Source organism: Diachasma alloeum, unplaced genomic scaffold (genome assembly GCF_001412515.2).
Source record: "Diachasma alloeum isolate Michigan unplaced genomic scaffold, Dall2.0 Dall_scaffold_78908, whole genome shotgun sequence".
NCBI classification, from domain to species: Eukaryota; Metazoa; Arthropoda; class Insecta; order Hymenoptera; family Braconidae; genus Diachasma; species Diachasma alloeum.
Genome location: NW_021683643.1, coordinates 3,286,183 through 3,358,271, shown reverse-complemented (window position 1 = coordinate 3,358,271; position 72,089 = coordinate 3,286,183). Strand labels below are relative to the sequence as shown.

At 35.6% G+C, this 72,089-nt stretch overlaps 3 protein-coding genes across 4 annotated transcripts in view; 1 reads left to right on the top strand and 2 right to left on the bottom strand.

The window, feature by feature from the left end:
- LOC107047767 (villin-like protein quail) overlaps nucleotides 1–9,658 on the bottom strand; it is an 18,220-nt gene extending 8,562 nt beyond the window's left edge. The window contains exons 1-2 of the mRNA XM_015270599.1: nucleotides 9,641–9,658; nucleotides 1,274–1,366 (exon numbers count right to left, since the gene is read on the bottom strand). Coding sequence (XP_015126085.1) covers nucleotides 1,274–1,366; nucleotides 9,641–9,658 — 111 coding nt within the window. The remainder of the gene's footprint in view (nucleotides 1–1,273; nucleotides 1,367–9,640) is intronic.
- A 7,764-nt stretch (nucleotides 9,659–17,422) lies between these two features.
- LOC107047721 (elongation factor Ts, mitochondrial) lies at nucleotides 17,423–22,182 on the bottom strand. Of its 2 annotated transcripts, none has more exons than XM_015270529.1 (4): nucleotides 22,083–22,182; nucleotides 21,642–21,797; nucleotides 19,189–19,717; nucleotides 17,423–17,809 (listed from the first exon to the last, which is right to left on the bottom strand). In XM_015270529.1, the coding sequence occupies exons 2-4, from the start codon at nucleotides 21,795–21,797 to the stop codon at nucleotides 17,574–17,576; spliced, it is 921 nt and encodes a 306-aa protein (XP_015126015.1). In that variant the 5' UTR covers nucleotides 22,083–22,182; the 3' UTR covers nucleotides 17,423–17,573. The 2 variants fall into 2 exon arrangements, with proteins under 2 accessions (XP_015126015.1, XP_015126016.1); XM_015270530.1 differs by lacking the exon at nucleotides 22,083–22,182 and adding an exon at nucleotides 21,867–21,990.
- A 3,126-nt stretch (nucleotides 22,183–25,308) lies between these two features.
- Nucleotides 25,309–67,604, top strand: LOC107047700 (dynein heavy chain 7, axonemal). Its single transcript, XM_029126739.1, is given in 31 exon segments — nucleotides 25,309–25,612; nucleotides 27,606–27,859; nucleotides 27,933–28,265; nucleotides 29,776–29,879; nucleotides 29,964–30,233; nucleotides 30,577–30,972; nucleotides 31,955–32,230; nucleotides 34,672–35,108; nucleotides 36,833–36,948; nucleotides 38,736–39,827; nucleotides 40,199–40,684; nucleotides 40,769–40,900; nucleotides 41,242–41,817; nucleotides 43,210–43,689; nucleotides 44,921–45,094; nucleotides 45,237–45,475; nucleotides 46,847–47,557; nucleotides 49,392–49,686; nucleotides 50,758–51,511; nucleotides 52,749–53,457; nucleotides 54,221–54,447; nucleotides 54,629–54,999; nucleotides 56,538–56,718; nucleotides 56,895–57,193; nucleotides 57,289–57,453; nucleotides 58,341–58,581; nucleotides 60,049–60,346; nucleotides 63,887–64,197; nucleotides 64,268–64,419; nucleotides 64,506–64,787; nucleotides 67,398–67,604. Coding segments are annotated over 31 exon segments (10,872 nt in total).
- Nucleotides 67,605–72,089: the final 4,485 nt, after the last annotated feature.

Below are 72,089 nucleotides of genomic sequence, written 5' to 3'. Positions count from 1 at the left end.
CTCATTCGATTTCGTCTATCTAAAATCCGAGTCTGTAATATAGTAAGAGCTAGAATCCTATCAAATTTCGACTTTCTATCTCAATTTTGTCCAGCGTTATCGTCTTCACATGAATTTCATCCTAAAAATGAAAAATTTCAATTACTGACAGGGAATCCCATCAATATTAAATTCCTGTAAGATTAAAAGGATTTGACCCTTACATTATTGAAGGTTTAAAATGTGTTGATACAATTTTTCAAATAATATAATATTAATAATCTGATTTCTTACGAATAATGATATATTTAAAATTAGTTAATATGAAACTGTAAATTTACTACTAAGTGGATAATTCAAATTTCTTGAAAGGGGATTTTCGATTACACAAGTAATCGTCAATCTTCCTAACTCAAATTATTGATTGATAAAATAGTTGAAAATTTGAATATTTGAATTGATGGTACTTACGTACTCAAAAAATTTCAAGAGTGATGTTATCTAATTAAGGGCTCCAGGAGAAACCGTAATAAAACATTACAAATTTGGCTATCCCTGATTGCTGGGCGACTCGTAATAGTTAACTAGGCTATTATGGTCCGATTCAATAGATATTATCACAAGAAATATTTTGACGCCAAAAAAATTCTTTTGATGTAGTAGTTTTCGAGATATTGAGAAAAGGAATTTTTTTCGGAATCGTTGTCTCTCAAAAACTACTGGACCGATTGAGCTGAAATTTCGCCCAGATGTGCTCCCAAACAATACCAATTATGAGCCAAAAATTCCCAGAATTTTGCACGCCCACAGACGAACACACAGACATTCTCTAAAAACATATCTCGACCACAAAGCTTTCATTCGGAAACAAAAAATATATCGAAATTAACTGTAGGCCTTACACTGTAGGGAGTCGAATTTCAAAAAACTATCTCGTAATTGCTATTGTCCACTTGTTTTCAAAAAAATTGGAGACCCTGGACTATTTCTAACACTTCAAGCGTTAACAATAAACAATTTTTTTCCACTAATTATTCGTTTTTAGACATATATAATCGATCTTCAATGCATGATAAATCTCCCTCCGATAGCCCGCGAATTTTAAAACTCATAGTAGTCTCCCCGTAATGATCAGGTAAAACGAGACACGTTGGAGGTCATTTGAAATTTTTAGTAAGGACGAGAAAAAGGAGGCAACAAAATTATAATCAAAAGAAAGCCTATTGAAACGTCTCAGCATGATTCTTCTTGACGACTCATTGCCTAGATAATTCAACAAAATTGCCTTAATTACCTCAATTTTCCATATGAAAAATGCAGTTCTATTTTTCGGAACACTCCTGAAGACGTCACTCCCCGAGTCATCCGAGCAGCAGCTCCTGTCATCCTGTCGACAAAACCGTCCACCGTCAGAAAACATTCTGCACTTACAACTGCGATATCGCAGTAATCCACGACTGCGTGAACGGAATAATCCAACGTTAAACACTCTCCTTTGTTTTCAAAGCACTGAAGAAAAAACACTAGAAACGACGTTTACAATTGTTAAACAGCGATATCGATCAGCGTATTACTCCGGCAGTTTTTAAACGAAATACGAGACCCCGGGAAAGATTGGTATAGTATCGCGTGATAGAATTGGAAAATACGAAAACTTTAGTGTTGTGCTTATACGGCCGCAACACTTGTGTACTGGAGCAGGAATTATCTGCACCTTTGTGTTTCTCTCAGTAAATCATCGCCACGCTTTTACAAACGCGAGATTATGTAAAATAATTAATTACGAAGTAACGAACTCAGTGGAACAATTAGAAATTAGAACAAATGGAATCATTCTTTTTTTTCATCTTCACGGAAAGAAACATTTTTAAAAAACGATGTTGATGATTGAATATTTCGGTGATTAGAAAGAAAAAAATTGCTACTTTGTTAATTAATTATCGGGGAATTGAGTGCAATTGTATATCGTAATCAGAATGAAATGAAAACCAAATCAGAAATTGGAACAAATGAAACCATTGGTTTTTTTCATTTTCACGGAAAGAAACATTTTAAAAAAACGACGTTGATGATTGAATATTTCGGTGATTAGAAAGAAACAAATAGCTACTTTGTGAATTAATTATCTGGGAATCGAGTGAAATTGTATATCGTAATGAGAATGAAATGAAAACCAAATCAGAAATTGGAACAAATGAAACCATTCGTTTTTTTTCATCTTCACGGAAAGAAACATTTTTAAAAAACGACGTTGATGATTGAATATTTCGGTGATTAGAAAGAAACAAATAGCTACTTTGTGAATTAATTATCTGGGAATCGAGTGAAATTGTATATCGTAATGAGAATGAAATGAAAACCAAATCAGAAATTGGAACAAATGAAACCATTCGTTTTTTTTCATCTTCACGGAAAGAAACATTTTTAAAAAACGACGTTGATGATTGAATATTTCGGTGATTAGAAAGAAAAAAATTGCTACTTTGTTAATTAATTATCGGGGAATTGAGTGCAATTGTATATCGTAATCAGAATGAAATGAAAACCAAATCAGAAATTGGAACAAATGAAACCATTCGTTTTTTTCATTTTCACGGAAAGAAACATTTTTAAAAAACGACGTTGATGATTGAATATTTCGGTGATTAGAAAGAAAAAAATTGCTACTTTGTTAATTAATTATCGGGGAATTGAGTGCAATTGTATATCGTAATCAGAATGAAATGAAAACCAAATCAGAAATTGGAACAAATGAAACCATTCGTTTTTTTCATTTTCACGGAAAGAAACATTTTTAAAAAACGACGTTGATGATTGAATATTTCGGTGATTAGAAAGAAAAAAATTGCTACTTTGTTAATTAATTATCGGGGAATTGAGTGCAATTGTATATCGTAATCTGAATGAAATGAAAACCAAATCAGAAATTGGAACAAATGAAACCATTGGTTTTTTTCATTTTCACGGAAAGAAACAATTTAAAAAAACGACGTTGATGATTGAATATTTCGGTGATTAGAAAGAAAAAAATTGCTACTTTGTTAATTAATTATCGGGGAATTGAGTGCAATTGTATATCGTAATCTGAATGAAATGAAAACCAAATCAGAAATTGGAACAAATGAAACCATTGGTTTTTTTCATTTTCACGGAAAGAAACAATTTAAAAAAACGACGTTGATGATTGAATATTTCGGTGATTAGAAAGAAAAAAATTGCTACTTTGTTAATTAATTATCGGGGAATTGAGTGCAATTGTATATCGTAATCTGAATGAAATGAAAACCAAATCAGAAATTGGAACAAATGAAACCATTGGTTTTTTTCATTTTCACGGAAAGAAACAATTTAAAAAAACGACGTTGATGATTGAATATTTCGGTGATTAGAAAGAAAAAAATTGCTACTTTGTTAATTAATTATCGGGGAATTGAGTGCAATTGTATATCGTAATCTGAATGAAATGAAAACCAAATCAGAAATTGGAACAAATGAAACCATTGGTTTTTTTCATTTTCACGGAAAGAAACAATTTAAAAAAACGACGTTGATGATTGAATATTTCGGTGATTAGAAAGAAAAAAATTGCTACTTTGTTAATTAATTATCGGGGAATTGAGTGCAATTGTATATCGTAATCTGAATGAAATGAAAACCAAATCAGAAATTGGAACAAATGAAACCATTGGTTTTTTTCATTTTCACGGAAAGAAACAATTTAAAAAAACGACGTTGATGATTGAATATTTCGGTGATTAGAAAGAAAAAAATTGCTACTTTGTTAATTAATTATCGGGGAATTGAGTGCAATTGTATATCGTAATCTGAATGAAATGAAAACCAAATCAGAAATTGGAACAAATGAAACCATTGGTTTTTTTCATTTTCACGGAAAGAAACAATTTAAAAAAACGACGTTGATGATTGAATATTTCGGTGATTAGAAAGAAAAAAATTGCTACTTTGTTAATTAATTATCGGGGAATTGAGTGCAATTGTATATCGTAATCTGAATGAAATGAAAACCAAATCAGAAATTGGAACAAATGAAACCATTGGTTTTTTTCATTTTCACGGAAAGAAACAATTTAAAAAAACGACGTTGATGATTGAATATTTCGGTGATTAGAAAGAAAAAAATTGCTACTTTGTTAATTAATTATCGGGGAATTGAGTGCAATTGTATATCGTAATCTGAATGAAATGAAAACCAAATCAGAAATTGGAACAAATGAAACCATTGGTTTTTTTCATTTTCACGGAAAGAAACAATTTAAAAAAACGACGTTGATGATTGAATATTTCGGTGATTAGAAAGAAAAAAATTGCTACTTTGTTAATTAATTATCGGGGAATTGAGTGCAATTGTATATCGTAATCTGAATGAAATGAAAACCAAATCAGAAATTGGAACAAATGAAACCATTGGTTTTTTTCATTTTCACGGAAAGAAACAATTTAAAAAAACGACGTTGATGATTGAATATTTCGGTGATTAGAAAGAAAAAAATTGCTACTTTGTTAATTAATTATCGGGGAATTGAGTGCAATTGTATATCGTAATCTGAATGAAATGAAAACCAAATCAGAAATTGGAACAAATGAAACCATTGGTTTTTTTCATTTTCACGGAAAGAAACAATTTAAAAAAACGACGTTGATGATTGAATATTTCGGTGATTAGAAAGAAACAAATAGCTACGTTGTGAATTAATTATCTGGGAATCGAGTAAAATTGTATATCGTAATCGGAATGAAATGAAAACCAAATCAGAAATTAGAACAAATGGAATCATTCTTTTTTTTCATCTTCATGGAAAGAAACATTTAAAAAAAACGACGTTGATGATTGAATATTTCGGTGATTAGAAAGAAACAAATAGCTACGTTGTGAATTAATTATCTGGGAATCGAGTAAAATTGTATATCGTAATCGGAATGAAATGAAAACCAAATCAGAAATTGGAACAAATGAAACCATTCGTTTTTTTCATTTTCACGGAAAGAAACAATTTTAAAAAACGACGTTGATGATTGAATATTTTAGTGATTAGAAAGAAACAAATAGCTACTTTGTGAATTAATTATCTGGGAATCGAGTAAAATTGTATATCGTAATGAGAATAAAATGAAAACCAAATCAGAAATTGGAACAAATGAAACCATTCGTTTTTTTCATTTTCACGGAAAGAAACATTTTTAAAAAACGACGTTGATGATTGAATATTTCGGTGATTAGAAAGAAAAAAATTGCTACGTTGTTAATTAATTATCGAGGAATTGAGTGCAATTGTATATCGTAATCAGAATGAAATGAAACACAAATCAGAAATTGGAACAAATGAAACCATTCGTTTTTTTTTCATTTTCACGGAAAGAAACATTTTTAAAAAACGACGTTGATGATTGAATATTTCGGTGATTAGAAAGAAAAAAATTGCTACTTTGTTAATTAATTATCGGGGAATTGAGTGCAATTGTATATCGTAATCAGAATGAAATGAAAACCAAATAAGAAATTGGAACAAATGAAACCATTCGTTTTTTTTCATCTTCACGGAAAGAAACAATTTTAAAAAACGACGTTGATGATTGAATATTTCGGTGATTAGAAAGAAAAAAATTGCTACTTTGTTAATTAATTATCGGGGAATTGAGTGCAATTGTATATCGTAATCAGAATGAAATGAAAACCAAATCAGAAATTGGAACAAATGAAACCATTGGTTTTTTTCATTTTCACGGAAAGAAACATTTTTAAAAAACGACGTTGATGATTGAATATTTCGGTGATTAGAAAGAAACAAATAGCTACTTTGTGAATTAATTATCTGGGAATCGAGTGAAATTGTATATCGTAATGAGAATGAAATGAAAACCAAATCAGAAATTGGAACAAATGAAACCATTCGTTTTTTTTCATCTTCACGGAAAGAAACATTTTTAAAAAACGACGTTGATGATTGAATATTTCGGTGATTAGAAAGAAACAAATAGCTACTTTGTGAATTAATTATCTGGGAATCGAGTGCAATTGTATATCGTAATGAGAATGAAATGAAAACCAAATCAGAAATTGGAACAAATGAAACCATTCGTTTTTTTTCATCTTCACGGAAAGAAACATTTTTAAAAAACGACGTTGATGATTGAATATTTCGGTGATTAGAAAGAAACAAATAGCTACTTTGTGAATTAATTATCTGGGAATCGAGTGCAATTGTATATCGTAATGAGAATGAAATGAAAACCAAATCAGAAATTGGAACAAATGAAACCATTCGTTTTTTTTCATCTTCACGGAAAGAAACATTTTTAAAAAACGACGTTGATGATTGAATATTTCGGTGATTAGAAAGAAAAAAATTGCTACTTTGTTAATTAATTATCGGGGAATTGAGTGCAATTGTATATCGTAATCAGAATGAAATGAAAACCAAATCAGAAATTGGAACAAATGAAACCATTCGTTTTTTTTCATTTTCACGGAAAGAAACAATTTTAAAAAACGACGTTGATGATTGAATATTTCGGTGATTAGAAAGAAAAAAATTGCTACTTTGTTAATTAATTATCGGGGAATTGAGTGCAATTGTATATCGTAATCAGAATGAAATGAAAACCAAATAAGAAATTGGAACAAATGAAACCATTCGTTTTTTTTCATTTTCACGGAAAGAAACAATTTTAAAAAACGACGTTGATGATTGAATATTTCGGTGATTAGAAAGAAAAAAATTGCTACTTTGTTAATTAATTATCGGGGAATTGAGTGCAATTGTATATCGTAATCAGAATGAAATGAAAACCAAATAAGAAATTGGAACAAATGAAACCATTCGTTTTTTTTCATCTTCACGGAAAGAAACAATTTTAAAAAACGACGTTGATGATTGAATATTTCGGTGATTAGAAAGAAACAAAGAGCTACTTTATGAATTAATTATCTGGGAATCGAGTGCAATTGTATATCGTAATCAGAGTGAAATGAAAACCAAATCAGAAATTGGAACAAATGTGGAACCATTCGTTTTTTGTCACCTTCAGGGAAAGAAAATAGAAAAGATATCTGTTTTTATTTGCCGGGAAATCGAATCACAAATTTTATTCCAATTTCATGAGACACTTGTATTGATTAAATATTGAATGGTTTGTTAAGCAACATTTTTTTCTAAGATTCATGCCATTGAAAATTGATGATAAAATTATTCCCAGTAATTACAGGGAGGAATCATAAGATGGGATGCAAGATCCAGTACTAACTTTTACCGCTAAAAGTTGAGTACTTTATATCACTGAACACTATTCAACACAACAGAGTTTGAACGAGAGAAGGGGATTTTTCTCCAAAACTTTGATTGAAGACAGAACTTAATCAATGAGAACAACTAGAACGAATTTCGTCGACCGAAAACACAATAATTCATGCTGAAATTTAATCGGGAATCACTGAATCACAAAATGAAATGGATGACTCACCAGCTGATCTAATAATCCCGAAATTGCTCGTTTAGCGAACGAATGTAAAGAAGTAATAATCGAATTTAAAATGGAAAAATCATTGAGACAAACTTCGGAAATAATGGCTCATCAATTTTCAATTATATCAATGAAGGATATCGAAGTATATGTGACAGTTTGGTATAGATCACACTGTAGATTAAACCATTTTTAATCATTTAATTTGTCAATTAAACTGCGTGAGAAAAATTTGAAAAAGAATCCTGATGATTCAGCGTCTTTCCAATGATTTTGAACAGAATAATTATTTTTTCAAACATTCGTTGTTTGGAAAGAAATAATTAGAATTGTTTAAACTTCCGGAAACCTTATTTTTTCAGGCGTGAATCGATTTCTCGTAAAATTCTGGGTATCAATAAATTTGTTACGATTCCGCACAAATGATTTTTATGGTGGGAAATTGAATAATCAATTGTTGAAAACAATTGTTTATAAATTATTTATAGAAAATGCTCGTAATTTTCAAAGATTGCACTTTTTCAATTATTTCACTAATCTTTCTCCGATAGTAAACTTTCTATTTTTTTGCTTCCGAATGGAAACTTTATAATCGTCCAAATGTAAATTTTTGATTTTTTGTGTTATATCGACCCAGTATGATCTAAAAAGTCCGAAATAGTATATTTCATCATTAGATCGAACAATATTTTTTGTCATAACGGAATGACAAAAATGCAATGTTTAGGCCTCGTCCGTACGCGTGTGTGTGTGTATGTGTGTACGTATGTAACAAAGTTTCTTCAATTGTTCGCTAATGAATGGATGGAATTAAATCTTTTTTTTTCAAATATATTAATTAAAATTTAATTCATCCTTTAGTTTTTTAATTTTCGAATTTTTTCGAAAATCGGTTGTCCTGCGATAACATAAAAAAATGTTCTGAATTGATTGAACAATGCCTTAAAAAATTTGTTTGGATGACCTCTTGGCCGAATTCGAAGATGAAGGCGACAGCATTAATCGTTATTTTGATTCATTTGAAAATTTTGAAAAATTTTGTATTTTTTGAAAATGAGAACTTGGGGATATATTTGAATATCATGCTTCAAATGAATTCAATCATAGCTTGAAATGTTTGTTTTAATGTCATCAAGTCGAAATTAAAAGATGATCACGATAGCTACATTGATTCATTTCATTTTTATGATGATTGTTGACAATTTCCAATTTTTCATGAATTGCGTTGAAAGGGAGCTTTCTGACGGTTCCTTCAAATGTGATGTTTCAAATTGATTCAAGTACGTATAAATAAAACTTTTCTATTAACATTTTATCGAAGGACTGAGGGGAGAGACAGAACAGGAAAAAAGACATTCGGTTTTATGGAAGAAAGGGATAATAAGAATGATGATGATGGTAACACTCAACTAAATTGAAAATCTGACAAAATTAGTTGAAAAGAAATTTTATTCAATCCAATAAAATGAAATGAACAATGAATTCAGTAGCGAAGTGGTAAAACGGTACAAGTCAATTTTGACTATTGACCAGTTTTCAATGAATATCTCGGAATCTAAGGGAGATAGCAAAAGTTTTAATATAACTTTTTTTGTAGACCCGTTCGGGAGCTACAACAAATGTGATTACGAAAATTTCGCTATCTCTTTTAGATTCACAAATATTCCTTAAAAACTCAACTGGGAGATAAGTCGACTTAAAACGTTTTACCACTTCCCTACTGAATTATACATGATAGAAGGAAATGATGTGCAAAATAACCATTTGGAAGCATATTGATAATTTACTGGCAAAAATGACTATACTATATGCAATACAAGAGCAATTTCCCATTTGTTTCAGATTTTTGAAATGTTTTCTAACGGTTCAATATTCAGATCAAAATTCAGACCTGCAAAGTTTAAATCCTAAAATCATCGTAAAATATCCGGAAACTTAGGGTCAAATGGGGCTCAAAGTTGATGTCCGACTATAAAAGCAGAAAAGTATTTCACTGGAGAAAAAATAGCCGAAGTGCTTGGATATTCTTCAATAAAGGTTCGTTACAAAAAGCAATTTGAAAAAATTATTCCACCGAATGTTAATTTTGAAAGATTAGACAATTGAACCGACAATCAACCCGACTCTTTCATACAATCTCCGCACTAATCATCAGTAATAACAATCGAAACTAATAACTTACGCGTTTCGAAAATCCCATATTCTTGAAAAGGATAGGATCCCAAAACTTTGAATTTATCCGGTCACCCTCATGAGATGAAACTCCGCTAACTGTTCACGTACGACTGACACTTAAACCGTATTATCCAACGTACATTTTTTCAAAAAAAAAAAAAGAAACCATAGTACTCCGGAAGTGGGCCCCCGGAACTCCAGGCAGCCACCCGTGACCAACAGGCACCTCATGAATACATACAGTCGTCCATGCGGGACTCTTCCACCTCCTCACACACTCACCTTCACAATCGTTATCTAACGCACCTGTCGTACAATTTCTGACGTGAAATACTATCCTCCCCAGTCCTCAACTGAACAAAGAGAATGGGAAGAATCGAGGATTCTCTCTCGGAGATCTGAGAAACGGGCCACGGTAATGATTAAATTCTACGTTACGATTTACCGTTCTCTCGGAATCATTAAATTTATGAATGAAGAATGGATGTACAATACTTTCTCTGGCATTTCGCGAGATTTTCAGAAGAGGACTTATCCGAGAGTAATTGATTTTGTCTCTGAGGTTTGCGGCTGACTCACACAGCAATTTGTGGAAGAAGTTTTGATTTGACGCTCACGGCAACGTCACAGAAAAAAGTTTCTGATTGCCACTAACAGTCTTTGGAGTTCAGTAACTCCGTGGTAATGAAATGGAGACGCAAAAAGTTTTGGATTCCAGTGGAATTTGCCTGAAACTTAGAGAAAAAGTTCTGGCTCTCAGCAATTTTCAGTAAATTCAGTACCCAAGGTACTTATATCGAGGGGTATGATTCCGAAATCCAGTACTTTCAGTTCTTAAAATAAGAACAGGGGTGAATTGCAGGGATAACTGGAGCAAAGCGGGGTAGTCAAGACAAAGACGCGGGTGTCAGAGCTTCTATCATACTTATATTGCTTTTTAGCAATCACTATTCACATTCTAAAATTATCAACTCGCGTCTCCAGCGTATTACGTTGGGGGCACAGTCGGGTAGTGTCAAAAAACTTTAAAATAATTACAAATGTTGTTCCTTTGTTTTTCACTTTCGAATCTTCAAAAAACGACAGGAAAACTCTGAAATCGGTCCGGAAACTGCCGATGAATCGATTTTTTTATTTGGGGCACGATAAGGTACCCATAAGAGAATTATTTTTCTTCAATTTCATGTTCATCAACAAAAAAGTACGTTGTGACGATTTTCTATACATTTTTAAAAATTTTCGATATTCGTGAAATTAATTTTGTTCTTCAAATATCGCGGTGTACCGCAAATCTAGAGCCAAAATTTTTGTTATTCTTTACTCTGGTAAATCCTCGAGAATATTATTTGAAAGAATTGTTATTTTTTTTAATTGACAAAATTGTCAATCCGTTCGTTTATCCTTCAACATGAAATTACAGTTTTTGCTATCTCCAATGTAAAAACCACATTGTTTTGATTGATCGATGATTCAGTTCTGAAAAAAAAATTGGAGTAACCCACTGTGCCCCGGGAATGATTTATTACTAAAAAATCATTTGTCCCATGAAAATGTTATTTATTCAGAGAAAATAAAACAAAGGAACTTCCAGAAAAAGTTTTCAGACAATTGAAAGAATTTCCATGCAGACTTTTTTTTTGTTGGGCGAACAGTTCCGGAGGTATGCGCATTCAAACAATTAAATTATTTATAACTTTTGATTGCACGAGTTCAGTAAATACCTTTCGACCCCTAGCGTATGGTCTATGAAGAATCGCACTGTTTTATCACAATTCGTAGCTCAAGAACATTGAATGGACCATCTTGAGTCATGACATGATTACGTTCATTTGGCAATGAATGCCGACAGTATGGAGAATGACTAGAAAATATTCGCAACGCTGACCGCATCCCTCATTATGTATTTACGTTCTCCAAAGTCGGGCCACTGTACGTGAACTTGGCGGTCGGACAAGAGAAAACTCGATTTCCAGAAAAATATTAATATTTCCAAAACTGTATGATAAATTGAATTTCAATTGGTGTTAATAAATAGCACTCATTGAAGTCTATACATTGGGAAAAAGATTTATGAACCTCAATAGGTTCAATAGAGACGACTGGAGAAAAACGAATGCCTTGGACTTTTTTTTTAAACTGACGTTTCATTATACTCTTTTCTGTAAGATTTGATATTTCGTTTTTCAATTATGTGTTTAGAATCATGCTCACTGCAAGAAGTAATGTCCCAATTTATCAGCTGTTAAATTTTCATATCACAATAAATGATTTGCTCATTTTCTAATTCCTACGTTCACTGAATAAGAGTTTAATCATAATTACGATTCGATTCCTTCTAGAATACACTTTACTCTGTGACCTTCTGGAATTCAATGTTTGTTGACACTCTTGTAAAAGTGCATGTCTACACTGTTATCAAGTTTTAATCACTTTACACGGTAATGCAATTAATCTGTTGTTCATCTCATCAATATAATTGCGTGCTTAGAATATTAATTTCATTCATATGAAAAATTTTGTATTTGAATTTCAAAATGATTTGTTCAAAGTGGAAAAGTCGATCATCATTTTCACTATATAGCATTCAGATTCTCCTGTCATTAACGTAAAAAATTTGAGGTAATCTCATAATTCTAGTTATTCATTCTAATCAACTCTTTTCGAAAAAAATCTTAGTAAACTCGATATTAAGAGAGTAGAATTATTCTGGTTTCTTCTGACCTAAATGATGTGCACAATTGTGATTCATTTCTTGATATTTCATAGCATGGTATTCAATTCTCCTTTTTTTTGTGTGGCAGGCTTCATGAAAATTTGATGCACGACGATTGTACCCATGGAAACCACCTTACTTTCCCCATTCATTCGAGATATCGGCCATGTTCGAGTTTTCATTTCCGATTCGAGATATTGTCCATCCTTTTTTTTTAGAGAGTATAGAAAAGTCGATCGCCATTTTCAGTATATAGCATTCAGCTTCTCCTGTCATTAACGTAAAAAATTTGAAGTAATCTCATAATTCTAATTATCAATTCTAATCAACTTTTTTCGAAAAAAATCTTATCAAATTCAATATTAAGAGAGTAGAATTATTCTGTTTTCTCCTGACCTAAATGATGTGCACAATTATGATTCATTTCTTGATATTTCATAGAATGGTATTCAATTCTCTTTTTTTTGTGTGGCAGGCTTCATGAAAATTTGATGCACGACGATTGTTCCCATGAAAGCCGCCTTACTTTCCCCATTCATTCGAGATATCCGCCGTGTTCGAGTTTTCGTTTTCGATTCGAGATATTGTCCACTTTTTTTAAAGAGAGGATGGAAAAGTCGATCGCCATTTTCAGTATATCGTATTCAGGTTCTCCTGTCATTAACGTAAAAAATTTGAGGTAATCTCATAATTCTAGTTATTCATTCTAATCAACTCTTTTCGAAAAAAATCTTAGCAAACTCAATATTAAGAGAGTAGAATTATTCTGTTTTCTTCTGACCTAAATGATGTGCACAATTATGATTCATTTCTTGATATTTCATAGAATGGTATTCAATTCTCTTTTTTTTTGTGTGGCAGGCTTCATGAAAATTTGATGCACGACGATTGCACCCATGGAAATCGCCTTACTTTCCCCATTTCGTTCGAGATATCCGCCATGTTCGAGTTTTCATTTTCGATTCGAGATATTGTCCATACTTTTTTTTAGAGAGGATGTCAATGATTCATTGCATTATAAATGGAACAGGATAAGTGTTTTTAAAAGTTGATTTATTGATTTATTCCGCTCTCGCTCTGTTCTATTCAGGCGAGGTGAAAGGGGACAGCAGTTCTAGGGCATCTGAGGATCGCATATCACTTAGCTGCAGTTTTCGTTCAGGAGGGAAATTGAAAGACGTTAGAACAAACAAAAGAAGACTAGTTTAGTGGAAGACGATCTTGACAGATTGGTTTTTAGTTGGTGAAATCGTTTCTTTTTGCGGAGGAGGAGACAATGGATGTCTGATGGACTTGAGGAAAGAAGAGGAAGATTACTCTAGTGGTATTTTCACTCAGTTCATCGAGAACAATAGAATCGGTTTCTTGATCCTTGTTGAAAAAATAATCGGCTTGAAGTGAATGAAAGTTTCATCCAGAGCGAAGTTTCTTCGCCATTTACGGTTTTTTGAGAGGACTAATTGTCAAGTTAAAACTAATTGTGTATTTTTGCTCGATCTGATTGATGGATTTATTATTCTGGAGAAACTTCTGGCTCTTTCTTTGAATAATTCAGAATTGAAGTCGTGGAACGGGTTTAGTCCTTTACATGAATTGAAGATTATTAGTTGACAAAGATATCGGAACTTTATGACAATCATCTCCATAGCTGTCGCTTTGGATTACGGATATTCATGAATTCATTCAAAGTCAATGAATTTCACGCACAGAGTTGTCTTATGCACTCCCTCAAATTGCGGAATTTACCTTTTTCGTGTGGAAAGTGATTAAATGGATAAAATGTAAATACTATCTATTGAATTATGGAAATACTCTGCTAAGAAATTGTTTCCCACATCAATAGAACTGTTAATAAGAAATTTCTGCAACCTTAAAATGTTCATTTAGGAAAAACTCAAAATTATTAAATATATGTGGACTTATTGATGTCAACCGTATGAACTTAGGAAAGTGGTACAGAAGAAGAATTACGATTACATAGACATAACTTACGATGTCGTATTCGTAAATTATGCTCAAAGTTGCCGTAAGTTACGATGACTTGTTTCATATTTTTGATAAACGTAAATTACGTTTGGATAAACGTAAAATACGCTTTTTAAAGCCTAAATTCCGATTTTGACGTCGGAAAACAAGCCACCAGACATCATATTGACGTTAAGCGTAAATTACGTTTATCAAAACGTATTATCAAAACTTCAAAAAGTGATTTTTTTTGTAGTCGAAAATTTTTGTACAAAAAAAGTCTATCGACGATTTTTTGTAAATCTTTCGGCAGGAGTATTGCAAAATGAACTGAAAACATGTTCTGGACTCACTTCTAATCAATTTAGTACTGAATTTATTTATTTATGATCGAGTAAATAATTTTTTCTAGTTGGAGACAACGAAAGCTTTTCAAATAAAACCAGTTTTTTTTTCGATTTCGTTGCAATAAATCGGAATTTACTTAGATTGTAGCAAAAATTGTTCTAACATCCAACAAGTAGACAATGGCATTTTTTAAATGGAAATACCGTTTTTTTTTCAAATTGCACAATGTGCTCTAACTCAACAAATTATGCGATTCTCATCATATTCTGATGGAATCAAGAGAGTATTGTTATCAATTTTTTGAGCCGTGAATAATTCTGTTTTGATAACAATTTTTTAATCGATCGCTGAAAAATCGATTTTTGGAAAAATATCAATTTTTAATTGAAATTTATTTATAATATCAATTTTTAAATTAAGATAGATTCGAATGTTCCATTAAAATAACGTGTTATTCTTATGGGATAACAACACAAGGCTCTTGGGGGGTGTTTTGGAATTGAGATACAAAGCTGAATTTTTGAGAGGACTTTTATTTATTTATTTCGAGTCTTTTGAGAGGAAGGCACATTAAAAATTCCGGAATGGGTGCGCTAACGGTCACCAAAAAATCCCATATTCGAACTCTTTAGACCATATTTAGTTACTCTAACACAAGAAATTGGAATATTAAGGGGTCTCCTTAGTAATTTTGCTCACATAATAATCAAGAATGGTAGAAGGAAAATTGTAAAGAAAACTCTGAGTAGATTTATCGTTTCGTTCGTTTTTAATTAATCATTCAAGTTTCTGCTTAAACATGAGCTTTATGAACGCTATTTTGTCCCTTACCCCTCACACTCTTGACAATATGCTAACTAACAAAGGAAACTATATTTATCTATATTAAACACTCAGAAATACAAGCATGAAGTCTTATCGAATTGTGTCGTTAATTTGTTGAACAAATTAACGATAAAAATAATTGGCGCGATGTCTGTCACTATTCGACGTACGCCATGTCTGATGTTACGTCTCTTTCGAAAATAATCTCCCTAACTTAAGGTATATCCCTAGAAAACATCTTTTTTTAAGATTGTGTCCCCATGTTTTTTATTGTAGTCCCCAGGTATTGAAAAAAATACTAACTAGCCATACTATACAGTTTAGGAGATAATAAATAATGAAATGCGGGCTTCTAACATGCGAGGCGTAGCCCAAAGGGTGTTATGGTTCCCCCCCGAACTCGATTTTTCCATCTTATGAGAAAACGGTTCTTACACACAGAAAAACCTAAACGTAAATTACGTTTTAATAAACGTAATTTACGCTTAACGTCAATATGATGTCTGGTGGCTTGTTTTCCGACGTCAAAATCGGAATTTAGGCTTTAAAAAAGCGTATTTTACGTTTATCCAAACGTAATTTACGTTTATCAAAAATATGAACAGTCATCGTAACTTACGGCAACTTTGAGCATAATTTACGAATACGACATCGTAAGTTATGTCTATGTAATCGAAATTTACGATAATTTTGAGCGTAATTTACGCTTCAACTTCAAGCGCAAAATACGTTTCAGAAAGCGCAAGACGACTTCTTAAACGTAATTTACGTTTTTCTCTGTGTACGATGTTCTCAAAAAATTAATCCCTGATACAGTAATAAATTCTGAAAGCGGTGAATTTTTTGTAAAATTGTCTCATATGCGATGATCGAACCATTCAAAGTCTTGATCAAGCGCCCGCTACAATAGATCCTGATAGATTTAGGTGGCATAGGGCGCTTTGTACGCTAGTTCCTCTATTCTAGAGTTATATGGGTGAAATCAGTGCGTTACGTACGGCCAGCCGCCTTACTCTAGAATGTCTCCTTAACCTTAACCTTTGCACTACATAGTTTCTGCACATTCAACTTTAAAAAATAGAAATTTCGTGAAAGCATTCCTTGATTCAAAAAATTAATTACTAAAAAATTTCTTATTTGATTCGAACAATCATTGTTGCCGACATCAACAGCACATGAGAATAGAAAAACTGAATAATTTATGAGAATGTAATAAATTAAGTTATGTATAATTTTTTGCGAAAATCCATAGGGACTCACTTTTGAGTCTGTCTTGGGATATTCTTTAACCATTTTACGCTCCACTCACCTGCGCGATCATCCGCGTTTTGCCCTATTGAGGAGACCCCTTAAATTTGAGCGATTAAAACTCAAAAAAGCAAAAAAACATGCAGAAAATCATTTCCCTCTCAATATCTGAAGCGATAAATTATGATTTCAGTAGAAGATTTATGGAGTCAAAGCCTTCGTATAAAGTCTCACAGTGACGTAAGTCTCCAAGACCGAAATTCCTACTCAGAACCAAATTGTGACTGTAAAGATCACCGTCACTTCTCCGTGGCGTTTGAAAAACTTGGATTAGAAGCTGAAGAGAATTCAAGTGAAGAGATGGGACCGAATGGTAGATCACAGGAGACACAGACGTGTCACTGTGATGATTGTGCTATGGAGGTATGCAGGAACATTGCCTTCAAAACTCGAGAAATTTCTACTCTGAGATTAGTAGTTCAGGGGCCGGAAGTGCTGAATCATCAAGGAATTAGGCATTCACCGCAAGACCTGGCGCCGTTTTGGAAGAAGGACTCGAGGATGTGGCTCTGGAAGTCGGTCAGACTTGCGAGGAAACGAAAATTGAAATCCAAGTCACTCGTCAAATTTGCTTCTATCGATTCTAGTCTCGATAGAACGTGAAATTATTTCATATCGCAATTTTTCATATTTAGATTCATCTTTGATATACTATAATCAAATTTTATAGTACACGAAACTTTTATGTACATATTTTTTTGAGTAAACAGAGTAAATCTATTTTGGATAGTCCTATGTAAAGTTTTAATGATTTCAGGAATTTTTGGGGGCTATTTGGGGCTTAACCGCAGCTTTTCATCGGCTCTGCAGTATCGACAGTCTCCTCGGAGGGCTCGGGATCCTCTCCCATCTCGAAACGTGCGAAATCTACAATCTCTATGTGAGCACCAAGCAGAAGCTGTTGGACAGTTAGGCTTGGGTCTAACAGAAATTCTTGGTGAATCATTGTTGTTTCATCGTCAGCATTTGATATTGGTTCGTCGACGCCTGGTTGACCGATTTTGGTTGGATTCATTCCTGTGAAATTGAGAAAAAAAATGATTCGTGTACAACGATTCATTCATTGATTCATTAAGAAGACACACTATTGAGTTTTGAAAACTCTGCTATTAGAAATGAACTTTAATGAGGTTTTTTTCTGATTCTATCTATCACTGGAGAGCATTGAATATAGAGGACATTTGGAACAAGCAGATAACTGCAATCATGTGGTTGGAAATGTTTTAGTTAGGAGAGTGTTTACCCTTTCTCACCATCAATAAATTGATGACAGACTTTCGAATGGTTCCATTTTGGTGGTTTACTGGATTCTTATGAACTAAATCGGTTGAGTAGTCCTTGAAATATTAGATGAGGTCAATTTATATATAGAATTGAATATCTTTAAAACTGACCATTTGATTTAGTCCATTTTCAATTTAATTTCTTTTTTTTTGTTGAAAAGTTAGAGTTTGTGTAACAATTTTGAGTGAAAAGCAAGAAGAATGGAAATATCTCGAAAACTTTGTATGGTATATAGGTATATTTTGATTGATTGAGATAAAAGGCATCGAAAAGAATTGGATTTTCTCAAAAACAGAGTCAATCCAAATCAATGCAGAGTATGTGACAAAATTTTGATTTTTCTGAAATTGTTTTAGCCGTTTATTCATTCAATTTACAAAAGATTAAGCTGCTCATATGCACGTGGGCCTCAAACTGCGTATTATTGGACTTCTGATTTATTTGTATGAACCTTGTTCTGACGGAAAAAAATGGGAAACTCTACGACAAAGAAAATCTTTCAATCAACCATTTTCCTGTTAAATTTTTAAACTGTATCTCCTACCACTACTCCACTGTCATTAAGGGTGCCAAGTGAATTTAAAGAAAGATTCAAAAAAAATTTTTTCTTTCCCTCCACCATCGGAGGAATATGTATTCATCCATCTGACGAAATTTCAAATCCGCAACCGGAACTAGACATCGAGAAAATAAATACGGAAAATCCTCCATTTGGCGTGACGAACCTCGAGAAAGCATGGGATCAAATGGGTACGGGGGGTTGAAATATCTCTCCTATTCACCCCGGTACCCCATTGTTTTTTCTCGCTATCACATTTGACACATAATTCCCCATATCTTCAAATTTTCTCAAATTTTTCTTGAGTTCCTAGGGGGGCGAAACGTTCAATGTAATCAAAACTCCATAAGAGCCCGTGTATAAAACTGATTTGGTTTATTTAATTTCTCGAAACCCATAAGTTCTAAAATCCTAAAATTGTCACCGATGTTCACCATCTGTCTAATACTATTAATTACAAAAATTATAACTCTGTTGGTAAATGTCGTCCATTTTCAAGGTCATCGCCAAATTAACTTGGCACCCTTAAAGTAATCAAGTCTTGTTTCCTCACCAATAATGTGTTGACAAAGTTGCATCCCAAGAGTTTTATTCTCAGACGGTGATTTGAATGCCAGAAGTGCTCCATACCTCCCGAAAGAAGCTGGAATGGGGTTTACAGATGCTGGATGTGTGCAACCAACCAATTGGATGCTGGGATCAACGCTCATACAGAGAGCTCTCTTTACGGCGATGTTCTCACCAATGGTTCCAATAGTGAGTGCTGCGTGGTCAGCAACGGTTTTACCATCAACTGCTGGCAGATTCTTCAGTGCTTCTGCGTCTAGCAGGGTTCTGTGCACTTGGTCCACTGCTTGCTGCTCTCCTGTGAATTTGAGAACAGCTGACACTATGATTTCAGCCAAACCGTGGAACGTTTTGTTTCGTGCCACAAAATCTGTCTCGCAGTTTATCTCGACCAGGGCCCCATGATTTTTGTCGACCATCACAGCTACCAGACCTTGTTTCGTCGATCTGCCTTGGAGTTTCTGGGCTTTGGACCAACCCATTGCTTGGGCCTGCTCTCGTAACCATGCTTCTGCCTAGGAATTAAGTTATAATGTAGGAAATGAGTTCACAGGAATACCATGCATGAAAAAAATTAACAGAAAAACCTAGCGAATTCGTTTGAAAATTCTATTGGATTTTTATTGAACTTTCTATTAGTTTTTGGTCGATTTTATTGACATGTTCAATAGAAAATATTCATTAGAAAAAGTCTATAGAATTCGATTTCTCTATATAACTTATTCTCTTCAGATATTTTCTGTAGAACTTCCTCGACTTAAATTTTCTGTTTTTTTTCATTCTATTTTTCTTTTCTTCTCATCAAGAAAATCGAACAAAAAAACTTGGAAAGTTTGAACGGAGGAAATTTTGTGGAACATATCTGAATAAAATAAGTTATATAGCAAAATCGAATTCTATTGACTTTTTCTATTAAATATTTTCTATCGAACATGTCAATAGAGTCGGTCAAAACCTAATGGAAAGTGACGTTGATAAATATTTGAAAAGCGTTGCCAACATTCTATCATTTTGAATTAATACTGATTCACATTTTTCACGCGGACTTGTCCTCGAATTTGGAATTTCATATTGGTTGATTCGTTGTAACATATATTTAATGATCTTCGGTTTTTTTTGTGAATATGTCCATGGCCTTACAATTTGGTATTTATTCGTTTCTTCTTGTAGTGAATAAATTTTTTTTTTTTATTTTGGGGCTAGTTTTTGGAGCTTTATTGGGAAATTTATGTTTCTGGGGAACATTTTTTCGGGGAACATTTCTCCTAGACCCCTGGACTAAATCCAAGACACTCCCCCCTCCCAGGAAACCTTGAAAATTAAGAATTGGTTCCTCTGAATGTCTTAAGTGAGAGAAAAAAAATGTGGATGATTTCCTGTTTCCTCATAGTTTGAGGAAATTAATTTAAAAATATTTTCCTGCTCAAAAATATCTTCTAGGTGGGGAGGGCGGGTCAAAATGGAACGTTTTGTGATCTTCTCTAATCATCAATATCTTTGTTTACAAATGAAGATATTAAGATATGGAGAATATCGCAAAATGTTTCACTTTAGTCCCTCTTCCCCTATCTATTTCTACTTCTATTTCTATCACGGACGAACAAATTTAATAGAAAACCTATCGAATTCGTCAGAAAATTCTATTGAATTTCTATTGAACTGTTCTATTAGTTTTTGGCCGATTCTATTGAAATGTTCAATAGAAAATATTCAGTAGAAAAAGTCAGTAGAATTCAATTTTTCTATATAACTCATTCTATTGAGATATTTTCTATAGAATTCCCTCGGCTCAAATTTTCTGAGTTTTTTCGTTTGATTTTCTTGATGAGAAGAAAAGAAAAATAGAATGAAAAAACTTTGAAAATTTGAGTCGAGCAAATTCTATAGAAAATATATGAAAAGAATAAGTTATATAGAAAAATTGAATTCTGTTGACTTTTTCTATTGAATGTTTTCTATTGAACATGTCAATAAAATCAGCCAAAAATTAATAGAAAGTTTAATAGAAAATCAATAGAATTTTCTAACGAATTCGATAGGTTTCTCTATTAAATTTTTCGTGCGTGATGTTTTTGAGTCCGTCCAACTTCCAGGTTTTACCGGCCGTTATCCCTTTTAATCGGGATGTCTCGTTCATTAGGGAGGAGATAATATAAAGAAATGGCCATTATTCTATAATTAGGATTTTTCTCTGATAGTAGGAGTCGATTGCAAAAATTATAAAATTAGAGTCACTTTTTTCGTCTTCCCCTATCGTAAATTATCGAACGAATCCAAAGTTCATGGTTCAGTAATGACCTGATTGTTCAACTTTGAAACAAAAACTCCATTCGGTGAAAACCATTAATCCTTTAAAATCAAAACAAACGTTTTGTGGACTGGATTTAAGGTATGACCCACTCAACAAAAAATATTATGTAACTTCCATGAAATATTTACCTTGGCATAATCATTTTCATGCAATTCCAGAGCCTTTTTGCAGTTAGAAAACGTATACCCTGTCTTTTTCCTCAATTTAGCAAGCAGTAACTTTGTTGAGGACTGCCAAAGAGTATTTCCCGAGTAGAAATACCGACAAAGTTGACTGGAGAGCATCTGAAACATTAAAAATTAGAGTCATTTTGAGGTTAACCACTGAGTCAATTGAAAAAATATGAACATAACCTTGAGAAAATGACATTAATCAACAGAAAATGAGAATAACACATGAGAAAATATTTTTTGTATCATAATGCAAGGACTTGGGGGAAGTTCTTTCTCGTCATAACTCAAGAATTCCTGGAGGAATCGATTGACAACGTTGCCTAGAAACAAGTTACTTCCCGTCAGTACTGCGACGTCGCATTATTAATACCGGCTCTTAAAAAATCAGTAGAATACCTTTATCAATACTGGCAATCAATTATTTGAAGGAATTAGTGGCTGCTTGAGTGAAAAGATGGAATGACACTTGGATTAAACGATAATAAAGCTGAAAATACTTGACACTANCTCTATTAAATTTTTCGTGCGTGATGTTTTTGAGTCCGTCCAACTTCCAGGTTTTACCGGCCGTTATCCCTTTTAATCGGGATGTCTCGTTCATTAGGGAGGAGATAATATAAAGAAATGGCCATTATTCTATAATTAGGATTTTTCTCTGATAGTAGGAGTCGATTGCAAAAATTATAAAATTAGAGTCACTTTTTTCGTCTTCCCCTATCGTAAATTATCGAACGAATCCAAAGTTCATGGTTCAGTAATGACCTGATTGTTCAACTTTGAAACAAAAACTCCATTCGGTGAAAACCATTAATCCTTTAAAATCAAAACAAACGTTTTGTGGACTGGATTTAAGGTATGACCCACTCAACAAAAAATATTATGTAACTTCCATGAAATATTTACCTTGGCATAATCATTTTCATGCAATTCCAGAGCCTTTTTGCAGTTAGAAAACGTATACCCTGTCTTTTTCCTCAATTTAGCAAGCAGTAACTTTGTTGAGGACTGCCAAAGAGTATTTCCCGAGTAGAAATACCGACAAAGTTGACTGGAGAGCATCTGAAACATTAAAAATTAGAGTCATTTTGAGGTTAACCACTGAGTCAATTGAAAAAATATGAACATAACCTTGAGAAAATGACATTAATCAACAGAAAATGAGAATAACACATGAGAAAATATTTTTTGTATCATAATGCAAGGACTTGGGGGAAGTTCTTTCTCGTCATAACTCAAGAATTCCTGGAGGAATCGATTGACAACGTTGCCTAGAAACAAGTTACTTCCCGTCAGTACTGCGACGTCGCATTATTAATACCGGCTCTTAAAAAATCAGTAGAATACCTTTATCAATACTGGCAATCAATTATTTGAAGGAATTAGTGGCTGCTTGAGTGAAAAGATGGAATGACACTTGGATTAAACGATAATAAAGCTGAAAATACTTGACACTAACACTAGTAGTCACTCACCGTGCGCCGAAACTGCAGGGAATGATGCAAACGACGGCGTGAGTGAGGGAAAAACTGACTCGGGAATTGAGACCAATTCGAGATACGGCGCAGAGAATTATAAATAATTCGCTTTCAATTTTGCGGAATTGAAAATTTGGTAATAACTCAATTTTTCCGGAATTAGAATGCAAATGCCTTTTCTGTCTTCATAATAAATCATTCGTTCATTAATAGTTATGGATATCGTCGACGTATAGCCAAAGAGGCGTAAGTGCTAAAACCCCATTTTTGAAAGTCAAAAAGGCGTATATCCCCTTTTAACGGTTTTTCGATTTTTCTTCCAATTTTTGAACAAAAATGTATTAACTAAAAAGTCTACCAAAGGGGCGTAATTACCTATTTTCAACGACAAAGGGGCGTAACTCTACACTTTCACCTGTTTGCATTTATCACACTGATAAAAATGATTAGTTATTGGAGAGGCAAGGGTCTATCCGGTCTCGCTAAATGTCCATTCGTTAAAACTTAACAAAAGCATACACTGATAGAATGATTCATTTATTCCAAACGAGATTCATTAACTATTAACGAATGTTGGAGTTGAAGATGACCAAATAAATATTCGTTTTTGTCATTCCGGCCGTAAGGCAGCGTGAGGCCGCGAATCTCTGCCTACGGCCGTCATGACAAAAAAACTTTTCTGACGAATATGATTGCAGCCCTCGCCTTCGGCTCGTCCTGCAAACCTCATATTCGCCAGAAAAGTTTTTTTCGGCCTAATGACGAAATATACTATTTCGGCCTAATTACGAAATATACTATTAGATGACACGGACATAAATTAAGTTTTCAACGAATGTGAGTACAGACTTCGCCCTCGGCTTGGCCTCTAAACTTCATATTCGTCGAAAACGAAATTTGTGTCCTAGTGTTATAAAGTACTAGGATTGTCTAACATTTCGTTGGTCACGCAAAAGTTACGAACGCGTTTGGTCGCGCCGTAAGCGCCACGTCGCACCAGCATTAATCAACATAATGAATCATTTGAAAGATCATGAGTTTTTTGAAAGATCTAAGAAAAATCTGAAAAAAATCAGGAGTGATATAGATCGCATCTTTGTAAAAGTCCCGTGAGATTTTTTATGTTCAGTGTTACCCTATATTATATATTCAAGCTCAATGTTGCCACGTTTTTCTGAAAATTCGCCTTATACACGGTACACGGCCCGGAGTTTCGGAATAAAAATTTGAAAATCTAACTACTTACTTTCTAGACACTTCAAAATGAGATGTGAAATTTTTTCAAATTTTTCGGAGGCTTTACTGCAGTGTGATTCAAAAAATCGGAATAAGTGAGGCACGGCGCTCATAGCGCGACCAACGGAATGTTAAAGTGCGAAAATTTACATGATTTATTTACACTGTCTGTAGTGGATTCACAGTTTTCACATCAACATTTATTATGTGGTTACAATTCATTGGACGGTCATATCGACATCTCCTAATAAAACAAGGGTAAGGGTGGAGCGTGCGAATAGACATTGCCGTAGTTCGCATTGAAAGAGATATAAAATAATTTGCGAGCTCCGTGAGACTTAGAAATGGATTTGAACAACAAGCTTTCACATGAATTTTGAGATACCCTTGTTTTAAAAAGAAAAATGAAATCCCCTTGTTTTATTAAGAGATGTCGATATGTTTATTTTGCCTGCTTGGACAAACTTGTGTAGTGTATTTACAATTTTCGGATCTCCAGATTTCAGAATATAGACGATTTAAATTTAAAAAACGCGGTGGAGAGCTAATAGAATTCCCCAGACATAGATTAAATAAAATTTTCTAGCAAATGAGTTGGGCTTTTTGATAATCCTCTTATAATCCTTCCAACAATTAGAAAAATGATAAGCGATGATTGGTATCGGGACTCTTCAGCAAGTGATAAATCACGGAAAACCGTGAAGAGTAATCGAAAAAGACCATCAACGGGAATATCCAGTATCATGGAGACAAAAGTCGAACCTTTATTCACCCTCCCCGAACAATTGCTGACCTGCAAGCGTCCGAAGCCCCGGGAGGAGACCTCAGTGGTCCTGAAAAAAAGAATTAAAGACTTCTACGAAAATTCCTACACCGGAAATCGCCTCAGGAGGGAGAGATTTCGACACTTCATGGTCGGCCTTATCGTGAAACCTGAAGGCCTCGATGACGTCAGAGATGAGGACGTTAATCGGTATTACAATTACGTTAGGAACGGGGTTGATACAATTCACGTTGCTAATATGGGGGAGGACGATGTGGAGAAAATTTTGAACCTCGTACCCAGCGATTTTCGTGGGAGATTTGAGGATTTTACGGAGGAACTCATGGAACAAGTTAGAGAAGATTATGTTGGGGCTGTTAAGCAGTCAATTGTCGATTTCGTGTTATCGGATCCTTTTCAGGAAGAAATTTGCGAGAAGGTAAAGAATATAAATAATTTTCAATATAAATTAGTAGAGAAGAGGTAAAAAAAAACTTCTTTTATTTAAGAACAAGAAATTTTCGGATGAATTACTATGCGAAAACTTCTAAAGGAATAGAAAATCTAATTGACTCTATGAAGTATCTTGTGGCACATCTATCTGAACTTACAAATTGAAGACGTGTTCGCGAGATAATGTGCATGAAATTATTCGACTCTTCTCGGATCTTGAATCCTTTCGCGGAGGTGATTCTTAAAGTTGAAGGAAAATCAATTGAGGATATCTAAGTGTCTTTGTACGAAAAAAATCGTTTGTTCAAAATTCTCAAAAGAGGATTTTATGTGCCGAACGTGCGAAGCGAGCGCCGAGATTGAATATTTTTATTGCAAAAATCGATTTTGTCTTTTCACAAGAATTTTATTCCCGGTGCAAGCAGGAAATGTCATTTTTAGCACTACTTTTTTGTTATTCAATGCTCCCGTACGTACTTTGCTCATGGCAAATGCTCACTTTATATGTAACGAGGGATAGTAGTTTGTCGTTTCGATTATTCAATAATCACAGACAGAAATTGAATTCTTAAGTGAAATAATAATAATGATATGACAGCAATCTGATAACTTAGGGATCAAACATTTCTTGATAAACTTCCCTCTATAAAAGATATTTTCATCCCGAAAAGGCACCTAAATGGCCGTCTTCCATGAATGATCCGTCTCTTGAACCAAATAATTCGTTGTCGTTCAAAGCCGAGCAATTATTCATGTTTGAATTTTTTAAATTGGAACGAAACAATTATTTTTTTGGTAATTTTCAACTACCAATTTTGTTGGCCCAAACATTTTTCTTTGTTTCAGAACTTGTTCGGTTTTCTCTAGGTGTGGATTCGACCATTTTCAATCATCAAATTTGTCAATTAAATTGCGTGAGAAAAATTAAAAAAAAAAATCATGAATATGCAGCGTCATTCAAATTACGTTATGCATAGAATTATTATTTTCTTAAACATTCATTGTTTATAAATGAATAATTGAAATTGTTTAAACTTTCGGAAACGTTATTTTTTTTTTATAAATTTGTTACGATTCCGAACAAATGATTTTTATGATAAAAAAGGGATTGTTTATAAATTATTTATAAATTATTCATAGAAAATGCTCATAATTTTCAAAACTTTCCATTTTTTAATAATCGCATTAATGTTCGTCCAAAAGTAAGCTTTCTAATTTTTTTCCAGATTTAAAAAATGTTTTCTAACGGCTCAATATCGAGATTCAAATTCAGACCTGTAAAATTTAAATAATAGAATCATTGTAATATGTCTGGAAACTTAGGGTCAAATGGGGGTCAAATGAAAAGCATGTAATTGGAGAAAAAATAGCCAAAGTACTTGGATATCCTTAATTATCGCCTCATGAAGACAGATTTCTCATTATTTATGCGGTCAATTTTAGTAACACATTTAGAAATTTTCCTTTAAGTAATAGTTCCCCTGAAATTCAGCGGATTTTCTGATTGAAAATTTAGAATTTGATGAAGAAATCTTCTGGAAATCGTAAATTTCAGACTATTTACTTTATAATAATTAATAGAAATGATGAAAATGCAATGAAAATTCAGGTCGCGAAATTCTCAGATTTCTGCTATTAAAAAATTTGGAATTTTGCCCCCCCCCCCCATAATCGAATTCAATACTGCTCTCGTAAAAATATTTAAAAAGCTGTTCATGAATAAATCTCATTTTTTCGCGAACACTGTAAGCTTTAGCAATAATTTTTGCTTTATGTAAAAAATAACAATAGCTTTTGATTTGAATATTATCTGAATATTTTTCCATATAATCAATGGAGTTTCGTTAAAAAAAATCGCAAAATCAGGCATTAATATCTTGATCCCACTCTGTAAAACACTCACAGTGAAATTTCTCCAAACGACGCATCAGCAATCTAATTTTTCTCACCTATAGGAGACGGCCAAATTAAGCCCTGAAAATTTTATATCACCATCTGACTTCGACTCCCACCAAAACCAATTAAAAAAATACTTGTTCCCGATAAATCCTTGCATGAGGCTGACACTAGAGCACTGGATTAGGGACTGGAAGTCGTTTCGCCTGATCGATCTCGACGCAATTAAAGCGAGTAACGAGAGCTGGGACTTAATGGAGTTCAAGTCGACTATTTTCAATCAGATTTCGAACAGTAGAAAAACTTTGAAGAGCAAGTGGTTCGACAACATTCAGAATATTTTTCTCGTGGTAAATTTGACTGTATAAAAAAAAATTCTCCTCCAAACTTTGTATATTTAACCGAATTATCTGACTATTCCAGAATAATAGAAAGGGGCTAGTACCCAGCCCCTTGAAGAAAAAAAGCTTCAAACGTTTCTTCGACTGCGCTTGCACGATGATGGAAGCCCAACTCCGGAGCATTTGCACTCACACACTTCGAGACTTTATGAATTTCATATTACATTATTCGGAAAATCTATTTAAGCTGAATGTAATAGTCAAAGAGAGGGAGCTTGTCTTTGATCCCCAGATTGAATACTTTGGTGAAGTCCTTTGTGGCATTTTGGATACTATTATTGATGCTGTTGGAGGCATTGAGAGGCTTGAGACACAGCTGTACTTGGATTGGTCTGGCCCGGCGGCTGTCTTGAAAGTTCGTATTTCACTTGTTCACGAATAAGTCACTTATATAATAAATCAATAATACAAATCAACAAACAGTCAGATGAAAATGAATCTTTACATTATTAGCAAATATATCTGAATGAGGGAGATATAACTCTAGTCTGGTCACTATGCGCAACCCTGCAACATTGGTCACCTTCGCGAGGATTCGCCGCCGCGTTATTTAAGCCCCAGCGTTGCCGCATTCACTCTATACTACCCGGGCGCATTTAGCGAGTTTCCGGAAAAATCGAGTAACAGACAATTTCATTTAACATGGAAAAAAATTTGTCTGTTGGAACTAATTTGTTTTCTTTATGAATTTTGAGAATTGTTTTTCTGAAGACTCCTATAATTTTAGAGACACTTCATTTGAAGAAGTCAAATTTTTTCAAGTTTTCTGGTTACCCCGGACGCGTTCAGCGAGTTTCCGGCAACGTCGCGTACACGGAGAGACATATTCAATAAAAATTACGTATCTTTTCCGTAATTCCGGAGCGAAATGTTGTTGTTGGAAATTTTACGGAACTGTCACGGAATTTTTCTGGAGCGTTCTGTAATTTTTATCTGAATCTCTTGTGAAAAAATCCAATACCGTCACTTAAATTTTCTGCGTCGATTCCGTAATCGGTGAGTTCCGCAATTTTTACTGAACATTTCTCTCCGTGTAACAGGCAATTTCATTTAGCATGGAAAAAAAATTATCTGTTGGAAATAATGTTTTCTTTATAAATTTTGGGAATTGCTTTTCTAAAGACTCCTATAATTTTAGAGACACTTCATTTGAAGAAGTCAAATTTCTTGACGGTTTCTGGATAGCCAGACAATGGTGATTAACCCTCGATCACTCGCTCAATGGACGCGACGCCGTCTGTTTTCGTTTTCTTATATTTTAGCGTGTTTCTCGACTCTTAAAAATTCTAAAAAAATTAAAGTTCCTAGTTCAATCCTTTTATTAACCCTCGATCACTCGCGCTCGGCCGAGTGATGCGGCGTTTCCCTCATATGGTGACTAATCTAACGATAAGGAAATTCTTCCAAAGACTTTTGTCTGAAAGACGAATGTCTGAATTTCACATGCCTTTTGTAGACATTTTTCAGACACTAAAAAATGTTTGAATTAAATGAATATTTGTCTGAATTTCAAACATCAATTAAGATTTTTCAGGCACCTGTTCGTCGGAAATTGAGAAAAATTTTCATTTTATTCAGAGGTTTTTTAGTGTCTGAAAAATGTCTACAAAAGGTGTGTGAAATTCAGATATTCGTTTTTGCTGTGTATTTCTGTAAACAAAATCTGAGGTATCGGGGAAATTATTTACACGGTTCTTCTGAAATTATTAATTTTATGATGATATACAAATTCAATTATTGGATTATTGCATTATCTCGGTAATAAATAACCTTCGAATTGTGTCAGCTACAGGAGAGTTTCAGATATATTTGCAGAATATTGCATATGAAAATTTGCACTCATCTCCTTCGATTTTTTTATTCAGCCAAAAATTTCTACTACTACTGTAGAGAAATATAAACAAGAGATCCGAGAGCTTTTGGAGAATCAGAAAATTGAACCTGAGAAGAAAATGGATACACTTCGAGAGTAATTAATCGATACACTGATCTTTAACGAACTGTAGAAATGATTTTATTCAGTTACTGACTTCGGAATAAATGTCATTTGTAGACACTCAAGACTCTACAGTGGTTTGGAATTGAGTAAAGTAAACGCATTTCTGTCAGACACAACGAAAACACTCGAAGACTATAAAACTACAATCGCCTTTTACCATAACTTAGCTGCAGATATCCCGATCATGATAGAAAAGACGGTATTCGCTGGACTTTTTGAAATCACCCAAAACAATTTCATCGAAACTATCGTTGATTCTGTGAATGGGTTGAAAAACTCGTTAATTACCCGTGTCGTGGATAATTATCAAGCAAAAGCAAAGCTGTGAGTAAAAAATCATATTTCTTCGTAAAAGGAATATTTCGGGGCTGGACTTCTCAATCCTCCTCAATCCGATCGTCCAATGATTTCCAGAATGGGATGATTTCCTTTGATTTCGTGAATGATTTCTGTATTTTTTATTTTTGGTTCCATATGTATACTCTCTCGGGTTTTTACATTTTGTTCCCTTCCCTATCTGCGTTACCATGGGCCGACTTACTTTATCCCCAACTGCACCCCATTCGGGATTGGACTGCCAGGGAAACCATGGGAAAACCTCAGTCGTGCAGGAAACATCTATAATTCTAATATTTTCTTCGCATCTCTTTGATTGTTCTGTCTTCAGAGCTGGAAATGACTATCAAGCAATAGCAGAAAAAGCTCTGAGTCACCCGATGAACACAGCAGGTTTGATGGAGCTAATAGACTACGTGCAAAAATCCGAATCAGTTTCCCTGAAATCGCTCGAGTCCACGCTTTCCGAAATAATAGAAAATGTGGCTTTTCTCTCGGACTTCTGGCTCCTCTCTGAAGCCGAAATTGCCACCAACAACAATGCCTTCAACTGGTTTCATAAAATGCCCAAAATTCTGGAAGAATATCGTGAGAATGTTAAAACAAAAACTTTGTACTTTCAAGAAGCTTTAAAATCTCGTTATCAAAAGTTTGAGGAAGAACTCGAATCTTATGCAAAGCAAGTGGAAGAGATCCAGCACTGGGGAGACATGGAAGAAGTCTTCCGGTATCCAATTTTTTTATGCTGAATCCCATTAATTTATACATTCCTGAATAAAAGAACAATAATTTGGTAGTCAAGTGGTGAGATGAGATGAATCCATTCCACTTCGGAATGAGTTTTGTGGTTCATATCTTGGATCGTAAAAGTAGTAGCGGCATTCGCATAAAGACCTCTTGGATAATTCGAATTTCTCTAGAAGAACAATTACTTGTGAGACTGATTAGTACGTGTAATTAGCAGCACCTGATTAATAAAAAAATAAGAATTTCAATAATAACAAAAATCTTATAGTTCAAATTATCAAGTCTCACCACGTAAATAGTAAATCAAATTTGTGATTATTGAGCCGGAACCCTCTTGAGCCATTTTAGGATGATGACAAGGGTCAAAGAACACGAGTGTCGAACCCTATTTTTCATCACAATTTGTGGAAAGCGGGATTTTGCGTAAAATTTCATCTCACGCACAAGTGATAAAATTGTATATTGTGTTACTAGTGCGTAAAGTTCCACTTTTTGCACGCATCTGTAACACATCCTTTTTTTGGAATACCTGCTTGAAAAGTTCACTTTTCGAAACGGTCTAGTGTGCGTAAAGCAGTTGTTTGCCGCATGGCGTGGGTAAAGTTCAAAGTGTTTTTGTGTTCTCGTGTATAATCGTAAGTTTCGCTTTACTTACTCGAAATTCACTTCACGCACGCTGGTGAACTTTACGCACGCCGTGTGGAAAACAACCGCGCAAAATAGTATATTTCGATACGATTGTGGGAAAGTGTTTTTGGGCTCGCGGGAGGTTTGTAGCACGAGCTGAAGGCGAGTAATATAATCCCACGAGTTTAAAAAGACTTGTCCCGCGAGTATCGAATCCTATTTTTCATCACAATGTGTGGGAAGTGGGGTTTTGTGCACGCGGAGCGTGTGTAAAATGTCACTTTACACACAGCGTGATGAAAAATCATTTTCAATTACGAATATTTATTATGCAGATATCAGAAGAAAACTCAGAACCTGGAGAACAAATTAATAGGAGCGATGGAGAAGATCGACAAGTTCAATGAAGAGGAAGTCTCGTTTGGATGGGAGACAACTCAATATCCTCTCCGAAAAAAAATAGCAGATCGTTTGATTCCTTTTAAGAAGCTCTTCGATGCCACTTGTGAATTTCTCGTAAAACACGAGAAGTGGACAGGCTCGATGATCGGATCTTACGATCCTGAAGACATCGACAACGACGTCAGCATTGCTTATAGGACTCTTTATAAGTTGGAGAAGCAATTGGCCGAGGCAGAGCCTAAGGACTTGGCTGCGATCGTCAGGGACAAAATCGAGGACTTCAAGGATCGAATACCAGTGATTATGACGTTGGGGAATCCCGGAATGAAGCCTAGGCATTGGGACCAGGTGTCTGGAATCGTTGGGTTCCCCATTAAGGTAGTTCAAGTGGTCGTTTCGAACTGAGTATGGAATTAGGTCTGGATTATTTTGAAAAAAATCTTCATAGCTATTTGGACGATAATTAGTTATTATCCCATTCTGTTCATTATGGTACAATCTCCTGAATTAATTACTTTACGGCCGAATGTCAAAGGGCATTTGTAACTCTAATTTGATTAGATTCAACACTTGAAAGAAAAACAAATAAACAGTTCTAGAGCACTGGCTCAAAAGATACTCATGCGCATACATTTTCCTCGTTTTTCTCTTTCTTTTTTTACGAGAGATGAAGAATAATACAGTGTAAAAGCCTTTGAGAATTTATTCCTCGAAATTTTTGTAGAAAAAAATGTCAACACAATAATTCTCCTGAGAAAATCGAAAACTGTCCAAATCAAAATCAAAAACTGTGAAAAAGTTTATTGTTGCGATAATTTCATGAGCAATTCAAATGTCGTAATTAACATTTCACATTTTTATTTATTCAACTTGTCGCTTTTTCATATTTTAATTTCCCAAGACCTTTCCCCTGTCCTCAAGGTTGATGCCGAACTAACACTGGGGAAGATACTGAACATGGGTTTAGACAATTACATCGATAAGTTCGAGGGAATTGCCGAGGCTGCAACCAAGGAGAGCAGCTTGGAGAAATTAATGGATAAGATGCAGAAAGACTGGCAAAATATGTTCTTCACTGTTAATCCCTACAAAGAGACTGGAACTTACGTAATTGCATCTGTTGATGAGATCCAGGTCATGTTAGATGATCACATCACTAAGGCCATGACCATGAAGAACTCCGCGTACATCAAGCCCTTCGAAGCGCAGATATTGAAGTGGGAGGCAAAGCTACATCTGCTTCAGGACATTCTGGACCAGTGGTTGAGGGTTCAGGGGACCTGGATGTATCTGGAGCCCATCTTCACCTCACCTGATATTCAACAGCAGATGCCAGATGAGGGGAGACGATTTACTGCGGTTGACAAGACCTGGAGAGACATCATGAAGACTGTGCAGGCGGATCCCAAAGTCATGTCGGTTGTGGAGATTGATAAAATGTTAGAGAGGCTGAAGAAGAGCATGGGGTTGTTGGAGTTGATTCAAAAGGGGTTAAATGATTATTTGGAGAAGAAGAGATTGTACTTCCCGAGATTTTTCTTCCTTTCTAATGACGAACTGTTAGAGATTCTTTCTGAGACGAAGGACCCTACTAGGTGAAATTCTGATTATTTGCGTGAATAATATACTAGTTCACTTGGAACATAAACAATAACAAAGGGGCGCAACTCCAAAGTGTACGTTCTTATTTTTTCTACTTGCTATAATCTATTTCCCGATTACACTAAGAATAACGAGTATTCTCTCATTGCCTCGAGCATTTCTAAAATTAATTAAAGTGGAGAGAGTATGGCTAAATCGACCATACGTTTGTAATTTTCATCATAAAGGTGTTTTTTCAAGGCATATGACTGATGATGGCAAACAGGTGTAAGCGTGGAGTTACGTCCCTTTGTCGTTGAAAACGAGTAATTTCGCCCCTTTGGTAGAGATTTTTTGGTCATATACTTTTGTTCAGAAATTGGATGAAAAGTCGAAAAACCATTCATACGAGATATCCGCCCTTTTGGCTTTCAAAAAGGGCTCACTCCACTGAAAATCAAAGAAGAAATCACTGGAAATCAATGGAATCACTGAAAATCAAGTGATTTCCATTTTCGGTAGTGATTTCTAAAGATTTCAGGAAATCATCGGAAATCAATAGAAATCGTAAAGAAATCAGGTGATTTATGAAATCATTAGAAATCATCGATAAGTGTGAAATCGAAATGGATTTTGCAGTTTTAACTCTACAATTTTTGTTATGGTATTGGTGTGTTCGAAATCACCCAATCCCGAAATGTGACGCTATGAAGTTTTTGATATCCTTACGTATTGTGACGTGATGTAGAAAAAAAACTGCCATTATCGAGGCAGCTCCACTCTGGTCCCGAAATTATGATTTCTCCAGTGATTTCTTGAAATCAAGAAATCATTGCAATCTACTAGAAATCATGGAAATTACCAGAAATCGAAAGAAATCATGATTTCCAATGCTGATTGAGAAATTACAAAAATCATTCGAGAAATCACAGAAATCAACAGGAAATCACTGGAAATCATCTGATTCTGGAAATTACTGAGTCAATTGAGAAGTGACCAGCCCCTTGGGTTTTGGAACTTCGCCTCTTTGGCTATACGGCGACGATATCTTCTTATTTGTAATTTCTAGAGTTCAACCACACCTAAAGAAGTGTTTCGAAGGAATTGCAAAATTAGCATTCGATGCAGATCTGGAAGTCCACAGAATGAAATCAGCCGAAGGTGAAGAAGTGGAATTAGTGGATGTTATTTCGACGTCTGCAGCTAGAGGACAAGTTGAGAAATGGCTGTTGGAGTTGGAGACGGACATGAGAAAGAGTATTCGTAACATGGTGAAACAGGCGATCGAGGCTTATCCCCTCAAGAAAAGGACTGCTTGGGTCCTGGAGTGGCCAGGGCAGACAGTTCTCTGTGTTGGACAACTGTACTGGACTCAGCAGATCGAGCAAGCGATGCCACAAGGTGTCGCAGGTCTTAAGAAATATCTAGATCAGTGCCAACAGGAGTTACACGATATTATCTTGCTGATCAGAGGGAAATTATCGAAGCAGAATCGAATCACTTTAGGTGAGGATGAAAAATACTTCTTTGCACTTTAGTTTCAGATGATTTTACTTCGAGTAAAATAATGATTTTCTGATCTCCCGGAGAGAAACTTAGGGGAGATTATTTCCGTTTTCCTATCAAACGAGTCATTAGTGTTTCAAAGATTTCGTACAATATTTTGTAAATATTTTCGGAAGTAATAGGTTTATCGAAACATTCGAATTATCCGAGGGGCTATTCAAAAGCGTAATCGTGGTGTCACTCGCTAATGTAATCAATTGTAATAATTGTAATCCCAGTGAAATCAATGTAATCATTGTCATCACATGATTACCATATTTGTAATCAAGTTTTCGTAATCAAGTAGTAATCATTTATAATCACTGTAATCATTTGTAATCAGTGTAATCTTTCGTAGTTGCTCCTAGTGAGACCGTGAATGTTGTTTTTGAATTTTCGAGCGCGTCAGTTCTACCAATGGTAAGTCTCAGAGATCCTTAGATCAATTTTTCTTGGAATCCCAGATGTTTATGGTTCAGAAGCTTGCGTAGCCAATGCGTTTTGCACAGAGCATTTGTCCGTAGAAAATTGATTCAACAGAGTTAAAATTTCTTCTTATTCTGGAGAACCAACGACTGAATTATCTCTGAATTATCTGCTGGTAAGTTTCATTCTCCATCAATGGTAGATATTCAGTAAATTTATTTTGCTGATAGCACTCATAAATGCCCAAATTTTTAGATGGAGTGATGGAGACGCAACGGAGAGAAATATTCAATAAAAATTACCAGAAAAAAGACGTAAAAATTACGTTTCGAAACGTAATCTGGGAGCGAAGTAAAATTCAATAAAAAGTGTCAATCGTCACGTAAATTCTACGATCTGTTCCGTAAAAATTACTTATCCGTCCGACGTCTCACGGCTAGCCATGAGTCACCGTGAGGGGGAGATTTTAACAACACGTTCCGTAATTTTTCCGGAACTTTTCGTAAAAATTCTTAAACATCCAAGAATTTTCATGTTCTGAGGCATAATAAGTCTTGAAGTTTCTGTTAGATTTTACAACTTCCAGAAAAATTACGTGACTTTTTCGTATTTTTTCGGTGACAGACCCGAAAATTTACTGAACGTTTCAGATTTATTCTCTTATATTCCTATAGAAATTCACTGAAAACGATTCTCGCTTGCGGATTACGTGAAATGTTCCGTAATTTTTCTTGAATATTTCTCTCCGCGTGCATTCCTCTGTTCTAATTCCCGCCCCTCCTTCCTCATTTCTTTGCAGGTTCTAATAATTGATTATTCCACCAATTCATATTTAATAAGAGGCCATTTTTGTGATTTCAATGATTACAGATGTTTGGTAATTACAGAATGTAATCGATGAAATCATTTGTAATCATGTAATCATATTCTGTGCTCTTGGTAATCACAGTTATCACATAGGCAATGATAATCAGTGTAATTAGTCCCGTAATCCCGGTTAATCGATTAGATTTTGTAATCGCGGTGTCACCCAATTCGCCTGTGAATAGCCCCTTGGAATTATCGTTTTTGGACTCCATAAAATATTTTACAAAGGAGTCTGGGGCAGATTATAGTACATCTGTTGGTTCCGGAAATATTTACAAAATAGTCTGCAGGTTACTACCCGTCTCTCCTTTCATCCTTTTCCATCCTGAACTACTTTCAGCCCTCACTACGAGAAGTTTCACTTAATTTCACATTAATTTACCCCTTGTCAGAGGCATTAGTAACACTAGACGTCCACGGCAAAGACACGCTAACTCAGCTACACAAAGACGAAGTAGTAAACAACAGCGACTTCAAGTGGCTCTGTCAACTCCGTTACTACTGGCAGGTAAACCTCCCTCGACCCCTCAATCTTCCTCGCGAACATCGGTTCACCGTCCGTAAAACATAGGGAGCGTACCGTACTATTTCAATCGTTTTTTTTTCTATTTCGATGGAAATTGAACATGATGTAGAAGTGTTCCAAGCGTGCCTTAAAATGGTATTAAAAAAACATTTCTTTTGTAAGTTATACGAAATCAAAAAATAATCAATGCCCCAGTTACTGACACCAGGAGAAGTGGATGGGCTTTAATCAGACCCATTACGTTTCACTGAGTATACAACAATTCGACGCGCGAAAGAATGAGTTTGCAATTTCAGCAAATGTACGGAGAAACAATCACGAGACGCTTTTTCTATATTTAACCATATGGAGTAATGTCTTCATTTCATATGAAAAATCCACTGAGAAAACGAAATAATTCTGTTTTCCGAGCAAGTTCCATTATTGATTCGTGAAAAGAAAATGTTAGAAATGCTAGTATATTGCAAAATGTAATTTATTTGGTACTGAGAAGTACCAAATAAGTTACTAGGACAATTTCCGATTGATTTCTTTAACGAGTGAGCTAAAATTGCCTATTCGATCTTTTCATACGGGGATACCAATAATTGACAATAATGTCTTCTCTTTATATTTTTGCAGTAGGGGAGACCGGGGCAAAACGGGGTAGGTAAGCCAAAGAGGCGGGTGTCAGAGCTTCTATCATACTTATATTGCTATTTAGCAATCACCATTCACATTCTAAAATTATCAACTCATGTCTCCAACGTATTACAGTGGGGGGCACAGTGGGGTAGTGTCCAAAAACTTTAAAATAATTATAAATGTTGTTTCTTTGTTTTTCACTTTCAAAGGGGGTAGGGTTTTAATCATAATACCCAATATGGCCGCTTATCCCGATGTTTAAAAGAATTGAAAGAATTTCCAGAGTTCTTCCATTTTTATAAAAATTTTCCTTAGTATTATTCAATTTCTTTGAGCTGTTTTTGACTTTTTTTATGTACCCCACTATGCCCCGGCCACCCCGCTTTGTCCCGGTCTCCCTTATATGAACTAAAATGTCTGATGGCATTACAGTGACAATGCACTGAGAGAAATATCGACATAATATCATAAAACTAATTTCTTGCATCAAATATCTCATCTCCTAAGGATAAAACACTTGGAATAACAATTCCGCATAATGAGTCAAAGCGTATAAGAATTCTGCGAAATGTTCATGACTTGAACACGAACACTTGGCGATAAAGTGAAAACTTTTTGCCTCAAGAAATCATTTATTTCGTATCAAAAGATGAGAAAATTACTAAAAATACTAAAAGCTTCGACTCAGTGAATCCAGATATTTCTAAAATATAACCGTCACTTGCTCTCAATCACAATGACTTTGAAGGAAAGTAATAACATCTTTTCCTTCTCTTAAACTTACTTTTTCTCTTCAGGAATATTATCTAATTTTCAAAAAAAAATATATATAATTTTTTCTGATGTTCTGCACTCAAGAAATTATATTTTTGTCATATTATGTCGATTCGTCTCTCAGTGTGATATGACTACCCGTGAATCTTCATGATTTAATATAAATGCCTTTCATTGCTCCATTCCGGTCATTTTTTATTCTCTCGGTAAGCCAAAATAGCGTTGACGTTTCATCAATCGGTTTATTTTTTGAGGAATTCCGCTTTAATATTTTTCAAAAATTCAGGGTCAGACGGGGTCGGATATTGTTTATGAACTGATTGTACATCGACAGCTGTAAACCCTCATCAAAACTTTTGAAACCTTGACAGGAGGAGAGTCTAATCACCTACATGATAAACTCCAGTCTCCGCTACGGCTACGAATACCTCGGAAACTCTTCTCGCCTGGTGATCACCCCTCTCACAGACCGTTGTTACCGCACTCTCTTCGGTGCGCTCTCCCTACACCTGGGAGGAGCTCCAGAGGGTCCTGCAGGGACAGGAAAGACCGAGACAACAAAAGATTTAGCGAAAGCAGTGGCAAAACAGTGTGTAGTTTTCAACTGCTCAGACGGTTTGGACTACATCGCCCTCGGAAAATTCTTCAAGGGTCTGGCCTCCTGCGGCGCATGGTCCTGCTTCGACGAATTCAACAGGATCGATCTCGAGGTGTTATCAGTCGTTGCTCAGCAGATTCTCACGATCCAAAGAGGAATCAACGCTGGAGCAGAGAAGCTCATGTTTGAAGGAACGGAAATCAGTTTAGACCCAACATGTGCAGTCTTCATCACCATGAATCCAGGGTACGCTGGGAGGTCTGAGCTTCCTGACAATCTGAAGGCGCTCTTCAGGTCCGTAGCCATGATGGTCCCCGATTATGCTCTCATTGCTGAGAACACTCTCTACTCTTTTGGGTTTTACAACGGAAGACCCCTGGCAGTGAAGATTGTAACGGCTTACAAATTGTGCTCGGAGCAGTTGAGCAGCCAGTGTCATTACGATTACGGCATGAGGGCTGTTAAATCAGTGCTGACAGCCGCTGGAAATCTCAAGCTGAAGTATCCTGAGGAGTCCGAAGATGTTCTCATGTTGAGAAGCATCAAGGATGTGAACTTGCCGAAATTCTTGAGCCACGACCTTCCGCTCTTCCAAGGAATTGCCTCGGATCTGTTTCCAGGGGTCATCCTTCCTACTCCGGATTACTCGCACTTGAATGAATGCGCGAGGATCGCTTGTGAGAGAATGAATATTCAGTGCACGGATTTCTTCTTGGAGAAAGTTCAGCAGATTTTCGAGATGATGATTGTGAGGCATGGCTTTATGATCGTGGGGCTGCCTTTCGGTGGGAAGACCACTGCTTATAGGGTTCTTGCCGAGGTGCTGGGGATGCTGGAGGAGAGAGGGCTCATGGAGGAACATCAGGTAAGATTTAACCCTCGAGAACTCGCGCTCGGCCGCCAGCCTTTTTTTCAGAATTTTTAAGCGTCGAGAAACACCCTAAAATGTTAAAAACGAAAACGGGCGATGCTGCGCTCATTGAGCGAGTGATCGAGAGTCAATGCTTTTTTACTTCCGAATGGAAGCTCTGGAATCGCTCAAATTTAAGTTTCCAATTTTTTACGCTATTGCATTTGTCAGTCATTGAAAAATTTTCTGCCCAAAAGCTGGGACTTCCTATTCAATCTTGTCATTTGTGCATCTTCAAAGAATATTGACGCAGATGAATTACCGAATTTCATGTATCACGTCGAAAATTTCAATTCATCAATGATTTTCATCGATGTGGAAACTAGGTGGAGATTATCGTCATCAACCCCAAGTCGATCACCATGGGACAATTATACGGACAATTCGATCCAGCCTCTCATGAGTGGAGTGATGGGATTTTAGCAGTGAGCTACCGAAGTTTCGCAGTCTCAACGAATGAAAACCGAAAATGGTTGATTTTTGATGGTCCCGTCGACGCGATTTGGATAGAGAACATGAACACTGTGTTGGATGATAACAAGAAACTTTGTTTGATGTCTGGAGAGATCATTCAACTTGCTCCCACTACTAATTTGATATTTGAGCCAATGGATCTGGAGGTGGCCTCTCCAGCCACTGTTTCTCGATGTGGCATGATTTATATGGAGCCTGTGGCCCTGGGCTGGGCGCCTTTGTTGACTTCCTGGCTGAATACTCTGCCTGAGGGCTTGGGGGACAATATAAAAGGGCACTTAGAGGACATGTTCATGAGGTTCTGCCCAGCCTTGCTACATCTTATTCGTCGTTCCGGTGCTAGAGTACTTTTATGCGATTTTTTTAGTACAAATAATTGTAAATTACCGAGAAGGTTCAGTATTGGATTTCATATTTTGCAGGAAATGATTAGTATGCCTGATGCAAATCTTGTGAGATCAGTTACATATCTTCTAGACTGCTTCTTGAGTGATTGTAAGACTGAGGGAAGCTTATCTGGAGTCACTGAGAGTGATTTGACGGCTCAGATCGAGGTAGATTAGTTCATTATTTAGTGAAATGCTAAAAATATGAAATGCAAAGGTAGCGTACACAGTATTTACCGACTATTCAAAAAATCTATAAGTGTTATGAGAACAAAAGAAGATATTCCATCTCGGCGCATTGTTCGCATGTTTGACACAAAAAAATCCTTTTAATGATGATGATAACATTCAACTAAGTTGAAAATCGGACAAAATTAGTTGAAAAGACATCTTATTCAATTAAATAAAATGAAATCAATAATAAATGAACATATTGTTAAATTATTGGCAAAAATAACTATGTTGCAAGCAATACAAGAGCAATTTCCTACTTGTTTCTTTTTTTCCAGGGCTCTTTCTTCTTCTCTTGCATATGGGCAATGGGTGGAACCTTGATGGTGACTTATCGAGAGTGGTTCAACGATTTATTCAGAGGTCTTATGGCCCCCGAGCTCCCTGAAGATATTCACAAACGATTTAATCTTCCTCCAGAAATCACCAGCCCCAAAGATCCATACATTACTGCAATCCCTTCAAAGGGTTCAGTCTTTGATTATAAATTCACGAAACAGGGTAGAGGGCTGTGGACACTCTGGGTGGAGGACTTAAAATCCGTTCCAGCGATTCCCAAGGATATTCCTATGAACCAAATAATTGTTAACACCATTGAAACTGTCAGGTACTTCTATCTGTTCCAAAATTTGGTGTCTCAGCATAAGCCAGTGCTACTTGTGGGGCCAACGGGAACTGGGAAGTCGGTTTATGTAATGGAGTTTCTACTGAAGAGGAGCAATCCTCAAGTGTTCAAACCACTTTTTATTACCTTCTCTGCTCAGACTACTGCCAATCAGACTCAGGATATGATTATGAGTAAAATGGATAAGAGGAAGAAGGGAGTCTATGGAGCTCCACCTGGGAAACACTGGGTAGGAAGTCATTTCGTTTATCCGAAAAATCTGAAATTCATGAACAATTTCGAATTTTTTCGGTGAAACAATTTTTAAACAAATTGTTTCTACATGTCTGAAAGAACTCTTGTAACATGAAAATCGCTCTTGAGCGGGAGTCGTAGGCTACGCAAAGCCGAGCGGGAGACGAGACGAGCGACGTCGAAGCCCAACGAGCCGAGCCGAAGGCGAGGATCTGCGGCAAGGGTTGGCGTAAGCCTACGACTCTCGATACAAAAGATTACACACAAGCTGATCCCCCTATTTTAGGCACGTGTAACGTACAATATTTTTTGGCAAAAGTTGTATGAAAAAGTCCTCAAATGTAAGCAAAAATGTATCAAATACACCCAAAAAATGTTTTAAAAAAAATCAAATAAGGATTTATTCAAAATTCATCATTATTCATTTGAGAAATATATTTCTTTATCTAAAGAAAAATCGGTTGGAGTTTATAAACGATTTTTATTTATTTATTTATTTATTTCCTACTACGGTTACAGTTTTATAGGCCCCTCTTTATCGTCTGCCTGTCGCTCCCACTCTTCTCTTCATATTTGATTCGGTTTATAAAGTATTTATGGAGATTTAATAATAAAGGAATTGATTAATTCTGACAAAATGAACTCATTTTCTAAATAGCTGTAATTGGAAAAGTCCCTTCTAATTTATTGAAATAGGAAAATATAAATGATTTTTATCACGAAAGCTGTCATTCATTTCGTAGAAAATACGAATATTAATTTTTTTGTAATTATAATTAGTGTCTTATGAAATACAACTTTATATCATTTACATGTGAAATTGAAGAATGTAATGTATCGCAGTGACAAAGCCTGCAGCCTAAGCGATCGTTGTGAACGCTGTGACACGAATTATATGCCAATATTAATATGGATTTCATGATTAAGCTAGACTTCGGTCGGTGGCATGATGGGACTGGTAACAACTCTTAAAAGAAGGTTAAAAAAGCGGACTTTTTTTAACGAGTCAAAAAAATCGTACTTTTTTTAACGAGTTAAAAAAATCGTACTTTTTTGCATCGTTTTTAGTACGTTAAAAAAGTGGACATTTTTACTTTACACACGAAAAGTAGTGAAAAATTGGACTTTTTCATGCACGTATGTCAAAAAAGTCCCTTTCGGCCCAGTGATGAAATAGTATCTTATGTCATAACGCGATAAAAGTATTATCTGATGAATATAATCACATGAGTCAGATAATACTTTTATCGCCGTGTGACATAGAATATTTTGTTATTCGGCCCGAAAACCGTGATTTAACCGAGCGAAGCGAGGTTAGAGTCACGGTTTATCGGGCCTAATGACATAAAATACTATTGCACTCTTTGAATGGAATAATTATGAACAGGTCGTATTCGTCGATGACGTGTCAATGCCATCAAAAGAGGAGTATGGAGCTCAACCCCCAATCGAACTACTCAGACAATGGATGGACCATGAGTCGTGGTACGACAGAAAAGAGCTCGTACCTTTTTATCTGAAAGACATGCAGCTCATCTGTGCCATGGGACCGCCCTCTAGCGGAAAAGATGTCACTCCCAGGTTCAAAAGACATTTCTTCACCCTAAGCATTTCTGAGTTCGAAGACGACGTGATGGTCACCATCTTCAGGAAAATCATGAAGTGGCACTTGGAAACTCAGGGATTCCCCGAATTTTTTGGAACTTGTGTGGATTATATAGTACTGGGAACTTTGGATATTTATAAGGAGAGTTTGAGGCATCTTCTCCCGACTCCAGCAAAATCTCATTATTTGTTTAATCTGAGGGATTTCTCGAGGGTTGTCCAAGGGGTTCTGTTGTCAAGACCTGAGAGTGTTACAAATTTGGTTTGTATTTGGAAAAGAACAATTACGGTTATAAGGGAAATACTTCTTGAAATAATTTTTATAGTACTTGACCAATCAGGCATTTTTTCCAACTTTCGAGTGTTAAACATCCAGTCGTACCAGATTTAGTTTTTAAGTGTAACTGTTGCTTTAAAAAACTGAAGAAACTTGAAGAACATGTGAATATTCTCTTGGAGTCAAAATAAAATCAGGCCGACCTCAGCACCTTGTTTACAATAAATTATGAGGAGATATAGAATGGAAAATCAGTGATTCAATGGCACGAGAATTATGAAATTAGGATAATCAATTTTTGGATAGTGAGGATTAGAATATTTCATCCCGGTAGGTTCCCGCCATGCCGCCATGTTTGAAAATGGCGACGTTATGAGAATCATGGCGATATTTACTGCGATGATTTTAACTAAATTATGCGCGATAGTTAGAGCACCATTATGTGCGATAGTCTGAGCAATGTTCATTGCAGCATTAAACCGATAATTGTATCAACATGAAAAGCGATATTAAATATCACATGAAGTCCCATTGACAGCTGCGTCACCGTTTCCAATTTTGATGGCAGTCAATCGCAACGGGATTGGCTGAAATATTGAAACATTCTAATGTTCACCATTTGAAAGGCTATTATCGGAATTTAAGGGGAGACTACTATGAGTTTTAAAAGTCACGGGCTATCGGAGTGACATTTTTTGTACATTTGGGATCGATTATATGTGTCTCAAAACGAATAATTAGTACAAAAAAAGTAATTTTTCATTGTTTGTTTACCCTGTAGACGTTTAAAATGTTAAAAATAGTTCAGATCCTCCAATTTTGGAGCAACAGACGTTTTTTCTTTCATAATTTTTGAAAAAATGGGTACAATATCATTTACGTGGTAGTTTTTTAAAATTCGGCTGTTACGTAACTAATTTCGTTCTTTTTTAATCTAAAAATTTCACCATTCATATAAAATAGCTAGTTCAATAGGAAAATTGTTAAATGCTTCAAATTGGCATAACTTATCTCTTCTCAATCGTTTATTGTTGTTGTTATCGAAAGAGAAATCATAGACAACTTACTCGGTCGTAAGAAAAATCCTTTGAATTTTTTAACGCATGATTTCGTTGATGACCGCCTAATTGACTATCACTTGATACTGTATGTATGATTGCATTGAGCATTTTACGACTTGATTGTATTTTCAACGATTCATATATCATTATTTTAGATGGGAATGAAAAGAATTTGGGTCCACGAAGTACTCCGAGTATACGGAGATCGTCTAGTCGACGAAAATGACGCTAATTGGCTCGTAGGACAAATTGGGAAGACCCTAAAAGACAGAATGGACGACGACATAAACGTCCTCTTCAGGGACTTCACATCCCTCCCTCGAGAACAAGTAATTTGGCAAGAATATCCTCTACCCCTGGACAGTTTCTCCATCTCCAAAAAAAGCAAATTCGGAATCCCTAATTCCGATTTTGTTTCAAATTTTAATGAATCCATAGAAATGCAAATCATGATTGAGTTTATATTTCTAGGTAACAGAGACTCACTTGAGAAATCTCGTGTACTGCGACTTTCAATATCCTTTAGAGGACAAAAAGCTCTACACAGAAGTGGAAAGCCTGGACGAGCTGAGTGAAGTAGTTCAAGAATATTTAGCAGAGTTTAACTCAATGTCAAAAAAGCCCATGAATTTGGTTTTATTCAGGTAAATGTTTTCAAATACGGCCAGAAGTACTAGATACATAAGAAATGTCAAAGGATATTTTTTACAGTCCATAAAATTTCCCACAAAACCGATTATTTGATCATTTTTGATCGCTTAAAACTCATTACTGAAGTGAATAAAAAAATTGCTTGGCAAGCGCGACACCCAGCAGCCTCAAAATTTGATGTAGATTTCCCTGAATTTCTGTAAAGCTATCAAATTCGGTGAAAAATATCAGTCGACTTCTTCCTACTGGACAAAAAACAGGAAGATTCTTCATGAAGAAATCTCTTGACGCTGTGTCCTACCTTTTTCTCATAAACGTATGTTGCAACTGCTGAATTCTGGAACACAATGATGAACTGAAAACATTCTGAGAATTTCACTCAGTTAGTCTCTGCAATATTCTCAAAACATTAAATATTCTTTTTGGTACTTGAAATTCTTTACAACCCGGTTCTTTGAAAGATGTTCATTAAATAAGTCATAAATCTCGGCATGAATTAGTCCCAAGATTGGATATGAATTTTCTAAAATCTGAATCTATCAAATTCAGAGAAAAATATCGACAGCTTTTTTGTGCTGCACAAGATTCTTTGCCAAAAGTCTCTTGACGTTGCCTCCTACCGTTTTTCAATACAGTCGTATGTCAATATAATCAATCAATATAATACTGACGTATGTCATTGGATTCTACAACAAAATGATGAACTGAGAATATTTATAAAATCCCACTCACTTTATCACTCAAATATTCTCAAAACATGAAATATCCTTTTTGGTACTTTAAATACTCCACAAAAAAATTCTAGGCGAATTCTTCCAAGTCCGTTCCTTTGGAAGATATTCATTAAATAAGTCACAAATCTCGATATGAATTAGTCCCAAGATTCGATATGAATTTCCCAAAATCTGAATCTATCAAATTCAGGGAAAAACATCAAAAGCTTTTTTTGCTGCACAAGATTCTCTGTGAAAAAATCCCTTAACGTTGCCTCCTACCGTTTTTCAATGCAGAAGTATGTCAATGACTGAATGCTACAATAAAATGATGAACTGAGAATATTTAGAAATTTCCAAAACATGAAATATCTTTTTTGGTACTTGAATTTCTCTACAAAAAAATTCTAGACGAATTCTCCCAAGTCCATTCCTTTGAAAGATATTCATTAAATAATAACTGAATTCTACAACAAAATGATGAACTGAGAATATTTACAAAATCCCATTTCCTTTATCTCTTCAATATTCTGAAAACATGCATCATTTTGTTTGAACTTAAAATCTTCTATACAAAAAAGTTCGTCGATGAATTCCCTTGAGTTCACTTCTTTGAAACACATTCATAAAATAACTCACAAATCCTCAATTCATTTCTGTTACCATTCCACCGCTGCATTCAAATGCCTTTCTCACCTTATTGGATATATCCCCAAGATTTGCAGTGGAACACCTCTCAAAGATCTGTCGAATATTGATGCAGCCACGTAGCCACGCCCTGCTGGTAGGTGTAGGGGGTTCTGGGAGGCAGTCCTTGACCCGGCTTGCATCACACATCTCGGATTACGAGATTTTCCAGGTTGAAATATCACGTCAATATGGGGTGCACGAGTGGCACGAGGACCTGAAGACGATTTTAAGAAAAACAGCGTCCAGCGATCTCCACACGACTTTCCTATTTACGGACTCACAGATTAAAGAAGAATCGTTCCTCGAGGATATCAGTAATCTGATGAACTCGGGAGAAGTGCCAAATCTCTTTGCAACGGATGAGAAGATGGAGATCTGTGAGAAGATGAGACAGATGGATCGACAGAGGGATAAGTCCCTCCAGACTGATGGGAGTCCTGTTGCCCTTTTCAATTATTTCGTGCAAGTTGTTAGGGAGCAGTTGCATGTGGTTGTCACAATGTCACCGATCGGTGATGGATTCAGAACGAGGATTCGGAAATTTCCAGCTCTTGTCAACTGTTGTACGATTGATTGGCTCCAGCCCTGGCCGGAAGACGCTCTTCTGGCTGTTGCGACCAAGTTCCTGGGGGAAATCCAATTGCCGGAGGAAGAACGAACTGCTTGTATCGAAATGTGCCAATATTTCCATACTTCTACGCAAGATTTGTCGAAGGAGTTTCTTCTGAGAGCTAGACGGTGATTTTTTGAGAATTATTCTGCGAATATCTAGGCGGTTATTGAGTTCAGAGACAGAAAGATGAAGGCTCAGTTTTTAAAGATACGTGTCAAATTTTTAGAGACCCGTGGTTCTAAAATTTCACGAGTCTGTTGGCATTCAAGCATTTTTGCTTGCGATTTTTGCTTCAAGTTTCGGATTTTTTGTGTTATATTAAGTTATTAAGATCCAAAAAGTCTGAATGTGCCATTTTTAGACCCTGTTCGTATGTATATTATAAACTTTTTCTTCAATTGTTCACTAATGAATCGATGGAATTAAATTTTTTTTTCAAACATCGGTATTGTTGACATGAGTCCCTATCCATTGTCAAGAATTAAAATTTTACTCATACACAGCAAAAAGAAATGTCTGAATTTCAGACACCTTTTGTAGACATTTTGCAGACATTAAAAAACGTCTGAATAAAATGAAAATTTGTCTGAATTTCAAACACGAATTAAGGTGTTTGGGCACCTGCTCTTCTGAAATTAAAACACATTTTCATTTTATTCAGACGTTTTTTAGTATCTGAAAATACGATACGATGTATCGACCCCGTATGTAAGGGGTTAATCACTCGAAAAGGGAATTTAGTAGAATTCGAAGCGAATAATACATATCCGGAAGACCAATAAATACCCTGTATGGATTTGAAAACAAATGTAATGATTCAATTTTTTTTTATGAACAGAATCCCTCAATCTCCTATGATTTTTCAACAGAAAATAAATTATCGGATCTCCGATTTATTGAAACACCTGTTTCTAATATTCATCACTGACGTTTAGATCCTGGATTTCAGGGATTTGATTCCTAAAGTTGATTGATAAAAATGCTGAATGCTAAGGGTTATTGTAGTCAACACCAATTATTCCTTCAATTAATGATAATCCGCTAAAAAATAAGGACAGATCCCTAAAAATAAGAGATATATTCCTAAAACTAAAATTTTGGTCAATGTTGAGAAAGAGGGCACCACCGATCCGATGGTTAAGTTTTCAGAAAGATCAGTGGTGGGGCCCTCTTTCTTAACATTCACCACAATTTGTTTTTTCCTCCTGGAACGATGTTTGATCCTATTATAAAAAGGACAAACATCGAGACTATCGATATCTCGAAACTCTGTCACGCTTATTCCTCATTGGTTCACAGTCGTCTGAGGCGGCTAATTTGAATTCAGAACTCATTCAATTTTGAAATGTTCAATCATGATTTTTATAATTACAGCGCGCTGTAGCGCGCGGTTGGTCTCGTACACTGATAGAACGGATTAGTTATTGTTCACGAATGGATTTTGGTTGGAGGTTAGGGTCTATTCGGTCCCACCAAATGTTCATTCGTTAATAGTTAGCGAATGTACATTTGAGGAGCCTTCTTTGACTTGACTTTCGCCATTCAAGTGAACCATTCGTTAACTGTTAACGAATATTCATTTGGTCATATTCAACTCTACCATTCGTTAATAGTTAACAAATCTCGTTTGGAATAAATGAATCATTCTATCAGTGTATGCTCTCATCACCGTAAGAGTTCTGGAGACAATATTGGCTTTAGTTGCGGAATTCTGAAAACAAGTAGCAACAGACTTACAGAATCATCAAATGTTTTTAGAATCAACAAGTTCACATTAGAATTTTGAAAAAAAAAAATTTATTCATAAAATTTCCTACAAAAAGGCTGTTAGGGCGTATTTTCAAAAAATTCCATTTTCGAGCCGTTTGCAGGATAATGTACGCATTTTTACTTGATCCACTAAGTTTTCATTCCTCCTCTTCAGATTCAACTCATTGATGCGTTTCTTATGGTTTGCAGGCACAATTACGTGACTCCAACATCTTACTTGGAGTTAATAAATACATTCAAAGACCTTCTGTCTAAAAAACGAACGGAGGTGATTGAAGGGAAGCGCAGATACGAGACAGGACTCTCCAAGTTAGAGTCTACCCACAAGCAAGTGGAAAAAATGCAGAGAATCCTTGCGGCACTCCAGCCCAAACTGGTGGAGGCTACGAAGGACGTCGAGAGGATGGTTGCTAATATTGAGAAGGAGAAGGAAGATGCGGCGGTGATTGCAGACGTTGTCAAGGCTGACGAGAAAGCTGCCGCGGTTTGATTTTACTTTTCTATTCAGGAATTCATTTGAGCTCTAGTCAATTCCCTTTTAGCTCATCTAGCGCAGGGATAGCCATATTCCTAGATTAGAATTACCGTTAAATTTTCAACTAGTCAACTGGTTGATACTAGTCTACAATTTTTAATTATTAAATTCAGTAGCGAAGTCGTAAAACGGTTTACGTTGACTTATCTTCCAGTTGAGTTTTTGAGGAATATTTCCAAATCTAAGGGAGATAGCGAAATTTTCGTAATCACATTTGTTGTAGCTCTCAATCGACTCTACAAAAAAGGTCGTATTAAAAATTTTGCTATCTCCTCTCGATTCCGAGATATTTATTGAATACTAGTCAATAGTCAAAATTGACTTGTACCATTTTACCACTTCGCTACTGAATTAATCATCAATTAAATATTCAAATTTCGAGTTGTTTTATCAACCAATAATTTAGTTAGGAAGATTGACGATTATTTGGTTAATCGAAAATCCGTTTTATGAAATTCAGTATCATTTATTGAATGGACAATTGACAGCCCCATATTATCAATTATTCAATTAATCTTCAATCCGAAATTTAGATTATCAATTATTTTATTATTTTTAAATTTCGATGGTTATACGTAAACCTTAATCAATGTAAGGCTAAAATTCTCTTAATATTGAAGAATCCAATATTGATTTTTATCCCTGATTTAGTGAAGCGGAAGAAAAAAATCACTTTCCAAAATTCCAAAATATTGAGTAAAAGCCCATCTGTTTCGAGCTGGACCATACAAGAACAAAAATCTAGTGGGATTATTTTGCCAATATCTCCAGAAATAAGAACTTTATAAAAATAACTTGAGAGTTTTTCTTCAAACTCCGTAAAGCGACTTCTAAAAACGGCCTTTCCATAGGAATGGATAAACTTCTCAACAGCTAAATACCCAATTTACCCCATAAATATCTGCAAAAATAGTCTGCAAATTTGTTCGTTCTAGAGTCGCTTCCTAGTACTCGCTACTACACTGCTACTCCAATTAACGCTGCGAACATTTCCCAGTCAATATTCTCTTACCCTTTTAGACCGTAGCAGCAGCAGCTGAAGAAATCCGTGTAGAATGCAACGCAGACCTCGAACTGGTGATGCCGATCCTAAATATGGCGAACGCAGCTTTGAACACTCTCACCCCTCAAGACATACAGATTGTGAAGACCATGAAATCCCCTCCTGCAGGAGTTAAATTGGTAATGGAAGCCGTTTGCATCCTGAAAGACGTAAAACCTGAGAAAGTTCAAGGTGAGGGCGGCAAAATGGTGGATGACTACTGGAAACCGTCCCTTCGCATCCTCGGGGACATGAAGTTCCTTGAATCCCTCTTGGCCTTCGACAAGGACAATATTCCGGAAAGAATCATCACGAAAATCCGCACAACGATACTGACGAATCCAAATTTTGATCCGGATAAAATTCGAAACGCTTCGACAGCCTGCGAGGGCCTTTGCAAATGGGTCTTCGCCCTTTCTGAATACGATAAAGTGGCAAAGGTTGTCGCTCCTAAGAAAATTGCTCTTGCGAAAGCAGAAGGAGAGTACAATGAGGCAATGCAAGCTCTAGAAATCAAACGAGAACAATACAAAGAGGTACAGCAGAAGCTGGAACGATTGATGGATCTCCTCAAACAGAGAACGGACGAGCTTCAGGCGATGAATGACGAGGAGCAGGAGTGCAAGCAAAAGCTACAGAGAGCTGAGGAGCTCATAGGCGGACTCGGGGGGGAGCATGACAGATGGAGTGAAACGGCAAAAATTCTTGGGGGGCTGTACTTTAAACTCACAGGTAGGTGACTTCACCTACCTTAGTCACTAATTTGGTGGAGATGACTGTATAGGATCATAATCATGAGGACACAGGATATTTAGTTTTATGGAATGAATGAACGTATATTTGAGTTAAAATCTAATTATTAAAGATACCTCGCTTCGCTCGATTAGATCGCGGTTTGTGGGCCCAATGACATAAAATATTGTATGCCATACGGCGATAAAAGTATTATCTGGCGAATGTGGCTTTATAATCCGAGCCGAAGGCGAGGCGAGGATGACATAAGATACTATTTTTCTACTCAACTCTGACCGATAGACGACTTTTATCACCACTTGACTCAATTAGAAGACTTCCTTGAGGCCTTAAAAAAATTTCAGCAAAATATTTGCACTTTTAGGGTATATTTCCTGTTGTATCCAGCGTGGGGGGTACTTATAATTATAGTAGGTTCTAGGCTTAAAGGGATAAATCCCACCAATGGTTTATCGGTATTTAAATATGAGAATTTATTACATGATTATAATTACTGTGTCATTGTGAAAAAATACGAAAAAGTCACGTAATTTTTCTGGAAGTTGTAAAATCTAACAGAAACTTCAAGACTTATTATGCCTCAGAACATGAAAATTCTTGGATGTTTAAGAATTTTTACGAAAAGTTCCGGAAAAATTACGGAACGTGTTGTTAAAATCTCCCCCTCACGGTGACTCATGGCTAGCCGTGAGGCGTCGGACGGATGAGTAATTTTTACGGAACAGATCGTAGAATTTACGTGACGATTGACACTTTTTTTAAAATTTTACTTCGCTCCCAGATTACGTTTCGAAACGTAGTTTTTACGTCTTTTTTCTGGTAATTTTTATTGAATATTTCTTTCCCTGGGGTAACTCCGCGAATGACCCCCAATAAAAAATTAAAGACGAATCCGCGTGAAAAATTCGGGTTCTTAAATTGACCTCTTTGTCTTCACTAATTATCTTCGATAATTACCCTATGACATCACAACCTAGGCCTTCTTCCTCCCGTTGCGAATCATCACAAATTAGAGGACTCCCTCTCCTCCTTAATCGCGCGAAGATGAGTTAAAAAAAAAAAGTAGTATCAAAGAAAGTTTACGTAGAATGTTTTTTCATTTCGACAAACTCTTCGGGTTCTCTTCCGACTGATCTACTGGGAACCGCGTCGACCTCGAATGATATTATGTAATTTATTATGCACAATTAGCCACCCCTTTTACATAATTCTGTAGGTGACATTCTCATTGGTTCCGGTGTCGTCGCCTACTTGGGAGTCTTCACGATGCAGTACCGCCAGGCCCAGGTGGAGAACTGGGTGAGACTCTGCACAGAGCTCAATATTTACTGCACGAAAGACTTTTTACTGAGTCAAGTGCTCGGAGATGCTGTGTCTATTAGATCCTGGAATATCTTCGGACTCCCCACTGATCTCTTCTCAGTAGACAATGGGATAATTGTGTTCAAGTCACGCCGATGGCCTCTGATGATCGATCCTCAAGGACAGGCGAACAAGTGGGTGAAGAATATGGAGAAAGACGCCGGAGTTCATGTGATTAGGCTCAATCAGAGTGATTACACGAGAGTACTCGAGAATGCTATTCAATTTGGACAGCCTGTATTGATGGAGAACGTAGGAGAGGAATTAGATGCGGTGCTCGAGCCCTTGCTTCTCAAGCAGACCTTCAAGACTGCTGGGTCGTTGTGTATTAAGCTCGGAGACTCTGTGGTCGAGTGGAACGATAAATTTCGGTTCTATATCACTACGAAATTACGGAATCCTCACTATTTACCGGAGATCGCTGTAAAAGTCACACTTTTGAATTTCATGATTACACCTATTGGCCTAGAGGATCAGCTGCTGGGCATTGTTGTGGCTAAGGAAAGACCCGATTTGGAGAGCGAGAAAAATCAGTTGATTGTCCAGGGAGCTGCTAATAAAAAGTAAGATGACGTCCCTGATGAAGTAGAAAAACCAATTAAAGCCGAAGCCGAATTTTTAATTACTCATTCATCTAAAAAATCATTTTAAAGCAAAATAACCGTCTTTTTCTCAACCAAATAGTATTTTTCCGGCCTGTTGCGATGAGGTTTTTTACTCGTGTGTGATTTTTTTATTGAGAGTTGTAGGCTTACGAAAACGAGACTCGCCTTCGGCTCGGCTCGTTGTGCTTCAACGTCGCTCGTCTCGTCTACGGCTTGGTTTTGCGTAGCCTACGACTCTAGCTAAAAACATCACACTACTCGCCCATATCCTCCCATTTTATGCACTTGTTACGTAAGATACTATTTTGTTACGGCAGTCGGTGTTTCACACGCAACGTGGGTGAAGCAAGTCTTCACGAGCTGAGTGACAAAAAGAACTTTCTTTACGAAAGGGAGAACCGAAAACCAGTTATCAGAATGTCTTTTCTGCGCGAGATTCTATGCATCTACTAAAAATATTCTCTCCACATTCTCTTCGAAACCTATCAATTTCTGAGATATCTGTTCTTAATAATCAGTATAAAACTTGTACCTTCATCCTTCCAAGCCTTCGCTGCAGTATTTCGTTATCCGGTGAATCTCTCCACGGAAAGAAACTTCTTTTGATGTTTCACTAAAAATATCAATTTTCTAGATGGTCAAATGATTGATGCAAATTTTGAATCAGATTTAAATAATTCTTGTATGTTCGAGCAGAAAAAAAGACTGAACTTTTTTTTAGAATGTTGAAAGAAATAGAGGACAAGATTCTGGAAGTGCTTTCTGGGTCAGATGAGAACATTTTGGAGAATCAGACAGCTATTGCTATTCTCAGCTCGTCAAAGGTATTAGCTAATGAAATACAGGTGAAACAGGCTGTCGCAGAGGTGACAGAAAAGTCGATTGATGCCGCTAGACTCCAGTACACGTCCATTGCCGTTCATAGCACTGTTCTATTTTTTACCATAGGTAAAATTTAATTAATCATTTGATCGTTATTTTTTCACTCCAACATGTCGATTGGATAAATTGCAATTTGTTTTGCATCAATTTTTCATCTTCTTCTTCTTCTTAAGGAGAAAAAAACTTTGATTGATAAGTTGATCCTTTTTTGGCCCTTTTTTGGACATTCGTGTGATTTTTCTTACAGCTGTCCTAGCAAATATTGATCCAATGTATCAATACTCCCTCGCCTGGTTCATGAATCTCTTTAAAGTGACAATCGACAATACGCCACCGGTGGAAGACATTAGTCAACGTCTTCAGGACCTCACGAAAGCATTTACGCATTCTCTTTACATCAATATCTGTCGATCACTGTTCGAGAAGGATAAACTTTTGTTCTCATTGATACTCGCGATTAATTTACTGAATAAGAGGGGTGAGGTTTCAATGTCACAGTGGATGTTTCTGTTGACTGGTGGCGTTGGACTGGATAATCCTGACAGGAATCCGACTGAATGGCTTCCTTCGAAGTCCTGGGATGAACTTTGTAGACTTGATGATGTTCCTGGATTCACAGTAATTATTTTGATTAATTATTAAATTTTAAAGGAAAAGAAAATTGCAACTAGGGTATATCATGTTAAAAATTATATTCCTATTATATTAAATATATTATAGTATTGAGAAACAATAATATAATATTATTATATTATAGTATTGAGAAACAAGACATTCTCGAGAATTTTTTGAAAACTGTTCCCACCGTCTCTGACAGTCTTTAAAACAGAACGATTCCCTAGCGATTTTCCAAGGAACAAGGCATTCCTAAAATGGTATTTGCGTACGAAGCGGTACCCTGTCAGACAATTAACAAATTCCCACAATATCGGGACTGGGTTGCCGACTTGGAATTAAAAACTCTTTGGTACATCACATATAATGACAAAGATAAACAGGTGACCGGGACCTCCCATTTCACTACCTTCCTTCAGAGGGCAATTAATTCTTAAAATTAAATTAAATATAGTTTCCCCATCAATTCACGAGCGTGGTAAAACATTTAAATTTCCCGCCATACCAGCTCTTGGCGTTACCCAGGATCAATGACGAGGACGTGGCTAGCATAGGATCCCAAAAATCCCATTTTGGGGCCCGTATTGTACACAAACACCGCTAAAATGAGAATAATCCTGAATAATACATGAATAATAATGAGAACAATACACATCATTTGATCTACTATATTGTCTAATGAAGAAGCAAAGGACGAAAATTTTCAAAACTTCATTGTTATTATTACCAAAACATCCTTGAAACTACAAGAAAAAAATAAAAACGTTATCTTTATGGTTTTGTAAATTTGTGAAAAAACAAGTTCTTTGAACAATTCTCTTTAGGTACTTCCTCAGTCACTTATATATGATGAAAAATTTGCATGTAGATCATATGTTGTTGCGTACATTCAAAAACTTTTCCTAAAATTTTAATCATTTCATCCACATCATATTCGAGATATGCATTCCTACAAATGGGACAAACATAAAAATTAAATGTTCGACGATGCGTATAAGTGACTGAGGAAGTACCTTAACCCTAGGTCTGATCACCAAACGGGACCTTGCGACTTGGTTACCTCTGCGGGGATTCCCCGCCGTATAAGTTAGGCTTTAGCGTTGCCGAATACACGCTACACTGCCCGGGCTCGTTTAGCGAGTTTCCGGCAACGTCGCGTCATAGGCAATTTCATTTAACTTGGGAAAAAATAAGTCATCTGTCCGCAATAATTTGTTTTTTTTAGGAATTTTCAGAAACATGTTGTTGTAAAAACTACTGTAATTTTTTAGACACTTCAATTGACAAAGTCAATTTTTTTTTTAATTTTTTCGGTTAGTCAGTCAATTGTAATTAAAGAAAGAGGACGCGCGGCGGGGTTCCCCTCATAAGGTGCCCAATTTTGGGTTAAATATAAAGATCCTTGAATATTCCGCCAACCATACATCGTTTGACCCATTTTCTTCTACCACATGTTCATGTTTCAATAATTACTAAATGCTTTTCATTTTGGATTATGACTCTTCAATAATGGAAAGTAATTTCTGGTCCTAATTGTTTAGGGGATTAAATCAAAATTCGTCCAAAATGTTCAGAAGTGGAAAGAAATATTCGATCACAGAGAGCCTCAGTCTCAAAAGTTCCCTCAGCCATTCGATAAAATAACTCTTTTCGAAAAAATGTTGATCCTTCGGTGTTTGAGGCCTGACAAGGTCGTGCCATCAGTTCAGCTCTTCGTTGAAGGTAATTAATTTAACTTGATAATTGACTTGATTGTACAAATGATATTCGATCAATTGGTCGACATAATTATCCCCCATTAAGAGTATAATTAATCTAATCCTCCATTTCGATATAATTTTTACAAATTCAGTCCGGAGAAATTTCTTCAATTTCTTTTGCATGTGCTTTTCGCATAGATCAACTTGGGAGACAATTTGTAGAGCCTCCGCCCTTCGACTTGGGCTCCTCCTACGCAGACTCCTTCTGCTGCATTCCTCTTATCTTCGTTCTGACCCCCGGAGCGGATCCTACCGCGGTTCTGTTAAAATTCGCTGATGATCAGGGCTTCGGAACATCGAGACTCTTTTCTCTATCACTGGGTCAGGGTCAGGGTCCAATAGCCGTCAGTTTGATTGACGAGGGAGTGAAGAATGGCACTTGGGTTGTACTCCAAAACTGTCACTTAGCCAAGAGTTGGATGCCGACCCTGGAAAAGGTGCCACTAATTAATTATCGATTATAATGATTCAATGGTTACTAATTGGAATCAATAAATTATCCGAATTAATGGTTCACTTGGGTTTACCGCAGATTTGCGAGGGTTTCACACCAGAATCTGTGCATCCAGACTTCAGACTGTGGCTCACCAGTTATCCCGCTGAACATTTTCCCATTAGTGTTCTTCAAAATGGCGTCAAGATGACTAATGAACCACCTAAAGGACTCAGATCAAATATTACGCGATCGTTTCTTCAGGTTCGTTGATATTTTTCATGAAATGGCCTTCCAAAAATCACTCAGAAGCTTTTCGGTTTGATGATGTTTTTGCCAATTCAATTTTTTTTCATGGCTGTGAGCATCAGTGATTCACGGACACGGAGCGTCCGTAAAAATATTGTTCATCACACGGCCTAAAAATAACTTTTCTAGTTCATATGATTGCAAGCCTCGTCTTCGGCTCGGGCTGCAAATTCATATTCGCCAGAAACGTTTTTTTCGTCCTAATGACGAAATATACTATTTTAAAAGGAGATCGCAGTGATATTTAAGGGTGCCAAGTGAATTTCGCGATGACCTTGAAAATTGACATTCACCAACAAAGTTATAATTTTTTTAATTAATAGTATTAGGCAGATGGTGAACATCGGTGACAATTTTAAAATTTTAGAACTTATGGATATCGAGAAATTAAATAAACAAAATCAGTCTTATACACGGCCTCTTATGGAGTTTTGATTAAATTGAACGTTTCAACCCCCTAGGAACTCAAGAAAAATTTGAAAAAATTTGAAGATATGGGGAATGATGTGTTCAATGTGATGGCGACAAAAAACAATGGGGTACCGGGGTGAATAAGAGAGATATTTCAACCCGCCGTACCCATTTGATCCCATGCTTTCTCGAGGTTCGTCACGCGAAATAGAGGATTTTCCGCATTTATTTTCTCGATGTCTAGTTCCGGTTGCGGGTTTGAAATTTCGTCGGATGGATGAATACATATTTCTCCAATGATGGAGGGAAAGAAAAAATTTTTTTTGAATCTTTTTTCAAATTCACTTGGCACCCTTAACACTCCGTTGGTCGCAGAAAATTTACGAATGCCGTAGTTTTTGACATGTTTCCAATGTTTCCAATGGTTCTAGGATCCAATCTGCGACCCTGATTTCTTTGAGACATCGAAGCAAAAGACCTCCTTCAAGAAATTACTGTTCTCATTGTGTTTCTTCCATGCTATTGTTCAGGAGAGAAGGAAGTTTGGACCAATGGGATGGAACAATCCGTATGAGTTCAATGAGACGGATCTTCGCATTAGTGTACTTCAGTTAAAGATATTTCTGGATCAATATGACGATGTGCAGTATGAAGCATTGAAATATCTTACAGGTATTTGAATCCCAAACATGAATGTTAGATGTCAGAATGAACAGGAATAATTAAAATATTATTATTTCATTTTTTATTTTCAACGGAATTTGCAACAAGTTTGCGCCTTCAGCCTGGAATTAACATATTTATAGGAACAATAGAAATTCATTCATCCATTTGATGTTATAGAATGTGTTTCTATCGAATTTCAATCCTGTTTTTCAGATTGATTCGATTTTATAATTAAAGGAGAATTTTAATGAAGTCGATGGGTTTTATTTAATATTCACCTGGCAAAGAGCTGGAAATAATTTCGAAGTGATTTCAAGGATTTTGAGAATATTTCAGAAAAAGGGAGAAATTTCATGGAATTAAAAAAATCTAGAGCCATTTTTCCCTAAACCTAGCAGTTTTCGAAATATTTCTGCATAGAATTTTCTCGCTTATAGATTTTCACCACTTTTTTTCCCAGAATTTTAATAGCTAGCCGATTATCCCTTTTTAAAAATTTTCAATCTCCAATTCGTGATTTTTGCAATTCACTGGCATTTATGGAATTCTATTCATTCTATCAAAAGACAAGGAAAGGAATCGAATTTATAAGTATTCTTTCACTATTCGAAAAGAAATCGATTTTAACCATTTTCAGGAATACATGGAGAAATTTTTATATTAGCCGAATGAGGTTTCGAATGACTTGTTTGGTGTGTTGGTTTTGACCACAGAAAAACACTTTTTATTTATTTTTAATATAATTCATCTTCATTAATTGTTGTAACATGCGAATGAAGAAAAACGTATATATTATTATTATTATTACAGAATAATAGCCGGTAAAATTTGTAGTCTCCAATTCTCATTTTCTGTCATTTATTCTATTCATCCTATCACAAGACAAGGAGAGAAACCGAAGTTATGGGTATTCTTCCATTATTCAAAAAAATATATCTATTTTAAAACTTTCCGGAGAGATTGAAAAAACTTTTTTTTTAGTTTTTCCCACCCATTTTTCTTTGCATTTGATGAATTTCTTCTCCCTGAAATATTAATATCAGTATTCCTCTAATACTTGAAGAAAAAAAGTAATTCAAAGTTCCCGCCGACATAAAAGAAATAAATCCATTTTCTAGCGGATTATCCCTTTCTGATTCTTTTTTCATTTCCTTTTCAGGAATACATAAAGAGGGTTTTCTATTACCCAAATGAGATTTCGAATGACTTTTATTTTGTGTGTTTATTTTGATTATAAAAAAACCCTTTTTATTGATCTTTAACATAATTCCTCTTCATTGAAAACGGAAATTCGAATAAAAGAAAATAAAATAGTATAGTTAATCTAACGACCGGCGTGAAGCACCCGTTCGCTAGTTACAATTAAGAGAAGATGCAGTGGGGTGATGAGTAACCCCACTGCACCCGCTGACGGTTAATTTCATTCGTACTTGAATTGGTAGCGAAGAATCAATTTTTGTTGTTTGCATTCAGGTGAATGTAATTACGGCGGTCGAGTGACTGACGAGTGGGATCGCCGTACTCTCAATACAATTCTCGAGGTATTCTATTGCGAGGAAGCTGTGGAAGAGCGATCATACCGTTTCGACTCCTCGGGTCAATACTACATCCCATGGGTCTCAGAGCACTCTGAATTCCTCGACTACGTGAGGGACCTACCAATGATAACAGGACCAAGTGTCTTTGGCATGAACGACAATGCTGATATAATTAAGGACCAGCAGGAAACCGAGATCGTGATAGCCTCCATTTTATTAACCCAAGTAAATAAATTCTCATCTCATTTTTCACATGAACAGTGATAAAACATAAAACTCCTTTGTTGCAAACTGTCAGGAAACTGAGGTAAGGCAATTCACGTTCATAGGACGGTTTTTATTACCACCGTATCGTAAATTATTTTACGTTAACTAACATCATTCTCTTGTATAGCTTCCCAAGAATTTTTGGAAGAAGAAGGTAATTTATTATTTACTCACATTTTCTCCAAAGATGAAGAAAAATCACTTTGTAGTTTTTTCAGCCATTTGATTTCTCGTAGCGAACCACGCACGGATGAGCAAATTTAATAGAAAAACCTATCGAATTCGTTAGACAATTCTATTGAACTTCTATTCAAATTTCTATTAGTTTTTGGCCAATTCTATTGAAATGTTCAATAGAAAATATTTTATAGAAAAAGTCAAAAGAATTCGATTTTTCTATACAATTTATTCTATTGAGATACTTTCTATAGAATTTTCTCGGCTCACATTTTCCAAGTTTTATTGTTTGATTTTCGCGATGAGAAGAAAAGAAAAAAACTGAGAAAATTTGAGCCGAGGAAATTCTATAGAAAATATCTGAAGAGAATAAGTTTATAAGAAAAAATCGAATTCTATTGACTTTTTCTAGTGAATATTTTCTATTGAACACTTTAATAGAATCGGCCAAAAACTAATAGATAGCTGAATAGAAATCCAATAGAATTTTCTTAACGAAGGCGGTAGGTTTTTCTATTAATTTTTTTCATGCGTGACTTTTTCTCAACTTGAGCCCACGATGATTTCCGAAAATCAAGAGAAATTGTAAGTTGAATGGATAATGGAATTTAAGGTGTTTCGTTAGTACACTGTTGAAAAATTTCGGCTGAATTTTTCGGAAAAAGATGTTGAATTCAATTTAAGGATAAAAAATTGATGTAATTTTAAGTTTTTCTTAAAATTCAAGTAAAGTCCCAATTTTTCAGCGGCGGAAAGACGGAAAGTTCACCATTTACATGAATTTTCTAAGGGAATTCCGTTAAAATTCTTAGAATTCCCTGAATTTTTCAAGAAATTTTCCGAAAATTTTGAAGAATCTGGAATTCAAAGAAAGATTTCTCTGAATATTCCTGATTTTTCACTAATTTTCCCGGAATAATTTAACTGAAATGTACCATTCATACGGATTTCTCCATGAAATTATGAATTTTCAATGAAAAAATTCCTTAAAATTTCAGTGGACAATTTACGGTTCAAAAGTTTCCAAGATCTTTACTAGAAATTTCCATGGAACATTTTTAACAGTGCACAATGTTCCTCCGAGGGGTCGACGAAAATGGAATTTCATTGTTCTGAAGTCTCCATTCAATACCTGAATCCGTAATTTTGAAATTTTCAAATAATTATTTCAGACATTAATTCTTCTTTCTCAAAATAACATCCGTCTAAAATCTAAAAAAATCCTTAAACTTACACGTGGTAAGTCGTGGTGATTCCGACTTTCCGAAAGTTGTTCTACTTCAGTAGAAAAGTGATCAAATAGGAAATATCCAAAGAGGAAAGACAGATTTTCCAGAAGACCTCTTTGGAAGGAAGGAGCTCAGAGAAATATATCCGAAGACGCTTCCGTACAGAATTTGTTATTTACTGCAGCGAAAGTTTCGAGTTCCTTCTTAACTCACTAAGTTCTCAGATATCTGCAGAAGTATCTGCCTGAAATTCTCCATCCTATCGTCTTTTATCCCTGCTTTAACGCATTCCAACATTCATTGCTTTCGGTAATGAATGTTACTAGGGGAAACAATTATGAAAATCTTATCTGTAGTAAATTTTATCGACTACAAAAAAGTTCTGCTGTACTTTTCTCTAAACTCTCCCGTTTCAGAGGTATCTGCAAATTATATTGTATGAAATTTTTAAACTCATCTTCTTTCACTACTTTACTCAAGACTTTTACCTATGAATTATCCCGGTAATGAGTGGTGCTAAGAGTAATGAAAAGACCTTTTTTATAATGAATTTTATGAGACACAAAAACTCTTCTCCAACACTCCACTGAAACCTCTAGTCTTTAAGATATTCTCTGGAAAACTTGCGGGAGATTCTTACATTCATCTTCTATACGTCAACATCTCTCTAATAATTAAGAATGTATTACACCCTTTTCGCCAAAATTCACGTTTTTTGAATTTTTCTGGTAAATTATTGATCGGATTAACATGAAAAAATATGTCGTTTTTACGTTTTATCATTACTTAATAGCTCACGAAATTTCATGATCGTGCAATAATTTTCCTGCGTTTTTTCTAAAACTTTTCGGAAATTCGAAAAACTTTAGAACAAATGCAAGAAAATGATTGCACTACCATGAAACTTCGTGAGTCAGTCAATAATAAGGGTGTACATCCTTAAATACGCAATTTAGAAAAATTGAATTCTATCGGCTTTTTCTATATAATCTTTTCCAAAAACTAATGAAATAACCAAAATAATAGAAAATAGAAATCCAATGGAATTGCCAAACGAATTCGCTAATTTTTCCGATTAACCCTAGATTAGTCACCCTATGATGAAACCCCGTCGCGCATCGTTTTTCTTTAATTACAATTCACTGGCTAACCGGATAAATTCAAAAAAATTTGACGTTGTTAATTGAAGTGTCTAAAAATTATTGGAGTTTTTAGAACAACATGTTCCCCAAAATTCCTAAAGAAAACAAATTATTTCGGACAGGTGAATTATTTTTCCCATGTTAAGGAACTTCCGCAGTAAATTTTGGGGCTATGGAGTGGGGGAAAATATCAAAGGTTCCGACACTCCACTGCATCCTTTGAAAAAAACAATGAAATGACGAAAAGTTCACGGGTGTATTGAACATTCGTCGCTTAGATTTCTTTACACTTATTATTCATGATTAATCAATTCCAAATAATTTTTATTTCAAAATATTATTTATCCGGCAACTCTCCTAACCTCTCTCCGTTCCCATGTTCAGCGATCAGTTTTCTCTAACGTAACTAAAATCCCAAACTATGCCATACATTTTCAATAATTACAAATAATCCCTGTGGTGACGGCTAATGAAATTGTCGGGATATGTTTCTGAAATATATACGGTTCTATTCGTGAAGCGTTTAGACTTTTATTCCATAGTCGATTTTTTTTTTTGTGATTTTTGAAAAAGTGGTGCCATAAGACTCTGTGTTAATGACACATTTTCCATATTTTCTCCTCAACAATCTACGTGGTTCAGCGTTTTGCGACTTTATAGACATTTGTAATTATATATTTATAGATATTTGTAATCACTCAAAGAATATATTCTCAAAATTTCAGCTCTGTAGTCCATTTCCTTCTACTCCCATATACTTACTGCGGAAGTTCCTTAAATGCAATTGCCAATGACGCGATGTTGCCGGAAACTCGCTAAACGCGCCCGGCGAGTGTACAGTGAATTCGGCAACGCTAGAGCCTAAATAACACGGCGGGGATTCCCCGCGGAGGTGACCAAGTCGTCGGGTCGCGTTTGGTGACCAGACTAGGGTTAAACTTTTTCGTACGCGCGAAACTTCCATTCGGAAGCGAAAATTAAGCCGCCGTAAGAGATTGTAACAATCTTTGACAAAAAAATCCTTCTCCCAGGATACAGCATCAGAGGCTTCTGAAAGTGGAAAAAGTCCGGACGAAATAGTGTTCACAGTATCTGAAGACATTCTGTCGAAACTTCCCCGTGATTTCGATTTAGTAGACGCCTTAGAGAAGTATCCAACATCGTACAATCAGAGCATGAATACGGTACTTGTACAGGAAATGGGTCGGTTCAATAAGCTGCTTCAAACGATCAGAAACAGCCTGGGGGGTGTGCAGAAGGCGATCAAAGGTAGTGCTAATTTACCCCTCTCCTCACTCCTCCCCTTCTTATTTATCTTTCCCTTTGATATAATTTCTAGGACTGACGATAATGAATGCAGAACTCGAGGAAGTTTTTACGTCAATAATAACTGGAAAAATTCCAAACTTGTGGAAGAGAGACTCTTACCCATCCCTAAAGCCTTTGGGCAGTTACGTCCAGGACTTTATTCGTCGTCTGATGTTCTTGCAGGTACTCTAGACATTTTAGAGAGATGTATTCGGTAATTAGAGATGAAGGAAGAGTAAATTGTAGGTGAATTCCTTATTTTTTTACAGGAGTGGTTTCAGAAAGGGCCGCCGGCTTCTTTCTGGCTCTCTGGGTTCTTTTTCACTCAGGCTTTTCTCACTGGTGCCAGACAGAACTATGCCAGGAAGTACTCAATACCCATTGATCTTCTGGTGTATGATTTCCTTCCCCTTGAGAAGAGTGAGTTCGATTCTCCACCCGAGGATGGAATCTACGTTTATGGACTCTTTCTCGATGGCGCCAGGTTTGATAGGAAAGTTATGATGCTGGAGGAGGCGCTTCCTAAGGTTCTCTATGATGCTGTTCCTTATGTGAGTAAGAAATTTAGAAGAATCGTCAGTCGTAATGCCCCGACTGGTTCGAAATTGTCGAAAATTTTCCGAAAGTTTTGTTGCTTGGCAACGATGGGGGCAAATTTGCATTGCTAAAAAATTTTGTCTGCACACGGAGAGAAATGTTCAGTAAAAATTACGGAACTCACAATTCGCTCACCGGTTACGAAACGCTCTGGAAAAATTCCGTGACAGTTCCATAAAATTTCCTACAAGCATATTTCGTTTCGGAATTACGGAAAAGATACGTAATTTTTATTGAATATTTCTCTCCGTGTGAAATTGCCGGTACACTTTTTGGAAAATTTTATGGAATTTAATTACCACTGAAATTTCAAGGAATTTCGTCATTGAATATTCAGAATTTAGCGGAAAAATCAAAGAGAACTGTAAATTTCAGTTTCATTTTTCCCTGAAATAGAAAACCAGAAAATTCCGCTAAATACATTTTTGAATTTACAAGGCAGTGACACTGAATACGATTTAGAGGAAAAAATCTTGAAATTTCAGATTTAACTGAAAATTCAATGTAATTCGGCCCTGAATATTCATATTAGATTGGAAATTCAAATAAATTAAGGAATTCTCGTCTTTATGCTGCTAAAAATTCTGGAATTTTACTGAATTTTCAGTAAAACCTGATATTTTATGATTTTTTTTCCCTCAATCGCATTCATTTCTATTTCTGTGCTTTTGAGACCGTCCAACTTCCAGGTTTTACGAGCCGTTATCCAATTTAATCGGGACGTTTCGTTTATTAGGAGGTAGATAATATTAAAAAAACCTAACCCTTATCCCTCTTAATTGGGATTATTCTTTAATAGTGGAAGTCGTCTGTAAACGTTATAACATTAGATATAGAAAAAACAATGCTTCCCTTCGGAAGCAAAACTGGCCGTTTTCTCTCTTCACTAGGATTTTTTTCTTCAATAGTGGGAGTCGATTGTAAAGATTATAAAATTAGAGAGAATCACATTTTGAGCTGTCACTGATTGTCCTAAATCGCATCTAGTGTCATTGTCCTGAAAATTATTATTTTTTTTTTATGCTTATCCTGAAAATTAGTAGGCAACTGTCCATGAAATTTCATTTCTTTCTAACAGTGTGGCAGGCTAAAAAAGCCGAGTGCGCACTAGTTGATATGTAGAAAAACTTGAGGAAAATGTTAAACCATTTTGAAGCATGAGGGGCATTCAGCTGGATTATTCCCCCCATTTGAATTGTCAATCAATAGGAATACAGTATCTGACGTTTTTGCGGGATAAAAAACGATATTTTTATTCAAATTCAAAGTTTTGCTGAACAGAATGAGGAATGTGAGAAAGACAAGTATTTTTTCATCGATAAATTTGAGCAGGTGAAAATCCAATTTTTGTAAATAAATATGGTGTGATCTGAGGAAGTGACGTTAGCAGTGTTTTGAAGGATGAGACTGGAAGACATCGAAAGCGGTGATTGTTCATCGGAAATGCATGGTTCATCCATTCTCATCTTTTTTAGTAGAGTATTTTTTAGTTCAGCATCCAGTTGCAAGTTGTTGTTAACAAAATTAAGTTCTGACGTTCTCACACTCCACCGTATTATTTGGTACACTTTTCTCTGCAGTTTGGTGGATAACTCGAGAGAATTTCCTTCAAATCTATCCATTTTCACACTTGAGTTTCGTCCACGTGAACTTAAAGTAGCTCTACCCTTACGGTAAATTCAAAGATTATTGAAAACTACAAAAAAATTGCAGAAAACTCGATTAGATGCGGAATTCTAATTTTTTTCTCAATTTAATTATCGTTTTGGTTTTACAAAGAAGAAATGTTTAAAAATCAGGATTTAACCCAGTGTCTTATGTGAAAATCAACATTTCCATTGTAATCAAAGATTAAAATCTGAATTTTTTTTTTCATGAGATGTGAAAAAATCAAGAATTTTTTGACACCTCATAAAAAATAATCCACCGTTTTGCAAACAAGTTTTATTATTTATTTATACGAGGGAAATATTTGAAAAAACATCAATATTTTGCAGAATTTAATTTAGATAATACTGACTGGGTATGAATTATTTCAATTTTTTTCCATGCAATTTAGTTGGAAAATTAAAAAACTGGAAATATCCAAAAGTATAGCGTAGCCCGGCCGAAGGGTAGAGCTACTTTAATTATTTAAATATCTCGAAAATCAGTGATGTTAAGAGAAAATATCAATATCCCTTTTCTATTGTGAAAAAAAATTGCAAGGAGACACGGCCTGTAGACACTTCTGATTACCAAAATCTTTGTAAAATCAAGCGAAAGAGATACTCCGATTTTTTTTTGTACAATTTCGCTGCTAAATCCATTTTATAATTACAAAATAATTAAGAGGCGTCTCCCACCATTACTGTAATAGGATTCATTACGTGATTTCGTTGAACAAAAAAGAAATCTCAGTGAAAAGAAAATGAATCTCTCGGTCCTAAAGTTCACTAATTTCTTACCTAATAATTCTACAGAACTTGATATTGAGTTATATGAAGAATAGTTTTAAGTAACTTAGCGTTCTTCTTCATTGGCTTCACATCTTATGGATGTGGGACGGTAATTTTTCCTTTCAGCTGTGGCTTGTGCCAATGAAGAAAGAGGAGATAAAAGAGCGAGCAACGTACACGTGTCCAGTATACAAAACGAGTGAACGTCGTGGCGTACTATCGACCACCGGGCACTCAACAAATTTCGTGATTGCCATGTGGCTGCCGACAGAAAAACCACCGAATCACTGGATAATGAGGGGAGTTGCAATGCTCTGTCAATTGTCCCAGTGATAAAGTACTCACCAAATGAAACAGACCAAGAGCAGAACGACTAATTAATTAATGAACAATGAAAGTTCAACTATTTTAACTCAACTAATGTACAAATCATTGCAATACAAATTATGCACTCCTTCATACTAACGAAGGCTCCAATCAGACAGAATAGATTAAGCAACATTAATTGACCCTAGAGTGGTCATCCTGTGAGGGAAACACCGCCGCGCGTCGTTTTTCTTCAATTACAATTGACTGGCTAACCGGAAAAATTCAAAAAAATTTGACTGTCAATTGAAGTGTCTAAAAAATTATAGTAGTTTTTAGAACAACATATTTTTCAAAATTCCTAAAGAAAAATTATTTCCGACAGATGAATTATTTTCTCCCATGTTAAGGGGAAACGGAACGCCTGTGTCTATATATATATACACTGAGAAAAAAATTTATTCTTTCCAAGAAAATGTTATTGGTGATATCTTTTTCATACTCTTAGTAGAAGAAAATATCTCTTTTGGAACGTATTTCTCCAGGCCAGTCATTTCCAGGTGCTCTGAAATCAGTTCCAAGCGTGAGAATTATGGTGATCTATAAGAATATTCTTCTGCATATGACCTCGAAGAAACTCCAATAATAATTATTAACATTTGGAATTATTCCAATTTTCTTTACCTGAGAAAATCGCCAATTTGTAAAATCCGGAAGATATCGGAGAACATTTTGTCAAGGTCATATGTANCTCTGAAAATGTCTGTCCTGGAAAAATTCGTTTTGAAAAAATATAATTTTCTGACGAGAATATCAATCCTTGGCAGGAATAATTTTTTCTCTCAGTGTATGAACTTTTAGAATTGTTTTCCCGACTTTCTCTCCAACCCTGTCGCATTGTACCCCAGGAGCTGTATCCCACGTACAGACTCCTGGTGACCAAGGGAAACCATGGAAAACCTTGGCCGACACGGGCGTCCATCGACCGAGCTTCATCGGAGAATGTTTTCATAACACTTCTCCGATGATTCTCGGTGTCTAGACTTCCGTTCGACGGTTTCCGAAAGATTAAAAATCACAATTGCCCCAAGCCGGACTCGAACTCGCGCCTCACGGGTCCCGCCGTCCGGCCGAGCGATTTAACCGCTTCGGCCGCCGTCGCTGGCTTTTTAGAATTGTGTTTTCTCCTGCAATTGTTATTTTTTATCTATCAAACTACACGGAGAGACCGACGTCGGAGGCCGAAGCGGCTAGGTGCGAGCCTAGTGTGCGAAAGGTTGTGAGTTCGATTCCCCGTGGAACCGAGTTTTTCAACCGGAGGCTCCGGCGAGCGGGAGGTCGCTAATATAGTGACCGCCTGTACCGGCATGGGTTTTCTGTGGTTTCCCATGCTACTCCTATGTTCTATAGGAGTGCGAATGCGGTGCAGTGTAGAATCCACAGCCGCATGCATAGGGTTAGATAGGGCCGATTAGCCAATCAAAGGGCAGAAAGGGCCGGAATATAAAAAAAAAAAAAACTACACGGAGAGAAATTTTTGATAAAAATTATCCTGCTGTTCTATAAAAGTGTATTATGAGTCATCGTTTCTTCATTTCTATCCCGAAATTTAGTAAAAATTAATATATGATGATCAAACTTTATTCTACGTTAGAGAAATTTTATCCTAATAAAAATAAAAATTACCGTGCTGGTAGGGTAAAAATTACTGTACCGGTAGGGTAAAATTTACCAACCCTTCTTGAATTTTCGTTGTTATAACAACGAAAAAAATTAATAGAAAAACCTATCGAATTCGTTAGAAAATTCTATTGAATTTCTATTAAACTTTCTATTAGTTTTTGGCTGATTCTATTGACATGTTCAATAGAAAAAGTCAACAGAATTCGATTTTTCTATATAACTTATTCTTTTCATATATTTTCTATGGAATTTGCTCGACTCAAATTTTCTAAGTTTTTTTCATTCTATTTTTATTTTCTTCTCATCAAGAAAATCAAACGAAAAAACTTGGAAAATTTGAGCCGAGGAAATTCTATAGAAAATATCTCAATAGAATATCTCAATAGAATAAGTATAGAAAAATTGAATTCTATTGACTTTTTCTACTGAATATTCTCTATTGAACGTTTCAATAGAATCGGCCAAAAACTAATAGAACAGTTCAATAGAAATTCAATAGAATTTTCTAACGAATTCGACAAGTTTTTCCATTAACTTTTTTTCTCCGTGTATCTACATAAAAATTATTGGACTGGAAGGATAAAATTTATTATGCGTCAGGATAAAATTTCTTGATTGTAGAATAGAATTTGATCATCATATATTAATTTTTACAAAATTTCGGGATAGAAATGAGGAAACGATGACACATGGTACATTTTTATAGAACGGTAGGATAATTTTCACCAAAAATTTCTCTCCGTGTACTTCATTGACTCAACAATGCAATGATCGAGTCAATAAAGTAGTTTTATAGATAAAAATTCATAATTGTAGGAAAAAACACAATTCTAAAAGTTCATATAGACAAAGGGGTTCGGTGTCCCCTTAAATGAAGTTGCCCATGACGCGACGTTGCCGGAAACTCGGTAAACGCGCCCGGGCAGTGTACAGTGAATTCGGCACCGCTAAAGCCTAAATAATACGGCGGGGAACCCCCGAGGAGGTGACCAATCGCAAGGTCGCGTTTGGTGACCAACTAGGGTTAAATAATCAAATTTGGAGTTTCTCTTACATTCAAATCTCTTAATTCCAAATGAATTAATTATTGGAAAATTAATACGATATAAATATGGAGAATAAAACCGCATTAACTGGATCCTTTGATTCAGTGAAATTCATTTGTTCGCTGATTATTCCTTTATATGCATCGTCATCAAAGAAATTACTGCACTTCGGGAGAAAAAATGGATACGTTTTAGATCTTTGAAAGTATATGGTGAATGCCTCGACCAATCAATATTTTTTATTATCATTATTTTTGTTGTTGTTAATGAATATAAAATTTCACTTGTAAACAAATAAATCACAGAATTTGTTGTTATCGAGTCATTGATCAAGTTAAAATATGTGACACTGAATAGACTTTCAGAGAATGAATAAAAAATTTTGCGTTGAAGTAGTAAACCGTCAGCCGTCGGAAATACCTCTTATGTCAATGTTCCAATTCTCTCAACAAAGAGTGCTTCTAGAAGACCATGTCAATGGACCGTTTATGCAACTGTGGAAATTTCTCAATAGAAAAGTGCAAATGGAATCAGTTGTCCAACTTTGCTTCAAAATTGAGAGATAGATGATTTCTCCGTTTATATCGAATACTGTTAATAGTGGGTGATGAAACTACCATGTGCATGGATGGAAGATTAAAATTCCTTTGGCGCCGCTACTTGACATGTTTTCCGTACCATTTTTATTCAGGAATACGGGAAAAATAAAGAAAAAAATCCCTCTCAATTACTTTTTGGGATATGAGCGTTTCAATGCTTATTTTTCAAGATACGAACATTTCCATAAAGCTTATTATATTTCAGATACCAATTCATGCTCTTACATTCCCACATTTGAATTCAATGATCATATTTACAACCTTGGAGTAACAAAAATACAATTTTAATGAAAATTTTGGTTATTGGAGATTTTTTTGACTGATTTTTTTTCTGGAAAAATCGCAACAATCGCAAACATTCAGTCAAGAAAATCTTCAACAAAAAATTTCGAGTCCAAGTTATTCATTCTCCGCCTCGTGCTGCGCACTCGGGATTTTTAGCCTGCAAAAGTAGACACTTTCGTTTGTTTGCAACGAAGCTATCGGGAAATATTCCGATAATTTTGAAGGTCTCGGGGTATTACACCGAGGGAAAAATCTGAAGTTCGATTTACAATAAGAATATAGTTGAGGTAGTTTTGGTGAACGATACGATTTTTTTTGTATGCGGCACATAACATTATAGTAACTTCACAAGCGTAATTTTTGAAAATCAAAATGCAGTTAAACTAACCAAAGTTCAAAAGTAAAGTAAAGTAAATAGTAGAAATGACTACATTCCATTGTAATAATCACTTCTCCGGCCATAGTTACCGTAACCCATGAGAAATTGTTGAGGATTTTTTGACTATAGTTCGATGGTGATGGAATATAGTCAGAAGAATCATATTTTTCTCTCAGTGTATAACTGAAAATTTTTAACAGTGCACTTGTTTTGTTTTAGTTGAAAAACAAAATTCTTCAATTAATTTTCCTCAAAACCTCTCCCTTGTCCAGGTGTTGACCAACTAATCAATAACTTCGATTTTATTCGTTATTCATCAATTCACAACTGAAAATGATGAGAAAAACAATTCTGAATAAAGCACGATTGAATTATGTCTCTTGATCGAGACGACTATCCCCCCTTTGCCATCCTCTTTAAATGCCCGGCCGCAGCTGACGCAGATGTCAGCGCTGGAGATCGAAGTATCCGGAGGTATAGGGCGCAGGGAGTTGTCAAGGTATACGCGATAGAGGCGGAT

Bases quoted from the DNA above. Each gene is read 5' to 3' on its own strand.
- LOC107047721 (XM_015270529.1), bottom strand. From the start codon at position 21,797: ATGCTCTCCAGTCAACTTTGTCGGTATTTCTACTCGGGAAATACTCTT. The intron at 19,718-21,641 runs GTAAATATTTCA...CTTAATTCCTAG, and splicing joins ATGAAAATGATTATGCCAAG to GCAGAAGCATGGTTACGAGA. The intron at 17,810-19,188 runs GTGAGGAAACAA...TCAATTTCACAG, and splicing joins ACTTTGTCAACACATTATTG to GAATGAATCCAACCAAAATC.